This window comes from Brachyistius frenatus, unplaced genomic scaffold (assembly GCF_029030835.1).
Source record: "Brachyistius frenatus isolate BFR_SWC_R1_liver_20210118 unplaced genomic scaffold, ASM2903083v1 Contig_36, whole genome shotgun sequence".
NCBI lineage: Eukaryota > Metazoa > Chordata > Actinopteri > Embiotocidae > Brachyistius > Brachyistius frenatus.
The window spans coordinates 992,384-1,053,331 of NW_027210635.1; the positions used below are offsets into that span (position 1 = coordinate 992,384).

The 60,948-nt window shown below is 41.8% G+C and overlaps 2 protein-coding genes and 1 long non-coding RNA gene across 3 annotated transcripts; 1 reads left to right on the forward strand and 2 right to left on the reverse strand.

Annotated features, from left to right (window-relative positions):
• Positions 1-12,459: 12,459 nt before the first annotated feature.
• LOC138622342 (uncharacterized) lies at positions 12,460-29,986 on the reverse strand. Its single transcript, XR_011311008.1, has 4 exons — positions 29,803-29,986; positions 24,410-24,480; positions 14,996-15,118; positions 12,460-13,018 (listed from the first exon to the last, which is right to left on the reverse strand). It is a non-coding gene; the product is annotated as an uncharacterized lncRNA (long non-coding RNA).
• Positions 29,987-37,757: 7,771 nt separating this feature from the next.
• Positions 37,758-39,537, forward strand: junbb (JunB proto-oncogene, AP-1 transcription factor subunit b). Its single transcript, XM_069701198.1, has one exon. The coding sequence runs from the start codon at positions 38,070-38,072 to the stop codon at positions 39,054-39,056; it is 987 nt and encodes a 328-aa protein (XP_069557299.1). The 5' UTR covers positions 37,758-38,069; the 3' UTR covers positions 39,057-39,537.
• Positions 39,538-47,187: 7,650 nt separating this feature from the next.
• Positions 47,188-57,891, reverse strand: rtbdn (retbindin). The gene is made up of 6 exons (XM_069701199.1): positions 57,600-57,891; positions 56,378-56,539; positions 56,164-56,263; positions 55,208-55,336; positions 54,257-54,353; positions 47,188-48,673 (listed from the first exon to the last, which is right to left on the reverse strand). Exons 2-6 carry the CDS (start codon positions 56,535-56,537, stop codon positions 48,317-48,319), a joined length of 843 nt encoding a protein of 280 aa, XP_069557300.1. The 5' UTR covers positions 56,538-56,539; positions 57,600-57,891; the 3' UTR covers positions 47,188-48,316.
• Positions 57,892-60,948: the final 3,057 nt, after the last annotated feature.

A 60,948-nucleotide genomic window follows, 5' to 3' on the forward strand; every position in this document is an offset into this window, starting at 1 on the left:
GGTGTTGGGTTAAATAGGCCTACTGGCGAGCTTCAATCATAATTTATTGACCTTTTATTCAACCAGGATATTATTGAGATTTAATTGGTTTTTAAATTGGTTTTTTATTGTATGAACACAATAGAGATAACATAAAATATCCCACAAAATCAGGATAAAAAGGAGAGTAATTGTGAAATCGGGAATTTATATTTCCAATACAATTGAAAGAGTATATCCTAAAAACAACACCAAAAAAAACAACCTTCACCAGCTATGCCACTCTAAATAATTAATATCAACTAAAACAAATTCCATCAATATTTTTTTAATTAGAAACCAACAGAGAGAGCACCCAGTTTCTACTTTCAACCTATCAAAACTAGCGGGAAACAACGGATTCAGTCCTGAAACTATGATTATGTATTTCCATTTAGTTTTTATGTTTATCTCACTCCCAGCTCATATCGATCTGTAAACAGTCCCACACACATTTCAGGGGAGTCTTCTGTTTACCTCTAAAGATAAAAAAATAAAAATAAAAAAAGCAAGTCTGGGGGTCTCAAGTTGAGTGAACTGGATTAAGACACCTGGGAGGAAGTGAGGTTCATGACTTGGGGGGTTCGGTGGAGAACTCAGTCATCCTCTGAGGGATAGGTCAGGGCTGACTAATGCTTGAGGCAGGAGGTGTGTTAGGGGCTCTGGCAAGGCAACGCTGGAGCGGAGGCTGACTATTTTTGACAACTGATTCAGTCCTAAAATGTAAAGAGTAGACTGTGTTAAATGCTTTGATAACGGTGATTTTATACCTCTATATCGCTGCCACTTTGTTGTGGCCAAAGTATACAAAAGAAATCGAAATTGAAGCTACTGTGGAGTAGATTACAAGCAGTATCACAGAACAGGAGTTCTTGGCTTGAAGAAAAATCCCACCAGTTGTTGGAGGCCAGTGTCTCTGTTGAAGGTCCGATTGTTTTCTCTTTGCTCTGTTCAAATTTCCTTAAAGCACCACTGGATGGCTCTAGTTGACAAACACTGCAGCTAACAGCTTGATGCACAACTGGCAGCACCAAAACTTACACTGCCTACTGTATGAGTAATACAAAATGATTCTAATAAGACATGCTATCTAAGTAACCAAAATGTGAATTTTAAAATAGCAGGAATAAGATAAATTGAGTCTTCAGTTTACATCAAGATGTTGTATTGGCTTTTGGTCAGTTTAAAATGTTGTAACTTTTGAGAATGTAAATATATGTTATAAAATTAATCTTATTTTCATGGTATAAGGGCAACCAGACTGTCTTCAGCAAAGTGAGGTTTGTAGTGAGAATGTGCTGACTACTTTACAATGGTTTGTGATTTACAACTTGGAAAAAAAAAACTTTAGTAGGTCTGTGTCAGAATCCTCCCTCTGATATTAATAACATGCTGCCAGACACGTACACTCTGTCCATGGTAATTTGTATATATCCTGGTCAACTTCCGCCTCCTTCTGCGTTCTTTTGTTGCTGTCACAAATCAAACTATGGTGACCAATCACAGTCAAACACTCCCCACTGCTTCCTGTTTGCTCTAGCAAACCCCAAAACCAACATGTGTAATAAGTTCTCTTGAACACCTGTATGAGATGAAATATCTGTTATGCTTCCAGGTTCTCCCATCCCGAACCAGTCTGGTCGCGACACCGCCTAACATCTGGCTTAACCATATTTGTTTGGCCTGAGTTCCTGTTTTTCTAGATGGGTTCGTGGGCAGTGGAATGCACATGTTTACCCATTTCCTTACACTGACTCTTATTACAATGCCATGAACCTCAATCATTCTGACTCCTGTTATCTCTGAGTGGATCATTGGTAAACTATGATTATGTATTTCCATTTAGTTTTTATGTTTATCTCACTCCCAGCTCATATTGATCTGTAAACAGTCCCACACACACTTCAGGGGAGTCTTCTGTTTACCTCTAAAGATAAAAAAGCAAGTCTGGGGGTCTCAAGTTGAGTGAACTGGATTAAGACACCTGGGAGGAAGTGAGGTTCATGACTTGGGGGGTTCGGTGGAGAACTTAGTCATCCTCTGAGGGATAGGTCAGGGCTGACTAATGCTTGAGTGGCAGGAGGTGTGGTAGGGGCTCTGGCAAGGCAACGCTGGAGCGGAGGCTGACTATTTTTGGCCTGCTCCTCTTCCTCCATACTAATTCCTCTTTTCACCCGTTCTCTCTTTCCTTATTCCCCAGATGTGTTTCCTTCCTGAAAGTCTAAAGGCTTTACTTCTCTTCTTTTCCAACCCCACACTGACGCACTTGCTTCCCTCTGGGGGGAACTGGAAGGGCGGAGGTGGGAGGGCCAGAAGCTAAGATTGAGTAATTTTTTTTTTTTTTTTAAGTTTGTGGTTTTCTTGTTTGGAAAAAAAATGGGGCTAGTTCCTTTTTTTTTTCTTTTTTTTTATTCTTTAACTGCAACAAGCAAAATATCTGCTCCATTCTTTACTCTCCAAGGACACATGTTTTCTGAAATTCTTCTGAATCAGAGACAAAACCCACAGATATTTCAAATTTTTACTTTAATTTATTGCATATTGTTACTTCACTTGGACCTTCATTGTGCACAATAATGTGTGTGAGTTTTACACCAGAAGGCTGTTTTCACATTCATTTGTTGAGGAAGGAACATTTAAAAGTTTAAATGTCATTTTATCTAGCGGTTAAACCTTTGATATGAAAGATGTTTTCTTATTCATAGATTCTGGATTTTTTTTTTCCAGCCAAGGATTTTAAAGCGAATACAACTTCACTTCAAGTCTTTCTTCAAGAATTTCTCCTCAACTGTACAGTATTCATGATTAAATAAGCAACATCAAAATTAAAAAAGTAACTTTAGACATTTGAAATATAAGGAGAAAAACTGAAATACCCAAATCCTTCTGTGATATAACCAAATCTGTTTTATCTTTGGGAGAAAATTGTGTATTCGTGAAGGATCTTATCACAAAAATAAATTTTTCTTTATTAATTTTTATCCAGGTATTTAAACATTTTGTGGAAAAAACACAAATATGTGTTGCAAGTAGATATGTCATACAATATATTTGGAGGGGATCATAAAGACCTTATCTTTGTTCTCAAGGTCATTTTCAGGTTATAGCTCAGACATGAAAGTTACCAGCATACATTGTGAAAACCACTGGCCCACATGTTAACATGATGCGGTGTGGAGAAACAAAGAAATGCTTCACCTTTAAATAAGAGTATGTGAACGATGTGCAGCTGTGCCCAGGCATTTAGAGCTGGAATGTGTTGGAATGTGTTGGCAGCGCTTTATTTCCCCTGCAGCTTTCCCAGGTGTTACAGGAAAAGGAAAACAACAAAACCACGGGACAGAAATGGACAGGCCACAAAGATAAGGGAGGGTGTGCAGCTGAAGGTGAGAAACTCCCAGGAGTCTGATTAGAAAGCCCCTTTTCAGACATGAGGTCACCCATGTAGGCACATGCTGTCTGGACATGTAAAACAGACAAGGGAGAAAAAAAAAAGATTTATTATCCTCACTGGTTTATCAGCTGTCTGCTCCCTGGCAGTTGAGCCACAGATTTATGTCTTCAGTGAAGGTGGTTATAATCAATGATAGCCTCACCTCTGGAACCTGGCAGGGAGCATTTTGAAACACACGCACGCAAATAAAGGCTGGTAGTTGAACTATTAAAAGGGTGTCTGAAATCCTAGTTGAATTGTAGTTTACAGCACATGCTGAACACATTTGTCCAGCATGACTGAACATACAGCGAGTCAGCTGTGACTCAGTGATTGTTGTGTCTGTGACACTTAAAAAACTGCTAAGTTTTACTCATGTTACATAAAAAACACTACATGACACTGATACTTATTGATCTGAATCTTAATGTGACTCATGGAAACTGCAACCCCTCTGTTCTTTTCAAGTTTGCCCCACTGTAATATCAGAGGACAAGGAGGAGGCAGACGAGGATGAAGAGGAGGGATCAGCTGTGGTCTGGTAACAGACACCCCTCACAATCAGCTCACAATCCTTTACTGCCACGGTATCTGTAAAACAGGTATCTTCTGCTTGCTTTTACTCTCACTGTAACTATAAGTTTGGATTTACTCCCTGTTTGTGTTTTTCATAAGTCCCTGACTCAGTCTTGCTTTCTGTTTTGAAGCCTCACCCTCTCTGTCTCTGTCTCTTTCTCACACACACACACACACACACACACACACACACACACACACACACACACACACACACACACACACACACACACACACACACACACACACACACACACACACACACACACACACACACACACACACACACACACACACACACACACACACAGGCAGCACATGGCCAGCGCGAGTGAGTCACAGTGGCCTGGTAACAAGTGGCTCTTGTCAGGGAGAGTCCCTCCATGTGTCTTCATGATTACGGCCAATCCCCTTGAGTGTATCAGGTGTGGTACCCCTCAAGGCAACGTGAGACCTGGCTCCATTGTCTCCAGGCTGACAATACACTTGAAAGATGATCCACACTCCTTCAGATATTAAAGGTGTCCAAGAGCTTGAACTCCAAGACAACCGACATACAGTGATGGTCAGGTAGATTCATATATTTTTGTTGTTTTGACACAGTTTTGACATACAGTAACACTTGTGCACCTAAAAATAGAGATATTGAAGCATATTTTATGAGACAAAGAGACTCTGGAGGATGCACCTGTGGACTTCTAGCTGACATGAGCTCACAGACAGTATGCAGAGAGGGTTGACTGAGGCAGAAGCAACCAGCACTGCGCCTGCTACACACGATTAAAGTATCATGATTTCAACTATAGAAAAGTAAATGATGAGTTTGTATGAAACTTACTTTTTCTAAACTTAAAAAAGAGTCAAGAAGAATTTCAACATTCATTACTCGAAATTTTAAGACATTTTATGTGTATAGTATATAGTATAGACCAGTATTTGTATTAGTATGGTACGAGTCTACAGGTGAGCTGAGTCTATTGAGCTGAATGCTCATGCCAGGATGCTAACGTGCTCACATTAACGATGCTAACATGCTGATGCTTTGCAGGTAATATTTGCCACATTTAGCTGTGTGTTAGCATTTGCTAATTAGAACTACCAAATTTCATGGCAAGCCATCTTATAATTGTTGAGACATTTCACTCAAAGCCACAAATGTGTACCTTGCAGTGGTGCTTGAGCTAAAGTAAAAAGGTTACCAAATTTATTAAAATGTATCCTCTGGGAACCATGAAGGTCTGTACAAAATGTGCTTTTCCATGCAGTAACTGTCATGTCATTTTTTTGTGAGTGAAAGGGTCCATCCTTCATTCATATCTGTACAGTATTTCTTGGTAGCCCATCAAGTGGTTGAAATATTTCAGTGGAGTGGTTGACTGACCAAACAACAGCCGGACCAACAGTGCCATTCATAGAACTAGCACGGCTAAAAATAAATAACCAATTGTAAATAATTTTTAACATTTCATGAAACCTGGTGGGAACTAGTTATTTTCCAATTTCATTACCATTTCAAGATCTTACATATGGCCTACTAAATACCATAGATCTCAAAAACTACTCCATGGTTCTAAAGTTTAATAGTGACAAAACACAGGCAACTCTGGAGATATGATGACTCCATATTACAATCCACATTCACACGTACCCGTTTTCCTCTGAGATACACATGTACTTACTGAAACTTAATACAGCAAGCAGTCATTATAGAGCACACAGAGACAGTGGTTTCAAAGGGAAGAACTCAAACCAGTACAACTGTAATATACTTGTAAATATATCCAGACATACATGCGTGGTTGCAGTTGCAGATTTGCATATCATAGAAGAATAGACTATTGGTCTTGCCAGAGGGTGGCACTCTCCGAATGTCCCTGCCTATTGTATAATAACACAGCTTTTCTTTCTCTTGTACTGAAAATAGATAAATGATTAATTTATATTTGACCGGGGAGCCCAGCTCTGCTAATAACTGACAATTCAAAGTATTAAAATTTGTCACTGTAGACAAACACTTTTAAACACCAATTGTTTATAAGGGCACTTCAAGGCCTGTTAGTTTGTGTTTGTTTTATTGGCTTAACGGGAGCACACCATATAGCTGTCATCACGTGTGTGCTATATAAAATCTGATAATATCACCTCAAATGTGTCAAAAATGATTTTGACTATAATGATTTTTAGTGGTCATGAATACAATAATTACCACGCAGGACTAATAACAGGTTAGAGGAACAGTACTTAAGCCTGTTCCTCCCAGTGGCACATGTTCACAAAGGCAAGCAAACACACCTCATGCACTTACGATCAAGTGCAACAATAGCAGAGCGTGTGGTACGCTCCACCTCATCAACACAAGCCCGGTGTGTCTTTACTCCACCCTGCTTACTTTTTCGGATACACTCCACACACCCTTTTCCAAAATAGTGTGTCTTTCAGGGACCGCTGCATGTGCAGGTCATGCAGGTGGTGGTTGGCTAGATTGACACTGGCAGGGTGTGTGGCTAACACGACTGGGCCTGCTGGAAGAATTTTTTCCCCCGTAAAGTCAGCAATCAGTGTTAATAATGCAGAGAATGAGCGCAGTTATTGCTATGGTAATGGTCACTGTCATGTTTCTGTGACTGTGTATTGGTCTGAGGCTACGTGTGCTGTGTCATGTCAGTATTAAAGGGCAGGCTCACATTTATTGTAGCTTCTTAAAACAACACTCACACGCCCACATGTACTTTGAAAGAATATATTCAATGTGTCTGTATTGTAATTGTTCCTTCTTTCCATCCTTTCCCTGAAAAAAAACCTCCCCTTTAATGCAATTCAGCTTATGTGATAGTTATAGGGACACAATTCAAAGTGGTCATTCTGTGTAAACGTTCAAATCAACTGTGAATCTTCCAAATTTACAGTGATTTTAGTTTTGTAATAACATTGGTTAAAAATCTCAGTAGGAATGATACATGTTAGTATTAGGTTTGAAAAATGTGAACCTTTCCTTTAATAGTTACCAGTAGAAGTGATCTAAAAAAGCCACCATTCTTGACCGTTTGCTGGGTGTGAGACCAGATCGTGAGCACGTGTCAAAAAAGTCAACCACACCTTGAACCTTGCACAACTTCCCTATTCTTTTGGTCCGCACACTCTCAGCAAACACGCCCAAACGATTTTCACCCTTCAGTCCTCCTGCAGCCATGCAGCCTAGCATAATTGATGCCCTTCCCTAGCAGCCTAAATTATACAGCCAGGCTTTGAGGGCAGAGAGCGGGTTGTCAACAAGTGTGGCTCGAGTAAAGCCTCGGCCCTTCACCCAGAGTGACAATTCACTTGACTCAGCATCAGGCAGACACTGTTTACTGGACCTGTCCACCACAATCAACATGCCTGCATGTGGCCCGACTGTAATCCCACTGTTAACCTCATCGCTGTGGAGAGAGGGCAGGCTGGGGGAAGGGAGGTGGAGAGGAGGAGAGGCTTACCCCCCCCCCTCACTTTTGTCCTTCCTCATCCACATCAGAGTGCGTTCAATCGGACATGTGGGAAAACAAATCAGGCTATATGATGGTTCATAGATAGCAAAAACACACAGGCACTCATAAACAAGCCCTAATCCTGCTGGAAATAATAAGATGAATTGCAGCTTCATTTTCAGCACACAGTGCTTACACATAATGTTCAGCAAATCAAATTAAGATTCAATATTCCAATGACAGACAAAGTTAAAATGGAAATGAGAGCTGTGTTTAGTCGTGCATAACTATAATCCTTTAGTGGAATATAATGGCACACCCACATTTGCATTTCTATGTATTTCACATATATTAAGACAAACAAAAAAAATCAGTTAATCCATTTTTTAATTGGTGTTTTGTTTTCTGTATGTATAGTACTGGAGAAAAAGTAATAATGCAATAAATGTTTCCTTTACAAAGAAAATTATTTTTTATTTTTGATCACTGACAGAGGGGTGGTAATTCAACTACATGTTTATTACTGAAGATCTAGTTTTCAGTGTTGTGCGAGAAAGCATTTTACTAAGAAGTGTTTCTACTGATTTCCCCGCCTCAACTTGAGGGAAATAAAACAATAAAAACACATTTCAGTATAGTCCACCAGTAGGCATGATGAAATAATAGTAATAATCATATAGTTGGAATAAAACAATAAACTTTGTAAAGAAAAATTATGTGGCAGATATGTTTTTGTGAATTATATGAAATTGTCCAGGTGTCCCTAATAAAGTAGCAAGCAAGTGAACGTCTGCATGTATTGGACTAGTTCCCCACTTGCGGCTCATTCATCTGTCTTTAGCACCATCAGCATAAAGCTAATGTGGACTGTCCAACTGAGACTGATCCATTCAGACAACCACCTATAGTGAGTGTGCTGGACACACGCGGGTGAACTAACTGTCCCCGCAGACTGACACGCCATAGACACAGCAGGCTTGACGACCTAAATGAGTGAAAGCTGCTGACCCCACATGTTGTCTCATTTCTTAAGGATCCATCATCCAGTGCGAACTTGCGATGAGCTTTTCATGTCTCTGATCTCCGTGGCGAAGCCCAGTCGGCGATTGAGGAGCTGAGTTGGACTCTGAACACATATTCAAAGCCCTTTGATGGCTATCACAAGGTAAACACACGGTAAAAGGTATGTAGTTGTCATACACTGCTGCTACAAAGAGATATATACACAAAGAAGAAGCGATAGCACCTGCGGTTTGGGAGATAATTACAGGAGAGTGAATAAAGCTTGAGTTTGAACGGTGTTTGAAAAGGGAGTTGTCATGTAGGATTACTCTCATGACCTTTTAACTCTTGTTGTACAAGGTCAGGCTGAATTCCTCCCAGCACTGCAGAGCCTGCAGCAGCTCTCCTAAAGGCTCAGAGCCTGGATGATCTTACTCCTGCTCCCAGTTCACAATCACGTCACTGTCAGTGTTATCTGTGGGATAACTTATTTGTCATCAACTTAGATTTTATTGTCTTCTTTGATGAGATTTCAAGGTGTTACAAACATGAGAAATTAAGCAAGGTTCAAAAAGGTAACACAAAACTGTGCTTGGAAAAGCAATATCTCGTATATACAAGTACAAGTTGAAGATTTATTTCAGTAAGTCATAATATTTCTCCCCGGTGTCTGTGGTCCTAAATGTGAATGTGAAGCTCCAAAATGTTCATTATTAAATGTATAATGGAATAAACAGTTATATGTGAAAATATATTTTGAGAAATAATTCATAAAATCATTACAACTTAGTATATGATCTATGAAGTTTAAATTTGCTCCATTGGACTTCACTTCCATTTTACTAAACATTTTAATTTCAATATACCTGTTGTATTTTATAATTGCAATTGCACCCAGAACACACTTAAATTAATAATGTAAAACAAAGGCTGCTAATGCCGCTTTCCTAGCAGGCAAGGTTGTGAGATGTTGGCTTGAGGGACCACAGTGTGTGTGCGTGTCTTACACAAATAACTGATGCAGAAACTCTGAATTTTTACAGTTAGCTGTTGACATAAAAAAATGGTCCTTCGTCAACCCCGTCTCGATAGCAAGCCAGCTAAGCAGGTTGCATGTGCAGCTTTGTTAAGCTACCTAAATAAAAATGTTTGCTCCAGCGTCTTTGCACTCGGTTTATTAATATCAGCAGTTTGCCGACTGATTCAGAATTACTGTACTTTGACATTGTCGTTGCTCGAGCTAAAAGGAGCTAACTGGCTAGCTGTGTGATTAGCTGAAAAGGTGGTGACATCGCCATCGTGATGAAAACTACCACTGCATACTAAAAGTTGACATAAAATATAAACAGGCTTAGGGTAACACAATCCAGTCAACATCTTAAGTTCCTGGTAGCTTCGCCCTGAAGACAAGGTGCCCCCTGAGAGGATGACTGAGTGGTGTATGACATCATCATGACATCACATGAAACAGCTGTGAGAAACAAAACATTGGTGAAGCAACAACGACCCTGAAACAGAGACTTAATGAACACCTGAAGCAGACAACGTGAGCTGTCTGTGAACACCGGGCCAAAACTGCTCAGGGCATCCATTGGGAAGAGGTCAAAGGTCGTCGATGTAGGACATTAAAGAAGGAGATTCACAACTGAAAACTACATCTGTACACAGCCCCCTCTTATTAGACAATGTTCCACACTTGGGTTACATAATACAAGTGCGCCAGCTTTATTCGCTGATGGGAGTGCAGTGAGATGCAGGTGAAAGCTCTAAAAAAAGTAGTAAGTAGACCTTGAATTGAAATCATCTTGTCATAAATTGGTTTAACATTACAAGTTTCAAATAGGATTATTTTTGGATTACATTACATAGCTGATGATTGAATCCGTGTGGTTCTATGGAGGCATAAATGCCCTAAAATCACCATTTAACTACTTTGTAAACTGTTTGTTTCTGCCTCAGGGGCCCCAGAGATGTATTTGAACAGTAAACAGGCCAAATGAAAGAGCTTATGAAATCACTGAGGTGGCTTAAAACAGTGTGGTTTATTACAATGTCTTTAGGAAACACAAAACTAAGGAGCTCATTTCAATTGGTCCTCTAATCCCTTTTAGATTAACAGTGAATTAATTTGGCAGTTAGCAAATCCGAACCTTACCAGTAAACTAAATCACTGGTATAAAAGGCCTGGTTATGATGCAGAACAAAGGCTAATCTGTTTCACAAGCCACTGCTTCATCTATTCAACCCCCCCCCCCTCCCCTCCCACTAGCCTCCCCCCAGCACTGCCAACAAACGTTCAACTGGCCGCCTCACATAATTAGACCCGTTTGCCGGATTGGCCCTACCGAGAGGGATGAAACAATCCCACAGACAAACATTAACCCAGTCTCTGACCCGGCAGCTTGTCAAGAAGATGAACATCTGAGACTGCTGGGAGAAAAAAACAAAAAAACCAGCATTCCACTTCCAGTAAACCAGGAAGGGGGAGGGAGGGGGATTTTGGGAAGTTTGGTGAGTCATCACTTTTTCTTTTCTACCGGCTCTCCCCCATTTGACATTGCACCACGGAGCTTCACTACCTCCACAGCAGATTGCTCCGTCATGCTTTCAATGGTTCCCCCCTTTAAGTTTTCGCAAGTGTCTCCTATGTACCATTGCTGCCAGAGTCACAGCTGCCTGCACAGCTGTCACCAACATCTTTGTTGGTGCCGACAGATGCTTCACTTTGAAACCTGAGGAGACTTACAGCATTAGAAAAAAAGAGGAGACATGCAACAACTTGAACCTCTGCTTGCTTAGACAATTGGTTCGTCACTCAGGTCTGCTCTTGTGAGTGTGTTGAACAGTTTCAAGTGATTGGGTCAAATACAGTGGATGAGATGAGTCAGTGCATGTCTGCAAGCATGCTGCGAATTTATTACTCGCTAACTTCATCTCGTGTGACAATAACATGCTGACGAATGCTTGTTAAATGATGACAGTGCTCAAATATAGGAGCTTTTACTGCAGTTTCAGGAGGAAACCATAATGGAAAGTGTTTCAATTCTCATTGAGAAAACCACAAACTTTATTGCTGTACTTTCTTGCCCTATTTTTATGTCAGCTCTTTTGTGTGACCACTCATTCGTCCTTAAAGCGCTTTGTTCCACTAACTGATCATCAACATCATTTTGTGGTCAGGGACTGTGCCCGATGGGCCCCCCCTGCACGCCACACAATAACACCCCCAAACCTTGTATTAGGGGCCTTTTTAGCTTCAGGGGCTAAGCTGCTCTCTGCACTGCTCAATGCAACACACATTAACACAGGATATTTATCACTCTTTAATGACAGACTCCACAAAGGATGATGTCACCGACCGCAACACGACAACGTACAACAAAAGGGCGGCCGTCCCAATGCCCTCTCAGTTGGACCGCACTGACCTTATGTGATTGATAGGCCTCAGTCTCAGTGGGCTCTTTGTGCCAGTGTGGTCGTCGTGGTATGTGGCACTTGAGGTCTCGGTGCTGCTGCTGCTGCTACTGATGACTAAGAGTGACTAATCAAAACAGTCGTAGAAGCCGGCCTGCTTCACAAAGATGGTTGTTCCCATTAAAATGTCATCAAACACTTCATATAAGGCAGTGTTTGCTCTTGCGGACAAGCGTCTATCACCTTCGTCAGCTGTACATGGTCAGACTGTTTGTGTTATGTCTGCGCACAGTTAGTTAAAAGCACTACATGCACACAGCCAAAATGCTTGAAATATGTGTGTGTGCTCCCTGTTAATTAGATATGGATAGATATGACATGTAGGCCTTATTGGCTCTGCGTCACCTGTCAGGCTTCATTTGTAGACGTGCCAGTTGTTGTCGAGATGGGTTTGTCCATCCTCAGTCACAACAGCTTGAATGGGGGTTCTACTTTACTTCCCCTTCTCCTTCCAGTGCATCAACTTCATAGATGTTACAATAAATAGACCTGGAAATCCCCTTTTCCCACACTTCTCATTTAAAACACAATTTTCTCATCATTGATAGTGAAAAATTTAACTTATTTACACTTTAACTATTAACACACACACATACATGCACACATTAATCAGCCTGTATTAAGTTAAAAGGACCCATCCTGTCCCACAGCTATTGCACACAAAACGATTTCAGTTTCCAGTAAAGGTAAATAACTTCAGCATTTCTCTGAAAGTGTTCCCTTGTGCATAAACACACATATTTAACCAGTATACTCATCAAAGACCTTTCGTTTGAAATACATTAAAAAACAAACAACAAAAAAAAAAAAACCTAACAACGTCTACCGTGATTTATGAAAAACAAAATCCATTACTTCTCCAAAACCTCTGCTTGTGGTTTTCCTTCAAACGGGTGCTTTGCTGGCTGACTCACTGGCTGAAGTACAACGGATTTCCACTTCCACTTTGGCCTGCTCATCTGAAACGCTGCAGAAAAAGCACTGCGAACGGAGGGAGGAAGAGATGCAGATCTGGAAGCCATTAGAAGCTGGCAGCTGTGGCCTGGAGTGGCTGATTCAGAGGAGGAGAGAAGAAGAAAGAGAGAAGGAGGGTACGCCACATGATTGCCATAATGATTTTAATATCTGTGCATGTGTAGGTCATTAATGCAGAGCCTTGTGATTGAACAGCAGGGAAGATGAAGACTGTAAAAAGTATTTTCCAAAGGAAGTTCCTCTTTAGAACTCCAATGGTTCTGCCTGCATTTCCTCTCGAGAGTTGTAGTGTCTTATCTGCCTGTTTATCCATCCTCTTCATCAGATATAGTTTTTTTATTGCTTCCTTCCTGTCTTGATAAGTTTGTGACACACACACACACACACACACACACACACACACACACACACACACACACACACACACACACACACACACACACACACACACACACACACACACACACACACACACGCGCGTATGTTTCATTATCCCCATATGGAACATATTTGACGTTCATTCCCCCGTCCCTTACTCTGACCTTAACCATCACAACTACTACACACCGAACTTTAAGCCTTACCCCTAAACCTTAGGGAGCAGCAAATTCAAACATTCAAACACGTCCCAAATAGTTATTGTTAAATCATCGCTTGGCAACTATAACGCAGTAAGTCTGCCAAGCTTTGGATTTCTCTTCATGATGAAGTGTTGAGTATGGGGGCTCGACTAAGAGTAATACTCTGGGCACAAAACTTTTGGAGGGGGGCTTGTTTTTTGTTTTTTTATCACTCAAAAACAGTCATCTAACCATAGACAGTGATTTAAAGTGAGTGTAGCTTTCAGGTCTGAAAAGTGAAGCTGATGCAGTAGTCCCTGAAAGTGCAATACCACCGAGGGGGGAGGGGCAAAGGGGTTGGGGGGGCTATTTGACAGGCCTGGAGTGCAACCGGGTTTCCCCGGATACGTGAGCGGGTATAATGTCCTTGGGTTCTCAGTCAGATTAATTATATGTAGCCATCAAGTGCAGTTTTAGACTTTTGATGCTCAAAACATAAAAAAAAAAAAAAATCTGCATTAGTTTATGCTAGCTAGCTACAGCTGATAACGTCTGCTGGCAACAGTTGTCATTTTAGCTGACAAGATCCAAAGCTGTCAACTAGAAATGAGAGATAAACTGTTTTAAAGATTACTTGGAGTTTATAGTTGTAAACCCTCCCCTGTTAACAATGTAAACTATTTTCAGTATTTGTGTAGGAAGTCTGACAGGCGTAGGAGCATTACTTAAACCAAATGGGGCTTTGTGAACAGTCAACTTGGACGTCCTGTGGTTATAATCACTGATATGCTAACTCTGGTGCATCCATGTGAGTCAGGTGTCAGGTTAGTGCCAGGACAAGGAAGTGAGACGGGTTTTCCATAAATAGTAAGCAGACAGATTCCACAGGAGCGTGTCCAACTCTCCAATACCCTGTTTAAAAGGCCTGTGGAGAAGCCCCCGGTACGAGACGGGGACCATGGGACTCTGGGTTTTCACCCATGACTCACCCATGCGAATCATAAGGATGCACACCACACGACTCATCCAGGATTCAAACGTACACTCTCACACATGCAAATGAAATGTGTAACATGTTATATGCAGGGGCACAAACACAGTAAAAAATATGGATGTGAATATTCATGGTTTTGGGTTTTAGTGATGGCAACATTTGTAATCTAGGTCAGTGAAGTTCAGTGACTGAGTGAGAAAAAAAATCTCCATCTGGGATTTCTCCATGTTTCATAGGCCTGCCCTTACAAATACACTACATTTATTTGAGAACGCTATCTTTATTACTATTTAAACTCAAGTTGCTGTATTATACTTTATGAGCATAACGTCTTTGTTCAGTGACACAGCATGAGAAGCTGGGTTTGTCCCTTTGACTGTACAGTGTCTCGATTTCAAAAGCACACGAGTAAACCTCTCTCCGCATGATAGATTTTCAGTTACGCCCACCAATCGAACCAAACCCTTCTCCCTCCTCACCTCTCTGCTCTTCTCCTCACCTCTTCTTTACCATTGTGTTTTGCTGTCTCTCTTCAGCATCTCCGGTGGTCTGACATCATCGCTGCGGTGGTCTGACACCCATGTGGGCCTCCAGGTCAACAAGAGGGAACGGGGGACATCAACTGGGTCAAAGAACACACACAGAAAGAGAAAGACAGAGGGACTTTCACCTGGTATGAGTAACTTTGTTGGCAAGGAAAGATAATAATGCTTGTAAAGCCTCCCTATAGATTAAAACCAAAGAGCCACAGCCGTAATGGTAGTGAACCTGAGCTAAACAAACGTATTCTTAACATGAGCATGCCACACGTTTCTATAATGATTGAGGCCATTTAAACAACTGATTCCATTTTATGTCAGGATGGTGTAAAATCAATATGCAGCCATTTGAAATTTAGGAGATTTAACTACAGTTGCAATTCTAAAATCATGGAGGGACTGAACGAAGTGCTCTTATTCAGAGATTCAACTATTAAACCGCAACAGCTGTGAAAATCAGAATGAGTTTAAGAATTGCTCGCTTTTTGTCACTGTCCTTTAATTTCTCATGTCAGATCCAGATGGTTCTCATCAAAACAATCCAATCTCAATTTTGGATAAATAAATAAAACAAAATAAACATCCGTTTTCAATACGGTCTAACTGTTTTGAGAATAGAGCCATCTTTTATCCTTCAACTGTAACTTCAATAATACAATCCACTTTTATTATCATGTCCCAGGCGTCATTAGTCGATTTCCTGTGTTTGAGTGAAATTTTCTTGAATAATTAATGAGAAAAAGAAAAATCCAACTGTGGAGATACATCACTGTATCCTGTTATATATGGTGAAATATGAATTGCTGGATTAAAAAAAAAATTCATTTCAAGAACAAAACACGCAATGCGAGTTGAAAGTAATAACATCAAGATAAACAGAATAGTTATCATGTTTAATTAAAGAAAAACTGTCAATTTAATTCATTTCAAAGGAGTCTGAATACTTTCTGAAACAGCTATAAATACTTATACAAGGCTTGGGTAAAAAAAAGGAAATATGTAATCCAGTTTGATGGTAAATTTTGAAGAGCTATCCAAGGATTGGGCCATAAATATGTATATACAGCACATGTAATTTTATGATGCGTCACCTTCCTTTGCATGTCTTTTCCCAAAGAAAGCTTGTAATAATAGCATAGGAATACTTGTATTTGATGAATAGAGCTGTCTGACCGGTTGCAATGAGTTTCAAATCTATGCTAGTGGATTTACATATACTCTCCTGGCATGAACTGAAACGAGCAGCTATCTGTAAGCAGAAAATCAGCATTTGTAGGCAGTGAGCCAGAACATTAAAAAAAAAACATTCAGATTTGAGGCAAATCAATTTGAGCAAACTGGTTGCGCAGCAGTTTCCCCAACACCCAAAGCACTTCAAACTCTTGGAAAAGATTTCAACCTGAAACAGGTTCTGTTTAAAAACAGAAAGAGACCGGTTGCTGCCTGCACATGGGTTTATTGGAGTTTTATGGAATTTTTTATGGCATAATATTTGGAAACAGACTCACTGAAGAAGAGTTGGGAAAAATTGATTGATTGTGAAATATAAATACTCAGTCACCTGCAGGCCTGCTTGTGAAAGCACCACATTTATGAAAGAGATCTAAGCAGAGGTGTTATGGAAAGCTGCCATCTGTATGTGGTTGTGTCCTTTATATTCTCCACACGTGTAAGTTTAAATACACACAGTAACAGGTTTCCACGATGAGAAAATCGAAGACAGAAGACAGTCAGATTTATTTAACACAGTTAGATGATATATGATTTATTTTAAGCTTCCAGTGTCAGAAAGTCCAGATCAAGATACATTTGGTGTGAAGTGTTTATAAAATAAATTAAAAAAAACTCTTTTGCATGCACTTTTAACAGGGTCCCTATAGGGTCAGCTCCGCTCCTGTCCAACTGGAATTCAGTATCAGATTATGAAGTAAAAATTCAATCTTTATCTTGCCCTGAGCTACAAATCGAATTAAACCTGAAAAGCACCTGGAAATCTGGGTGCTCTTTGCATCTGTTCAGAACTAAATAATGTATACATGTTTACATTTCTATGAAGAAAATATGGTGTTAAAATGTAAATATCTGCTCCAACCTGAGGTTCAGAAGAGAACTCCAAAAGTTATACTTTTGAAGGAAGGAGGTCGCGCTTTTCATCAAGTCTATGTGAAAACTTTTCAACAATTTGACTTGAGAGATACAGGCAAAAGATAACCCTTGCCTCATTCATATGACTCTTTCAAAGGGGGAGGGAGGAGCACTGTGACATATGTCCTTCATGAACTTCTCTCAATATTGATGTTGCAGCTTAAAACAGAAATATATCACTTCCTTTTGTGTTTATTATTAGCAGACAAGGTCATGGAATTTACCAGAAATAACTTTGTTAAGACCAGATGATCCTCCCATGATCTTTGGGATGTGAGATGCAGGATATGCTGAGAAGAGGTTGTGTGCTGAGATGATCAAGAGTTTCATCATTGTTTTATGTCATCTCTGTGTTGTATTTTTTATCAAGGCTGTTTGCAGATTGATGTAAAACATATCGTGACACATGACACGTACAGTATGTGCGCACTCACACATCCATGTACCGAATCACTTAGTAAACAAACTGGAGTAATTTAGTTTGTAAAATACCGTGACTGGATGAATCCACACTAAGCTGCATGAGATCACTGAATACATATTATGAAAGTCTGATAAAAAAAAGACCGCAAACGTAGTCTATGACTACGTGCTCAATGTCACATTCTTCTAATGCAAGAAACACCCACGGCCGCCTTTTGAACAATACTATTCTTCACACTTAATCATAGCTGTTATTTATTACTAGAAAAATGTATGTTATTCGAAACTTTGCACGCTGTGTTCCTCTTTTGATTTACACAAACCTGAATGCTGCTTGGATGACAGCTTCCATGGGTTGTGGTTTGCGAAATGATTGAGCAACACTGTTCATTGACGTATACGACTTTAACTTGATGACTCGACTTCTTAAAACTCCTTGTAATGTGTTAACACACATGGATGAAAACCACAAAGAGACAAATCACAAACTAAACATACAGGGGGAGGAGGAAATAATAGAAAATCATTCAGAGTTAAATAATGTGGAGTGGAGGTTGGAAGCTCGTGTTCAGAGAATTGGTTGCTTTGTTGGTCCAGACTGAAACAGCTTTTGGATGGATTGCCATGAAATTTTGTGCAGACGTCCGCAGAGAAAATATCCCTATGAATTTTGTCATTCTCCGACTCTTTCTCTAATGTCATCATTAGGCTGCATGACTTTTGCGATTTCACACAAATGAGTAATAACTAATGCCATGAAATTTGGTCAGCACAGTCAGGATGCAGAGGAAATTATTCCGTTGATGATTCCCTGACTTTTTCACTTTGTGCCATCACCTGGTCAAGTTTTTAACATGATTTTTGTTTGTGACCGAATACGTGCAAAACTAAGGATAGTCCCATCAGCCACGGCTGTACGTTGTTTATTGGGGGTAATTAGCGAACATTAGCATGCTATAACGGTGAAATAACCAAGCAGTAAACAACAGTGACGTCACCCATTAGTTTTTTAACTGTTGTTATGAAGCCTCAAATTCCAGTTTTGGAAAGGCCCTTCTGGTGAAGTACAGTGGGGCTTCAAGTCTTGTTGCCATATTTGTGCTGATATTGCATTAGACTGCATTATTGTTTGCTTTATTTTGTCCAACACTTTAACTCTATTCGCACCAAAATGCTTGTGCCTCGGAGGGCACTGCAGCTGCATTCGCTGAGGGCGCAGTGAGAGTGTATTGGACTCGGCATCCTGCCACAGGAGCTGCTGCTCTCAGGGCCTTCCTCATAAATCCGTTGTGAAAGCTCTGGGGCGTCTGACCAGAAGGGGAGAGCAGAAACGAGAGGATAGTCGGCTGCTGTTTGAGAGAAAGATGGAAAAACACAAAGACAGGAAAAGGCTATTTGCCAAAACAAAGGAGAAATCCTTGAGCTTTTGCCCATTTAGTTGGAAACAGCTTCTCAGGGTAAGAAAACAAATGCATCTGAGTGAAGTATAACCATTCATCTTCAGTGAACAGTGATACTATATATAGCTAAAAGAATGACAGTAATACAAGACATGGTGATATGGAGATCACATGAAAAATCATGCATTGTTTGACATTCCTTTCTAAGCCATTTGATTCCACGCATCTATGTCTTGTTCTTGTTCTTGTTGTGTGTGTGTGTGTGTGTGTGTGTGTGTGTGTGTGTGTGTGTGTGTGTGTGTGTGTGTGTGTGTGTGTGTGTGTGTGTGTGTGTGTGTGTGTGTGTGTGTGTGTGTGTGTGAGAACACTCAACCATGAAAAGCTTTAAAGTAGGTAGCTTTTGATACATTCCTATTTGTTTTCTGGGCACGAGATCAAAGTCAGGTGGCCTTAAAATTAGCTCTGAGGGGTTTTGTATTGTGTGCCGCCGCTGAGTAAAGACCTAGAGGAGAGAGCCAGTCCTTTAATGTTGATCCAAAAACCATACTTTCCACTTCGTAACACCATTTCACAGGTGAAAGCCGTGTCAGCCTCCATGAAACTGATTCCCACAGTGAGCCTTTGCAGTAACATGGTGAATACTAATGTAATGATCCTGGGTTCATCCTGTTAATTTGTATGGATAAGTGATCCAAATTCATATTCTGGAGGAAATGAGAGGCCCGTGGAGGCAAAAGCTATTCTCAGTGACAGAATCGGATTATGTGACGATCCATATGCAATCACTTTATGCCAAGGGAGAAGACAGACGTGGAGAAGAGATGGCAGAGAGGAGACGGAGGGATGAGAGATGAGAAGGAGGTGTGGGGGTGTGCGAGGAGAGGGAGGCCGATACGGAGGGAGAGGAGGGCGATGGGAGAGCGAAATAGCAGGGTTGCCAGGACTCCAAAGCTTGTCTGTCATTCCGTGCGTCAGTCAGCCTATTCCCAGGCTCACACGCAGGTAGCCTACAGTATTTGCGCAAGTGAGTCTATATACACACACACACACACACACACACACACACACACACACACACACACACACATACAAACACACACTTTTTCTCACTCCATCAACGCAAGCTGGAAATATCCCTTTTTATCCTCTTGTCACAGTCTAATTAGATTCCACCACCACAGCAATGCTTTCCCCCTCTACATTTTTCTCTCTTTTTTTTTTTTTACCTCACTCACACTCTCTGCCACACTGTAGCACTGCAGCCCTTCTGGCAGTTTCCTTGGCAACAGCTGCTTCCTGTTTGTCTGTCTGTGTTGCCATGAAGGAAGGGTATAGGGGTGATGTTGGTGGCGGCAGACGGCTCACTAATGACAATAAAGTGGCCCTGAAGTGGACATCAGGTTCACCTGGTAAACATGTCTCAGAATAGCAGCGGCACAAGAGCGGCACTCGGGCCTCTGCTCGTATTATCACCGTCCGTTCTGGGGAGTAATTAGCACAATCACGAGGGAGCAGTAATACGCTGACCTTCATTTTGTTCCTTTTGCTCATCAAGGTAACATCCACCCTGGGAGTTGCATGATAGTACAGCTCTGCTTTTGCTTTATAACAGAGTTTTTCAAGCTTTTCAAGGCAAAAAAAATTCTCCAGAGCCAAACTGACCGCTCACAACACCCCACTTAGTTACTGTTGCTACGCCTGTCACCTTTTTCTGTTCTCATACAGCACATATGCAGTGTATCGTGATCAACAGGGTCACATTTACCACTCATAATCCTCAGTAATCAATGTCTCTTCATACACAGGTAAATAATGCAGACTTCATATTTCTTTTACGTTCAGTTAGTTGAAAGTTTTATCTCAAGATTTCAATGTTTTCACCTGATTCATTTTAAAACAAGAACCACATGAAAGGGTCTTAAATATACTCTTGATGGCTCTAAAACAGACCGAGGTTAAAGCTGCTTTTCTCAGGAAAAAGTCCTGCATACCCACCAGGCAACGATTCATGTACCAGACATGGAAATAAAGAAACAGCATTGTAGCAGTGTCCCTAGTTATGATGGAGTATCAAGGTAACATGAAGACAAAAAAAGAAAACAAGAGAAGGAAGTTCTTGTTTTTTGCATTTTGAGAATAAAGTTGAAATGTCAAGAATAAATTTGACATTTTCAGATTAAAGTCAAACTTTTGAAGATCTTATAAAATGTATTGTGTAGATGGACTTCTGAAATTGTGCTTCAGAATCAGTGGACTAGCAGACTACTTCAGTCCATCCGCTTTGGAGGATGCCCGGATCAAATGTGCACTGACAGTCACAGAAAATCGGCATGCTAACATTTGCAGCTTCTGTTAGAGTAGACAAACCCACCAGTCACACTTCAGCTCTTGTGTTGTTTGGTTTTGAAAAAAAAAACTACAACCAATTTCTCTCCTCTGTAGTATTTTTATCCCTTGTCATGTTTTTCATTCACCAAATTAGAAATCACATGACCCCAAAGTTGGAAACCATTGTTCTGTATCTGATGATTAATTACAGGACGGTGGTTTGAGATTTATCCTCTCATTAAGAAAAACAGAAGCTCTGCAGTTCCGTTTTAATAAACCTGCCTGTTTTCCAGCCTCTAACGTGAGCCGTGTAACACCCCTGTTTCAAGTAGCCCACACAGTTCACCAGCATAATTAATCATTTGTGGCATCTGTGCAAACATAAATATGGGCACCGCTGACCTGAGAGGAACTAGCTCATTGCAGTGAGGGAGGTCAGCGCGAGTCAGTCGGAGCAAATTAGACCTCAGAGTCCTTAGAAGAGCTCAGGCCATTTCTGTGATCGCTGCTTCAGTGTTTTAGACCAGAGTAAAATATCAAACGATACAGACTTACATGCATTTATATGAACACTGCACATTACTTTTCGTCGCTTCCATATGAATTTGCTTTTGTGTAAGTTTTACGCTCTGTTGAGAGTGAATAAGTCTTTGCAGAGTTCTCAACCTGAAGTAGGTGAGTGAGATATTGCGGCTGTGTTACCTTTAGCCAGAAAGGGATTTGCACAACAAACTAATTCAATGGAAACAGTCATCTTCGTGTTGCAACCTGAGAATCTTATGATGCTTTCAATTTCTCATTAACTGACCTGAGCAAAACATGTGTTGTAATTTGGATCTCTGAAAAAGCGCACATATCGTTTGTTCTTGCACATTCGAAGAGCGTGTTTTCCGCTCTGCGTTGTCATCCCCACTTGTAAATGACTTCTAAATGTGCCAGTGAGTGAAGCTCAGAGTCTTTAGCGACAGATGAATGCTTTGAAGTCATCGCATATTTCTACAGCAAGAAACCATAATGACAGCCGTCATATTTGTCTAAGCATCCCAGACATCGCTGAGGCAGCGTTTGATAAATGCCTAGAAGAAAATAAAAACTTTGCGCCCAAAGCATTTGTTCAAAGACGAGGTCTTTGCCAAAAGCTATTGCAGTGTTTTTGGCAAGAAGTGAGGGGTATACCCGTATCTCACAGGAGACAATAGCTTCTATTTGAGAAACTTCTGAAGTTCGCAGGTACAACACACGGTAAATAGAGTATGTGGGGAAAGTATCTTGTTCCATACCGGTCTGCTTCCCTCCCAACTCGCACAGAAGATAAAAGAGGAAACACGGCAGAAAGAGAGTGGGAAACACAGAGCGACTTCAAAGCTGAAGAAGAATTTCTTTAAACATGGTTCTCCAAAGACCACATCAAACACGAGGGGAGGCGAAGAGGGGGTGGGGGGGGGTTTGGGTTCACGTGTATGCATGTACATAGATGTGTGTGTGTGTGTGTGTGTGTGTGTGTGTGTGTGTGTGTGTGTGTGTGTGTGTGTGTGTGTGTGTGTGTGTGTGTGTGTGTGTGTGTGTGTGTGTGTGTGCATCATAACATGCCACAAACTAACCGAGATGCATCTAGGCTATTCTGCTCCAACCCAAGTGTAGAGAAGAAAAAGAGGCTGTCAGCTCTGATAAAGAGTTTGTAGTGCGTGTACATGTATGTCTGTATGTGTGTGTGTGTGTGTGTGTGTGTGTGTGTGTGTGTGTGTGTGTGTGTGTGTGTGTGTGTGTGTGTGTGTGTGTGTGTGTGTGTGTGTGTGTGTGTGTGTATGCGTGTACGTGTGCGTGTACGTGTGTGTGTACATGTGTGTGCGTTTCTTCTCATTCTGGGAGGCCTCTTCAGCACCCAGAGAGCACTTCAGCACAGCGGCTGCCAAGGAGACGATCAGAGGGTGGCCCCGCAGCCCACACACACGCTCACGCATCCTCACCCTGCTGCATCAGGGCTCCCATCATGTGTGTTCTCACACACACACACACACACACACACACACACACACACACACACACACACACACACACACACACACACACACACACACACACACACACACACACACACACACACACACGCACACATCAAACCACACACTTCTTGCTCTTTTATTGTGTATAAACCAGAGTGGATATTGATCGTTTTAAACACAGCATTTACGACGCAAATGCTATTCCTAGGGCCTAGAGTACACCCACACACGTTTTCCCCTATGATGCACATACACAAGTGATACCAACACACACAAGTGAACAAACAAACGACGATACATTAAAACAGACATTCTTGACATTCCTGTAAAACCCTCTGGTATCATCTGCTGGAAACTCAACACGATCACTTCTGACTCAGTGGCCCTTCATCAGAAAAAAACACAACCTTTCTCCTGTTTTAACGAAGCTGTCTACGGAGTTTCAGACCTGGTGTTTCATGCTTCACTCAGTAACAATGGCACTAGTGTAAAAAGGCAGACTGCTTCAATTGGAAATTGTGTGAAGTATTCCAGTCTGAGGTTGGTGTGCTGTCTGACCCCATGGCTCTTGTCTCTTCCTTTCTTTTCACTGTGTTCTTCCTACTTTTTGTAACTCTGGCAGGAGAGCCATTGTGGATCTGTATCCTTCCTGTCGGCCAATTCTCTTTGGATCTGAGGCCTCCCGGCGACTGTCCCTGCCCGTCTGTCTCCACTTCTGCCCGTCTGTGTGTCTTGTTTTTGTGTTTGTTTCTTCCTGATACCTGTTAGTGATTATGATGAGGTCTCTAATTGACTTTACAGATGTGGGTTCATTTGGTGTTTGCAAATAAGCTTAAAATGCATTTAGGTAACAAGACAAAGAATTTACATCCACAAGATATCTGTAGCTGTATGAAAAAAAAAAAAAAAGCATGTTCACATGCTAAATGAAAACGCTCACACAATGATGTTAAGCATGTATAAATGTGGTTAGCATGCAAATGTCACGACTTAGACATATTTCTGAAATGTTGTCATAATCAACGTATGAATTATTGAGTCGTGGCCCCTAGTGTGTTTTGTGAGGTCAACTGACCTTTGACCTTTGAGTCCTTAAGTCCACGTGAATGTTTGTGCTGAATTTGAAGAAGGTCCCTCATGGCGTTCCTGAAACATCACATTCACAAGAATGGTAAGAGCATTTCTCACGGTGACCTTGACCACCAAAATCTATTCAGTTCATCATTGAGGCAGAGTGAACATTTGTGCCAAGTTTGAAGAAATTCTGAGATATCACATTCACGAGAATGGGATCGACGGACAGGATGGACATGATGTCACATTGATGTTTGACCACAAAAATCTTATCAGTTCATCCCTGAGTCCAAGTGAACTTTTGTGCCAAATTGTTGAAGGTCCCTTCAGATGTTCCAGAGATGTTGTGTTTATGAAAATAGGATGACAGGATACGTGACGTCACAGTGAGGGTCACTATCTATGACCTTGGACCAACAAACTCTAATCAGTTCTTCCTTAAGGCCAAGTGAATGTTGTGCCCAAATTGTAAGAAAATTAGATATCGCATTTCGAGAACAACACGGATGCACGGACGGACGGATAACCTGAAAACATAAAGCTTCCAGTTTTGACTATTGCTTGCCTGGAGGCACAAATATAACTGTTAACAAGAACATTTGTTAAATTACAATGATTACTGTGAACATTTTGTTCTTTCTGTCCCTATGTAATGCTAGTCCTGTCCAAATGGGGCTCAAGTCAACAATGAAACATGTCATGTACATGCATACAATACACCCACAAAACACCTCAGCTCTGATAAACTGGTAGCAGTTGGACAGGGTGACCTTTGGTTGACAGTTGATAATCTGTACAGCTGTTATGGCAACAGTGGAACACTGGAAACCTATCATAAACACAATCACGTCACACCTCAGCGTTTACGCTTGGCATTTATCATTTGTGTCTTCCAGTGAAATTTACAAAAGACGGACAAAAAAACACACAGCCACAGGATGAGATCAGAGTTTGAACTTCCTCTCTACCCTCTAAACATCCTGTGTAAAAACCATTCTACCGCAGCAGCAGAGGAAGTCACGTCTGAAAAGAAGGACACCGGGTTTAGTGGGACACGATGGGAACTACACCACAGCGGGCCGAGCTGAATGACAAATTTATGTAAATACTGCAATCAACACAAATACAGTTTATATTCAATACAACTTCCTTCTCACAACCAAGCAAGCGGGGCGTTGAAAAGTGTCTGACAGGCATTCGATAGCATCCATTCATTACGGCATGAGACTCTCAGCCAGCTGAGCGAGTGTACTAACCTGCGTGAAAGAATCCATACTAATGTGATTAGGTTTGATGCTGCAGATGATTTGCCTCAGGACATTGTTCTCCTCTGTGATCCTTCTTAATTGATACACGGATGTGGGTGGATGGCTAAGGCTAGCTAGCGAGGGGAGAGGGAGGAACATGAAGAAAAGGGGCTTCGGTGCATGCAAAAGGAGACGGGGGAAGAAGCACCTGCTGCGTCCACATGGCTCTGAATGGCCCGGTTTAAGTGGCTGCACTCACGCATGCATCAGTCTGAAGCGAAGCCCCTGCTGTGAGCAAATGCAGTTGCAAGCACATGGTGCCTCTGATCAAGGCTATTGGCAAGATGGTTTGTGTTAACCGGGGGTGGAGGGGCGGACCAGAGATAGTAAGCCTGGCTGTTTATATTGAGGGAGTTGAGGCACAGGTGCATGTTGTAAAGAAGGATAGTTAAGGGTGAAATGGGGATAGAGGGGGAGGCGGATGACGGGTAAAACAATGAGTAAAGCAAACAACAGAAATGGGAGTATAGGTGGAGTCCAGTGTGGATGTTTGGAATATTCTCACTTTCTACAAGGTGCATGACAACAAAGCACATTGTAGAAAGTTTTCCCTGACCCTTAGAGAATCTGCACACACCGTTATAGGTCATTACTGTCCTGTTTCTGTGCTCATTATACTGTGACATACTGTGACAGCAGTGGAAATTCATTGGTAAGCATTAATTGCTGTGTGCTTACAGCAGGGATGTAGACCTTTGATGTCATTAACTGGTTAATGGTCACATCAGTATTGTATAAATGACAATTCCAATGTTTATTCAAATAACAACCATTATCACAGTTGTGTTAGTATTTGTTAGCGTACGTATGTGTGTGTGTGAAGCGGAGAGCAGCAGATGTGAGCGATAGCCATTGTGTGTGTGTGTGTGTGTGTGTGTGTGTGTGTGTGTGTGTGTGTGTGTGTGTGTGTGTGTGTGTGTGTGTGTGTGTGTGTGTGTGTGTGCGTGTGTGTATTTATGTGTGTGTATTTATGTGTGTGTCAGCAGAGAGAAACATCTGTGTGCAGACCCACCTGCACGCAATCATCTTCATCCAACTTCCGCACTTATTTGTCGGTATCACAAAGAAATCCCTCTACTTATCCACTTATCCTACTTAAAATGACTTTTCCATTTCAGCACTAAACTGTACACATGTCCATATATTCAGGATTAGATGTCAAGAGTGTTTATGAGTCACGCAGTTTGAAAGCTCATCTTGGCAGATGTTACAGCCAGATAACATCAAACGAAAGCTGGATACACACACAGACACACACATAATATATACGCAGTTAAAACCATCCTCTATATGAGTAACTGCACAAACTGAGCTGAGTCGGTTATCGAGTGCTTCTGGTGGGGTAAAGACAAAGCTAACCGACTGCGCAGGACTCCGCCAAAGTTTGTGCTTAAAGTTTCTTTTACATCTGACACCGAAACTTGCTTTTGCTTTAGTGTCAAGGGGCGTTGCAGCATTTCAAATTTAGATGAATGGAGATACTCTCAAACAGTCACTTACACCACATCGCCGTCTCAGAACGTCAATGGGATGAGAGTACAACTCTCGCTATTACTCAAAGTAGAAGAGAAAGTTGACGGCTCCCTACAGATGCTTTGTTTTACGGGGGAATGTTCAGACTCAGATGTCAGAATATGTGCTTGTAAAATGTCAAATAAACTGAGAGTAGCTTGGATACAAAGTCAGAGTGGGTGATTAGCATCAATCTCTCAAGCTAAAATACCCACAAAGAGACACAGAAATAAAGTAAAGGAAGAGCAACAATGGACTTCCTCATGTGAGACAGTCATTTTAGCCACTTTGTGTGTGTAGGGGGTCCGGCGGTGTGTGTAACTGTGAGTGTTCGGGAGTGAAAACAGCAGCACTAGCAGCACATACACCAACAGCGTGCCGGTGTGTGTGTTTGTGCAGGTTGTGGGGCAGCAGTGTGTGCATATGCAGCATGAGGAGAGCGCTGGGGGGAGACCACCTACACTTCCACCTGCTCTGCCTTTTAGAGGGGCCTCTTCAATCACAAGGCTGGGGTCATTATAGATGCGAGCCTCTAGCCGCCAGGCATTGTTTAGCTATTTCTGTCCTCGCGCTTTTTACAGTGAAACATCGAGCTAAAGCCCCATTAAAAAACCTGCACTTCAAAACACGAGCAGCCGTGACAGGAAACATCGAGCCCTGCATATCAGACTCTCCTTTTTTCACAAGTGGAAAATAAAATCCTGAACTGTACTTTCTGAGGCGACTTAGAAATGTGAGTTTATTTTTTTTCTGGAACGGGGGATAATTCTGCAAAACTTCACCATAACAAACTTGTCTTTATTATGGAGGTAGATGTGATAATAAATGAGGACACCGCCGACTTTGTCCAGGCTGACACGGTGATGAAGAATGACAAGGCAGCGAACTGTTTGACAGGCACTGTGAAGATGACTAAGTCCAAACTTTCAGAGTGAGATACGAAGTCGGAAGATGTTGTTTGTTCTCGACTTCAGGGGAAATGATTTGAAGGCTTCTGATGCCGCAGAAAGCCTTTTCCTGTGTTTCGGTTTGCTGTGTGCAGCTCATTCCCTTCAATTCGACCACATTTTATATTAATTGAAAGGATCTGGTTTCGGGCGAGTTGAAAATACATTGCGCATGACTATAAGATTAAAAGAGTAGTTTCACATTTTCTGAGAGTCCATTGATACGGCTACAGAAACAGAAATAGGGGGAAACAGCTATGAACATATAGCCAGTTTTCAGCCTAAGAAAAAAATCTCACTAATTATATCATATGAAGGTTATATCTTTTGTTTTTTTTTCTATACAAAAACTTAAGCATAGAAATTAAACATTGTGTGTTTATGTGTGGAGATGTCTGCTGCTTCCAAGCTAAGCTGGCAGCATATTTACAAAATGTAACAGTGCTTTAAGTCTTATCATCCTATTTGCAATTAAAAAAAAAGCTAATAAGTGCATTTCCCCAAATGTCTAATTATTATGTCAACCTTCAAACTCATAAGCCTCAGATCTTGCCAGATACCATCTTTGTTTGAAACACTAGTAAACAACTTAGCCATGCAAACAATTACGCTGTAATTTGTGACCAAACAAAACTCTTAAACGTCCCAGAGAGCATCTATATTTGGTGCAGGGCTTCCTAAATCCACTACTTAACGTAAACTACATTAAATGGGAGGTAATTAGTGTGCCACTAACAGACCACAAGCTGCTAATTGTGCTGCCTGTGGCTGCCTCTGCTTGCCTCCACCCATGACTGCTCCTAATGTCGACCTTTACATCTATGCGGCATGAGATCTTTGTCCGAGCGCAGAGCACGCAAACAGTAATTGTCAGCTGAGGTGAGGTACAAAAACATGTCTGATAGCAGGCTGAGCTAAGGCAAGTGTGTGTGTGTGTGTGTGTGTGTGTGTGTGTGTGTGTGTGTGTGTGTGTGTGTGTGTGTGTGTGTGTGTGTGTGTGTGTGTGTGTGTGTGTGTGTGTGTGTGTGCGTGTGTTCAGCTCAAGCTGTGTACAAGGTGTTGCACCAGCAAAAGTGCATTTACATATGTGAGTAAGAGTGTGACTGTGAGTGTGAGTGAGAGTGGAGTGCCGTGTCTGTGTGTGTGTGTGTGTGTGTGTGTGTGTGTGTGTGTGTGTGTGTGTGTGTGTGAGTGGATAAAATATGTGGGTGTTTGTGGGGGAGTTGGATGATTTTTACAGGCACTGATTCACTTGAGGGCATCCGTGTCCGGGCTTGTTTAAGATGTGCCGGGTGCTGGGCGCTGGGAATGGCGCTCAGTTACGGGATCACGCAAAGGCTCCCTGAGGCTTAACAGGAGTTGCCGACGCAGACAAAGTCAGAAATTCTGTGGTCTTTTATGTTGACGGTAAAACCTGCATGTGAGTGTTTGCCCCCAGAAACTGCTGCCACTGCACCTTTTCTCTGAACCCAAACCTAAGACGGTCCCGGTGGATTTTTTTTTTTTTTATCACACAAGCACTTGCACAACAACAAACTGAAGACACATGTGTTATATGATTTATTGTACTGCTGTTTGATTATTTTACTTGATAAGATTTAAGGGTGTGTGACTTACAACTTACTCACCCTGCCGTTATCGCCTTGAGCCATGAACCTCTGCGTACTTGCCGATCAGCGACGTTATTCCCGTCAAGGTGGTGACCTTCCCGTCATTCGTGTCTGCCCGAAGGGATTCCCTAGTCTGGTTTTACCCACGTTATGATGTCCTAGCGTCTGGCTCTGCAAAGTTTCTTCTGTGTTTGTTTGGACTCCGACTAGAAAGGAAACCAGGAAGTGGATCAGACACCAAAGATGAGACTGACATGGGTGAAAAACGTCTGCTGGCAGACAAAGTGGAAAGGGGAGCTTTGCAAAGCATGTGTGATTGTTGACACACACACAGAGGTTTTTGATAAAAAGATTTGATTAGTTATCAAAGTGAGAGCAGAAAGAATTATGGAGCAGCTGCTTTCCGATTTGCCTGCGTTGGCAAAAAAGTGAGGAAATAACTGCTTGGGTTGATGATTTATATTACATCCTCATAGGCTGACATGGCAATAGTGGAGAGGAATTTTGTTTAAATAAAAGCCATGTTTTGACCATGTGGCAGATAAAGAACTAAAAGAAAACACACACACCGATTGCCGAGCGGCTGTGGCTGTCTGACTGAGCCAAACCATAACTGAGTAGACCCACTCGAAGAAGATTTCCAAGTTGTTTGGCAGACGGTAAACACACTGCGATCAAATGTGTGAAGACTTCAGTGGAGAAGAGGAATTCAGGCAATATATTTTATTTGCCACTTCAAGACCGAAAGGATAAAATGTCTGTTATCTCCAATCTCTGCCTTCCCTGAGACGCACAGATGCACACGCACACACACACACATACACACACACACACACACACACACACACACACACACACACACACACACACACACACACACACACACACACACACACACACACACACACACACACACACACACACACACACACACACACACACACACACAGAGGAAAGATCTGGAGCCAATTTTTCTCTCATGCCCAAACAGCCTCACCCCCTCGTTCCCCTGTTTCATTAAATGTCCTCCTGCGCTACAGGCTCCCTGGCTTTTAGCTTATAACTCTGAATAGGGCAAGCTCATTAAGAGCACATTCGGCATTCATGACCATGATTACATGTTCCTGCGCTACAGACTAATGAACAGAGAAGGAGAGGAGGAGGGAAGGAGGACAGGACAGTGTAAAAGGAGCAAAACAAGGTTGAATGGAGCCATGGGACACAGCCAAACATGTTGACCTCTGGCGCCAGCATCAGTGACCCACACTTTTGACTGACTAACAGTTTTCTCTTGCTCTGCAGTACATGGCACATTGCCTGCCCGCGAGGCTGCCCCCTGTAGCTCTGGTCAGTTACCTGACTCACAGCTCCCACAGGCGGTTTCAGGTCCACTGAGCAGGATGGACATGTGAACTTGCAGTTAGTACGGCCATGGACAGCACTTGTGTGTGAGACCACGTGGATCCCCAACAGGCTTTTCACCCTCCTCCTTTTATGAAAAATTAGAGCAAGAGGTTGTGACATACGGAGGTCAAAGGTCTTGCAGAGAAGGAAGAGAGTGTCCCATTTGGACTCTAAAATGATCAAAGGATTTGACTTTGCCTTGTTGTTTAAATGAGCTTGTCTTTGCAGTAAAACAGCAAAAATGTAAAGTAGTTTAGTGTCGGCAATAGTTTCATGGCACGTATCTGTTGAGAGCGAAGATTAACAATTAAACTACAATTAACGCCTCGCAGTTGTTTTTCTCTGCCAACCAGTCAAGTTACAGTTTACATCCATATCTGTCCAAACTCATGTAAAATATGTTGTGAAGAGTTTGAATAAATCTTTATATGTGTTCACATGCTTGGCCAATAAAGCTGATTGACAGCAGACAAGGCTTCAAATACAGATGTTGCTGCAAGAATGCTACAAATGCTAAAATGTGGATGTGGAGTCATGACATTAAATAATGCCAGAAATGTGTTTTCAAAAACATTATGATGTCACAGTGAAGTTAACCTTTGACCTTTTGTCTATGAAATGTCATCGCTTCATGATTTTATCCGATTAAACATTTGTGTGAACTTTTGTAATAATTAGTGCATGAATTTTTAAGTTATTGCCACAAACATGTTTTGTGAGGTCACAGTGACCTCTGACCCCCACCATCTAATTAGTTTATCCTAGAGTCCAAGTAAACACTGGTGCTAAATTTAAAGAAATTTCCTCAAGGCGTTCCTGACATATTGCGTTCACAAGAATGGGAATGACAGATGGGATGGATGTAACGATGCCATAAACTTGACCTTTGACCTTGGCTACCAAAATCGAATCCATTCTATAGTCCAACTGTATGTTCGTGCTATGAAGAAATTCCCTCAAGGAGTTTCTTTCCCGAGAAATCGCTTTTACGAGAACAGGACGAACTGAGGACTCTTTGACCTTTGACTCACAAATTCTAATCAGTTCACCTTTTGGATAAAACTGCATCAGGCCATTCTTGAGAAATCAGATTCTTGAGAATAGGAAGTGCGGACGGACAGATGGCTGGACTGATGGACACACAAACATAATGTGTCCAGCTTTGACTATCACCAGAGGCAAAAAAAAACAATGTTAAGACATGATATTAAATGTGTCTCAAAATTATAGATGTAGAGATTTTTCACCTCAGCTGATCTGGACTTGCTGTGCACTCCCTTGGTATATTGCCTTGGGCATGGGTGTAGGTGCAGTCTGTTTCCCTTCAACTATGTCCTCGTGTAACATCAGCAAGATCTTTGTTTACTCTCTATTGGCAGTGGTTTGAGTTTCGTATGTGTCCATCACTGCATCTTACATATACCTGCAGCCAAGCACGATGTTGTTCATGATTTCAGTTAAGCACTATAAATTGTGTTCATGAATACAATTTAAAGAAAAGTATGAACAGTATGAAACACAAAAGAATTAAGGCTTGGCTGTTCAGGAGGAGGTGGGGAATAAAACACTCTCTGTGGTCATAATTTAATTAATCTCCCTGGTATTTTAACCATGGTGATAACATAGTCTTTAAATAGATATGGACAGCAAGACAAGACAAAAGAGAGCACCTACTAATAATACATTTGGTGAGTTTCTAATTTTCTAATGGCTTTAGTTTTTTCCATTGTAGATTTATTGGTTCCTATGTGTGGCTGATTCTGTCAATCAGATTAGCAAAAAACATATCTGACACCAACCATTTTCACCCACAAGTCAAAATCACTCTGAATTGAAGAAATTAAGTAGAAGAAAAGCAGCTATTTGTGGGAAATAAATCAGAAAATCCACTTTGATGCACAAGTACAGTTAGTGTTATGTCTGGACTGATTATTCCTGCAAGATGCTTCCCATAAAAACACTCTTTTTAGGCCTGGGTATTTTACTATGACACAATTATAGCTCTAAAAAATGAAGGCAGATCGTGAGACCCTAAAGATCTTTTCATGCTGATAATGTCAGACAAAATTAGACGCAGTGATGCATGTCAGGCTTGAAGTCAATCAAGCGTCTCTGATTAAAAAGCTTACGAACTTTGGCCTTCAGATTAGTGGCATATGAAGGTTGAGAGAGACTGCAGCTGAAATGTTAATAGTTCAACATCGACCATTTGGGATTGACAGCGTGGAGCGGAGAAAAACACCATCAGGCCATCATGTGATGTTGACGAGGATGATGATGGTGATGCAAAATGATGATGGATCGCTCTATTAATAGACCTTGGTAATAAAGTGACCACAGTCACAAAGGAGAACAGCAACGCTATGGATGAGAGGCCCCATTATGTCCAAATGAAGGAGTCAGCCGCTGTGTCAAGAGGGCCCTTCACAAACAAACCTCATCTGACTGAGCCTGTCTTTCTCTTTCTCTTTCCCCTTGCCCACCCCCTCTCCCTGCGCTCACCCCAACTCGTTTCTGCTGAGTGGGTGTTTGGAGGAGTTGTGAAGGTCAGGGCAAAGACTCTGAAGTGAGGGAGCCAGCTCGGGGCTTTGACCTCGGATTGGCCCCCGCTGCCCTAGCTGCTCTGAGTCACAGAGATGGAGCCATCTCGCCAACCGAAAAGGGCGCTGCGTTGTGGAAGAGCAGACGACAAAGTAGGCTGCTGCCCGGCGCTGACAAAAGGAGAGTTGTGCAGAGGTGGCGAGGCACAATGGGACGGTTTGAGAGAGGAGGAGGTGAGCAGCACTCAATCCTCTCCATAAGCACCTTATTGTGAAAGCCAGCTTTGTTAAGACAGCATCTATAGGGTGAAGAAATTAAGGGGATTTTCCTGTGGAGGAACTGATGACACTGTGATTCGGGAGGGGGGAAAAAGTGCTTCATTCCTGTTACTTGTGCATTAAAAATGAAAAAAAAAAAAAAATATTACTAAACCTCTTCCATAGTCATCGTAAATAAGTTCTTACTTGCTTGTGGAATAAATAAAGTCCTTCCTTCATTATTTCTCATGGGGTCAGAGAAACTAAAGGCAGATGTGGGACATAACAGATAAAAAAAAACCCAGAGAAAATGCTTATCTTCGTTATCTTCTCCCTTCATGCAGATGTTCACACTGTGGTCAAAAAGTATTCTACACTCCACCCAAAGATAGACGTGCTTGTTCACACACACACACACACACACACACACACACACACACACACACACACACACACACACACACACACACACACACACACACACACACACACACACACACACACACACACACACACACACGTAAACACACTTTTCTTAATCTTACGGTAAACAGCTTCCTGCACCCTCAGGCTTTGCCTTTCCTAAACTCACATAGGAACCAGAGCAGGTAACACTCAGTTGGTTTTGGCACTCGTCCATGTGATCCTGACTGTTAAAACCGAGTCTGTTTGCCAAGCGGCTCGTCCTGCCCTGGAACTGTTTGAAAGTTTGCCCAAAAAATATGCATAAAAAAACCCCCAAAAAAACATCAACACTAAATCCTGGAGCAGGTCTGGCTATCAGTTCAAACTTCTGTCGGAAAAAAAAAAAAAAAAAAAGCAGAACTCAGAGGAAGGAATTTCTGTACTATAACAACTTTAAATCTAAACAGACTAAACAGAGATGTGACTAATCAAGATGTGACTAAGATGTCGGACACTTTTTTTAATGTTTTCGCAAAGAGCTGAAAACTGATAACTGAAATGTTCCACTAATCACCACGTCATTGTTCGGAGATAAATTCGCCCAAAATTCACAGCTCTGCTGCTTCTAATTATTGGGGTGATTAATAGAGATTGTCCAACACAAACAATATCACATATGAAACACGCCATACAGCTGTCTCAACATTCACACATTTGTCTCTCCCACTGGTTGGCTAACACCAGTGCTTTTGACTAACATTTGGCAGGATGGCACGGTGCCACCTCACGAGTGTTCCCGTAAACACTCACCACTCTGGACCCTGTACTGTCGCTCTGTGCCAAAATGTCACAGGCGCTGTGGTCAACCTCGGACCGCAGTGCTGAATAAAACCTTAAACCCAAGAAGAACCAAGCTGAGCAGGGCCGCATCAGAAACAGGCAGCTGCACACAGAATAGAATTTATAAGGGAGGTGGCAAAGTGGATGCATAACACTGCCAGGAACTGTTGTTTTCCTCTGTTTATCCATAGTCCCATGGATACTGACAAAAAGCCATAGAGTGGAAATAGTGGCTGTGAATACCAGAGAATTACCTGAGATGAGGTCATTGTGATCAGGCATGGAGACCCTAAAAAGTGGTAATTTCAGACAACTTTCCTCGTCATGCCAAGAAGGTCGTATATATTCTCGTCTCTGTGACGGCTTTAAAAGCTGTTGAGTAGCTTATGTCCTCACAGGAGTATTCCCTTTAGGCCTGATAACAGGGTCTGTCTGAGCAAATATCTCCGTATGTGCATTTTTTTTTTCTCTCTCTTACAACAAGTACATGTTGTTACAGGGTAGCTGGGACTGTTCACTGCCAAAGGGAAAACCTGTTGATAGCTCGGTCCAGCCCCTCTTCTCCAACACAGCGTGAATACACACAGGCTGACATTGTGTGGATGAGAATGTCAAAGGTTAAAGAGACACTACACTTATTTTGAAATACTCAAAAAAATGACTGGAAGTTGGCTGGGTTTCATTTTTGCTATCTAGAATAACCCCAAATGGAAATTGATTTAATTGTTTGCAGGAGAAGCAAAAACAACCAAATAGGATCATAAATTGTTAGGATGATGATCTTTTAAGTAATTTTAATCAATAAAAAGCTGCCAATCAACCTTAAGTAGTTTGTGACCATGTTGAAATGGACAGAAAACAGCAACACTTGCAATAATTAGCTAAAAGCAATGAACCGACAGGTAAAATAGCTCCTTAAACATATTGAAACTGACTGACTGTAATGGATAAATGGTTGAAACCTCTCCAGTATCTGCCTTTAAATAACATCTATTTTGTAATCTCTTCATGAGGCCACATCTGGAACATGGTGGGTGGTGTGATCTTTTGATAGGGTTGCGGGGGTTTGTCATCTGCTCATTTTAATGCAGAGCTCTTTTCTGTATCTCACTGTTCAGTTATAATATGAGGCCTTGTCTCCGCTGCACATCTGTACATAAGAGATTTGATGTTGCTGTGTTTCCTGGTATAAACGACTGTTGAACGTGATCAGAGACTCATCCCTTGGGTGCAGCCAGGGGATTTAGCAAAGCCTCCAACCTGACTTGTTTTTTATGTGGACGGGTGTGGGATGGAGCGGTGAAGGCATTTGGCCATGTTTGTGTTGGCGTTTGAAGAAGTACAAACAGGAGACAAAGGTTCCCTTCTCCACAGCCGAGACAGGTGCAATATTGAGGATTCACATTCCCCTTCTCTGCACGTTGTGTTCAAACCACAAGTCGTCTACAAGGGCAGGGTCATTTTTATGAAACCAGCTCAAAGAATAATTGAGTGAACATGAGTCTAGCCAGAGATAATTAACTTGGTTTGGTTTATGTAGGACAAAATTTCCCCTTCTTCATTTCTTGATCAAAGCAGGATACTTCTGGCAGCAGGCCCGACACCAGCAGTACCTCACAAACCTGTCAGGGCACTGCAGGAGGAAGTGTTTGCTCTGCAGCTGATCACAGGCAGTTTTCTACTCCAGTGGTGGGTGACACTACTGGGTGCTTTCTGGCATCATTTAGAACCAAAGCAAACAGTGATTTGATATCATATTGATGAGAAAAAATAAAAAAGATGACTCAAGGGGTATGTGTCATCTTCTAAGACAGTAGATCATTTAAAAGTGTTTGAGTACAGATGGATTTATTTGTGCTTCTTCTCCCTGCTGAGGCAGTAAGTCCCTGACTACCTAGCACATGGACCGGAGCAGGAATTCTGCTGGAATGAGGCCAGAGTGGGCGTGGCTTCCCGGTTCTCCTGAAGAGGAACTCCTGCGTCATCATGCCCATATAAGGCATTGCGACTTCCTCCACTGGTTGGATGGACAATGTTTTGTAAATATTTCAAATCTAACAGGTCCAACATCAAGTACCGCTCGAGCTGATAAGTAGGCCACGTCACGAGACCCTGATGAAATAAAATTAATCCAAAGAAGCGCATTTGTTCTACTCTGACAACACAAGAATGAATGAATCAATCGATCTAAAGAAGTGATTTTATCTTACAAGTTATCTCACCTCTTCGATTATCCAACAACCACTTATTCAACCTATAAACGCGCAAATAAACACGCACAACTACAGTGGGCATTTCTATTTCTGACGCTGGTATCCGCTGCGATCCCTCCTCGGTGCGTTCTCTTGCCTACAGGCTTGTTTACAGTCGCCTCTTCCCGGCATTAGCGTCACTTGACGTCGCACTAGCTGGGCGGGGACACGCAGTTGTCTGGCCAATCAGGGAGCTGCACCGCCCTGCCAGCCAGCTTGTGTCTCGTCCTATATAAATAGGCACATTTCCACTCGCCTGAACACACCTCAAAAAGCAACAAGACCAACACATCAACTACCAGGAATTTGCGAGAGCTTAACTTTTACTTCACAGGATTGTGAAAATAAACAGCAATCAGACCCTGGAAAAGACTTTTACCTGCTGGCACTGAACTGAAGACAGCTTTTGTTGGGACTTTCACTCTTTTTTTGGAGTGACTTTTTTTTATTCCATTTAAATTGTGGGGCACTGTTAAGAGAGACGACGAGTGCCTGAATTGATGCATGCTCTCTGCTGACTTTTGTTGATTGTCCAGAGACTGTGTTTCTATAAGCAGCTGGTAAGCTTACTTTTTCCTACGACTTTATGTCTACAAAGATGGAACAGCCTTTTTATCATGACGACTCTTTTCTGTCGGCTTACAGCCACTCAGATGCAACAATGCACGACTACAAACTGCTAAAGCAGAATATGAATTTGAACTTGACAGAGCCCTATCGCAACCTGAAATCCCAGCTGAGGGCCGAGACAGATCTGTACCAAGGGGGGCAACAAGACGTGGGGTCCCTGAAGCTCGCGTCCCCCGAGCTAGAGAGGCTCATCATCCAAAACAGTAACGGGGTGATCACCACTCCCACCCCGGGCCAGTACTTCTACAACCGGGGCATCACCGATGAGCAGGAGGGATTCGCCGAGGGGTTTGTGAAAGCACTGGACGAGCTCCATAAGATGAACCAGATGCCCCCTCCGAACGTGTCCATCGGAGCCGGTGGAGTTTCGACGTGTCCGCCGGCGGCCTCTAGTGTCTTCGGCTCCGCCTTGCAGCCCGAGCCTCCAATTTACACAACACTGAACGCCTACTGCCCGAACACGAGTCTCTCTTCCGCATCCAGCTACCCCACAGCCACAATTAGCTATCTACCGCCACACCAGCAGAGCCACCCGCTCACCTCGACGCATGGCACGCACGCCTTCCAGCACTCACTCCCCGGCTCCGGGCTCCACCCGCAGCGGCTCGTCGCTCTTAAAGAGGAACCTCAGACCGTGCCCGACCTCCTCAGCAGCGACGGCTCGCCTCCGATGTCTCCAATCGACTTGGAGACCCAGGAGAAGATCAAGGCGGAGCGCAAGAGGTTGAGGAACCGACTGGCGGCAACCAAATGCCGGAGGCGCAAGCTGGAGCGCATCGCCCGGCTGGAAGAGAAAGTGAAAGGTTTGAAGAGTGACAACGCGGGGCTCTCCAACACCGCATCCGTGCTCCGGGATCAGGTTGCCCAGCTCAAACAGAAGGTGCTGACACATGTGAGCAGCGGTTGTCAGCTGATGCTTACGAGCAAAATGGAGGCATTTTAAACCACAGAGACTACTAAATGACTGAAAAGTAATAACACTGGATTCATGTTCTGCATGCGCAGCACTGGAATGCCGGCTGGTGTGTTGTCAGCAACACTGTGCCGAGGGCTATATAACATTGACACAAACTCTGTAGGCTGTATACGGTGAAAAGACTGATTGAAATGGTACTTCCGGATGCTGGACACCGCTCATAGCACCATTCAACCCTAAAAACAAGGGCAGCATCCAGACTGGGCAGACACTGAGCAACACAAGCCCAGAAGTCGGGTTTACTAATGGTAGAAAATGGGATGGATTATTGTATTACTTTGTACTTTTTTGCAACTGATATTGTCATGCAATGCTGCATTTATTCATTCTGTAAATTATTTTTGTTTGTCCGGTTGATCCAGACAAACTGATGATGTCCAATGTTTACAGTGTCTTTTTTTATTTGTGATGTGTATTTAAGTAAAGTGTCTTAAAAATGAAACAGAAATGGTGGACTTCAGTTTGTGATAGATAGATAGATAGATAGATAGATAATAGATAGATCTCATGAATGAGTGGGAAGACTGAAGAGGATAGACAAGTCCCCCCCCCTACCATAACACTTATTATAGCTCCCAGTGAGAAACCCTTACACAAGCAGATTTTGGTTTCAGTGTTTTTACGCACAGCGCGTAGCCTGCGTACGTAGGCATTTCCTAATTACGCACGAGCATGTCCATGTATGGGCATGCTGGAGAATACTTCGTCACAGAGGAGGATTTCTGGGAACCCCCGCCCAGGTAACGAAGACTGGTTTCATCTCGGTCCCTCCTATTGTTGTATCGATAAGGTCTGCATGAGGGTGGAGGAATTTCCTTTGGTTATTGTGCAACTTTAATCTGTCACACACCAGTGGAGCAAAGTACAACCTTCTTAACAGTTTAAACTAGTTCAACTTGGTTTCACTTAACAGGAAGTAGATTTAAAAACTGACTTAGCACATCTAATACACCATTTAAAAAAAAAAAAAAAATTCATCATGGAACACGACCTGTAACATAAGGGTCATTTTTAAAGTAACATTCACATCCAAACTCGTTTTGCTATAGCAACCTGTCAGTGGCACTCAAGCGTCACAGTCATTATTAAGGCATGTTTGAGGTGTCAGGAAAAAAAAACAAAAAAAACCCTGCACACCAGGGGAAGTGACAGCGGCTTCAGGAATGTCGGGGGCGTCTCAAGATGCCACGCCGCTTGGCAAGAGCAGTAGGAGAGAGTGGGCGTCCGGAGCGCGCGGGAGCATCTGTGTGGATGGACCGGAGCCCCCGCGCGCTGCCAAGGACAACATTCTGGTGGGACGCGTCACAGGCCAAATATGCGCGGGGCCAGTGTCTCAAACAGTGAGGGGGGGGGGGAAGTCCCGTTTCAAGTAGATCCGAAAGAGTGATTAAACATATAAGCCAGGAGGAGGGGGGGGGGGGGTCGCCAAAAGTTTACACGGACGCCATAAAAGTGAATAATAAATTAGATGACTCGAGAGAACAACTGTTCACTAATACTCAGAGATCCACGGAAACAGTCTGTGCTTTTGTGACCATTAGCCAAGACAGAAGTTGTGTACAAAGTGGCCCCAGGAAACCAAAGGAGGGGGGATTTCTGTCCTGTAAAAGCAGTTGATGACGTACAAGTAAACAACTTGAGCTGAAGAAGCCATTTCTTTCTCTCTATAAACCACTTCAAAAGACTCTTAAGAGGGAAGGCTGCGGTTTCGCACACACGTTCACCTCAAAGCTGTTTTGGAGCAGGAGGTTTTTAACCTCTGTTCATATATTTAAATAGTATAATTTCCATCAATAACAACTCCCCTAGTTTTTGCCATGAACGTGGAAACAGTACCAGGCACGCCCACACATGTCCTGCTTTTCTTTGACGTTGTAATTTTAATCTAGAAACCTAGATTTTAGGGGATGTACATGTCTTCAGTAGCCGTTTTTTGATAATTCAAGTGTTTTAAATAATATTCATATACATCATAGGACTCAGTGAGACCTGACAGTCCATGCTGTGGCCCTACGTTGTTGCCCGAAAGTCAAAGCAAAGCTCTCTTTCACTCTCAAGCAGCTATTTTCTCCACAGCTCAGACTCAAAGAGAATACTTTTAGATATCACTGCAGTGCTTAAGTCTCCATGTACACTCACAGCAAAAAGCCAATTCAAGCCATACTGGCTCTCCACACGCCTCGGCCCACAACCCACACTGAGTGTCTGTGGGAACATCTGTGATGTGAACAGTGACGTATGAAGAGCTCTGGGTGGGTTTGATTTTCCTCTCCACAAGCCCCCTTCCCCTCCCACAGACACTCTGGCTCTCTCGCTTATTCTCTCCCTCTTTCCGATCTTCTGTTATCTTCTCGAGAACCATGAATATTCCTCCCACCTTGCCGTGGCCATCTGAGGTTCTTGCAGAAATGGCATCACTATAGTTTTAGATGGCTAATAGGAGCTGATGTGAGTGTGTGTGTGGGGTGGGGGCGGGGGGGATTTTTTTTTTTTTCATGCTGCCTATTTTGAGGAAAGTTTGCTGCAGTCATAAAAACCTAATTGGATCATATAAATATAACAATATTTGCATTGTGGTGTGTATATTAAGGCATTATAATATGTAAGCTTTCTCCCCCCTGGAAATGTCTCAACTATGGAAAACCTGAGGAGTGACTGCAGGCTCATACCTCAAAGATTCCACTGATAATAATAATGTTTTCATTAACCTGACAAGTGATTATGATTCACGAATGATTTTTTTTTTCTTACATGAATTACAGGCCTGTCACCAACTGTTGCCATCACAGTAAGATATCAGGGCCTCACAGAGAAGACCCTCACTGTTACATCAGACAAAGCTGTGAAAGATGTCACATAATATATACGGGAAACATATAGTGTTGGCATTTAAACAACATTTGTTGAAATATGGTCATATCTTAATGTATATTGATGTATGAACACAACAGCAGAGAAGTGGCAGAGAAAGCAGGTTCACATACACCGAGTCACTGCGGCGTCTGAAAGGTTTTTATAGGCGCACTGTGCCATCTAGTGGACTCACACTGGAAGAGCAGCTGACTATTTGTAAATGAAAAAATACTTGAATTATTTGTGTGCCTGTGTCTGTTCTTAAACTGTATAAGTTTGCTTTTGTACACAGCTGTCTCTGGAAAAAGAGATCCTTATCTCCAATAAAGGATTTAATAATAGTCATACAGCATAAACATGATAATTTAGCACCAACCTTGTCTGTTCTTCTTTTTAAAGACTCTCTTTGACAATGAACAAACTCACAGCTGTGTTTCCATCATATTACACTGACTGACATTAGTTTCTGAAGATTTACCCTCACCCTAACCCTCACTGTGAAGCAAGTTTTACTGAAATTACTTTTTGTCCCCAAAAGGAAGTTGAGCCACAAATGTGACTGCAAAAAAAGTAAAGACATTTGCCTTCAAATTAAATAACAAACATTATTTTCTTTCTGCCACCTGTTATACATTTTGATGTGAATGATGGTTTATTCTTTAATAACCCTTTTTTCGATTGGCCACTATTCAGCTACGACAAATAATCAAATACAACGTTTTCACTTTTTAAATTAGAAATAAGGCAATTTTAGACTTTCTCCCAAACTAAATAGTTCCATAAACATCCTCACTGGATAACCCAAAGGTTTTTTGTGCATATTTTTTCATCAGAATTAAGAGATCCTTAAAAATCAAAGAGGAAAAATTTACAAATCACACCCCACACCCTACTACATGAGCTATACACATGCATTAACCTTACTGCCATTATTCTTGCAAAGGTACAGTTTTTTTTTGTTTTTAAATTTCTACAACAGGGAGAGTGCATCCATTATCTATATTTATAACAGAAAACCTGCCTGTCTGCACTGCTTCTAGTCCAGTGTGTAATCACTGAACGAGCCCGCACTTAACTCTGAGGGCCCGTCCGGGGGCCGTCCGAATTCATAATTTTCCAGTGCTACAGTTCATTGTGTACTCATGTCAGATATGTTTGGAAACCTAAGGTTCCTGTGATTCAATTGATTTGAACCATTTCAAGATACAATCGCCACAGTCGGTACAGAAAACAGCTTTGTCAGGCCACCACTAAACAAACAAACAATTACAGTACTGACTTAAGCCTCATATTCCAGCAAAGATCCAGACAAGTCAAAGGTCCAGTAAATCCGATCCAGCAAAGTACTCAGTCCAAAACACATTATAGTATTCACGATATACACGATCCACTGTTGCCTCATTTTAATCTTTGTGGCAGGCGTTCATCATTTTTCAGTATTCCCGGTGTTATCTGGAGTTAGCAGTAAAAAATTGGCGTTATGAGGAGTTCCACATTGTCTGCACTGACAGGTTTGATTGACACCTCACTAAGCCAATGGGAGCTTCCTTTTACTTTCTGCAGCCTAGAACAGTCAAATGACCTCTTCTGTTGTTTACAGATCCAGCCAGTCGGAAGCAAGATCGCTAATGATTGACGCTTTGTTCTGAGCAATGAGGATATGCGGCTTCTGTGGGTGAGTTTATACCATAGATTGTATACATGGACTGTAAATCAAAAATGTGGGTTGGGTTTGCTGGATTTTAAGAGTTTTGTCATTAAAACAATGCTTGATGGACATTTTACAAACTTTATTGTGCTCATCTGTGTTGTTATAAATAGTTTGATAAGTTCTTTTTTTTATATAAATGACATTTTCCGCCACACCATTTGTTATGTCTCCAAAGTCTTCAAATGGCATTTCTTTGGAAACGCCAGGATATATCTTTAGAAAAACGTGTAAAATATTCTTTTGCGTGATATTGTTACCAGACTTGATTCTGGACCAGATCAGATTTCACACTGTGGCCTCTTTGTATTTTCCAGCTAATAAGTTGCAGCTACAGTCAGCTGTAGGCATTTGTTTGGATATATATATATATATTAGGTAGAAATAAAAAACCTTCTACTTCAGTGTGTTCAAACTTTTATAACTTAAAGCCAGTAGGACCTACAATGATGCTGACTTTTGGGGATAAATCTGTCAACTTTCAAAATAGACCAAATTTATGCATATACTACAAACTATTCAAGAACAACTTCCAGTTTATTGTGGGTATGCCTTGACAAGGCGTTTTAGGCTAATTTCAATGGAATGTTACGGGTGCTTTAGTGAAGTCAAGAGTAGGAAAACTCACTTTTGTGACACTTAAAGTCCAACCCGCCTACCCACCACAATAATTGCCACACAAGTCCCTAAGGTACTGCATCATATTTTCCTCTTGTATTGTGTATGTATTATATCTACTGTAATGTTCCATTGACTACATTCTCTTTGATGTGAGAGTAATCCACAGATAGAGGATGTGAAAGAAAGCCAACAGAGACACATAGAGGACACATCCAACACTCAGCTGTGCTGTGTGTGTTTGTGTGAGAATAACTAAGTAACAGGAGGAAAAACAGAAAATCTGTGTACTGGCTATTGAAGGTCACATTTTGTCTTTGCAGAATCAAATTAAAAAGATAACCTGATCTGTGTGACAATTTGTTTCATACACTGGCTTTGTAAAAGGTCTGGGACGATGCTGAAACAAATTAAAAAGATAACCTCGTCTTATTTATGTTGCAGTTTGTCTTATCACTGAAGCGTTGGCTTACTCACAGTCATCAGCTTAAATCGCGTGCGTGTGTGCATCATTTACAACCCTCTCTGTTCTGCTCTGTCATTTACTGCGATGATGACTTTCACAGAGGACATGTTATTAGCTAACATCATCAAGAAGCACCAGTTCACTTCAGAAATAGCCACAGTGGAGTGGACACACACACACGCACACAAACTGTGTCTCATTGTCTGTCCAACTACCAAAAAAGTGGTGCGTGGTATTTTCAACATGATGCAGTTTGTGTTCTCTGCTGTTTCACCTGCAGAGGGCACACACTGCTCCACTGACAAAACACATGTCGGAAGATGATTTCTGTGTCAAATCCACATATTAGTCACTTTAAATGAGATTGTTTTACAGGGAGATTTGCCAGATTGGGATGATAATCTGTTGGTTAATTTCAGGGGGACTCAGTCATGGAGAGTGTGTGTGTGTGTGTGTGTGTGTGTGTGTGTGTGTGTGTGTGTGTGTGTGTGTGTGTGTGTGTGTGTGTGTGTGTGTGTGTGTGTGTGTGTGTGTGTGTGTGTGTTTAGTTACTATGATGCAGTCTTGCTGTCAGTTCAATTGCTGCAAAACTGAATTAGTGGAGGGACTACCCAAAAGGGATTAATTTCAAATATGTCCGGTATAATAAAATCAGACCTAGACGGCATTAAAATAAATTGTCCTGTTACTACTTTAAATTTAAGAGCATTTGGATTCCTCCCTCAAAGCCATGGTTCAGAGAGGGTGAGACGGAGTGACAGCTGTCTGAGCGAGAGGGTAAACACACTTGTCTTGATGTATCAGTAAATTGGGGGGCTGACAGTGGTGACAAGTCATCACATACACACCGTGCTCTCATAATCAGAGGCAGAAGCTGTGTTTCCAGAAGTCGACACTGCAGTCAGATGTTCCTCAGCAGGCCTGGGGTGATATGTGGTGTTGCTGGGTTTCTTAACTCGTGAAAAATGGACACATTGAAATATGATTGTGTAAGTACAAGAGGCTGCAGCCATCAGTGGTGTAACAAGCAGACAGAACACGGAGGGAAGAAGTTATCTGTGCTGCGCAGTGTCTATTTCCAGAGCTTTGATGTTTCTGATTTGTGGTGCAGAGACTGTGTTCATAGCTCTGCTCAGTAGGGGTTTTGGTATTTGAAGAAAGGATTGCACAGCAGTCTTTCTGAATAAGGCTACTAGTTTGCAAAATTCAACTTCTATGTTACAAGGCTTTCTTACATTTCCAAACTTTCCTAAATAAAAGCAGAAAATGTTGCACTACCATTTCCTGATAAGGCATACTTTGTCAAGCTACAATTAACAGCTTTGATAATTGTAAATAAATAATTCAGTAATGCTTCATAGATCAATTACAAGGCATTATTGATGATGATTTTTGCAGTAAGATTCGTGGATAATTCTTCAGCACAACACTTTCTTGTTTTTTAGCCCTTTAATTCAAGAGGGAAACCGCTTAAAATTACTGTTCGACCACACATGATCTGGAAAAGAGCTGCAGAACATTTAGACCAAATCTCCATATAAACTACTTAAGAACATTCATAACTGCAGACTGATTATAGTGTTGATGTGTATGCCAAACTTAAAAAAGTACAAATGCAGATAGAACAAAATGTGACATTCTGTTGTTTCTCTTGCATCAGTCTTATTTAAATTAAAAAAAAAAGTTTGATAATAACATGGCTGTGCAGCTATAAATGTCAGCAAATCAACACTAAAGCATTTATTGGTTCACACTTTGTAATAAGTCATGAGGCTTGCAGTATGACAATATCAGAGCGTCTTAGTGTCTCAATTCCTAATGAATCATGTGCAAGATTTAGTCAGTAATATATGTGGAGAAATCATGGGTTCTTCAATAAATGAAGTCTGCAGCTGAAAATATTGAGAAGCAGTATATAAAAAGATTTTTGTCCAGATGGCCATTGTACTATCTACAAAGACTATCAAAGTGTTCTGCTAAAGGAGGATTTATTTCAACCTGGAAAACCCAAAGTTTTTCTCACTAAGAGCCTATAAGTGATCTACAAAGTAAACGGTAAATGGTCTACACTTCTATAGCGCTTTATCACCTCAGCTGTCTCAAAGCACTTTACAGTTTGCCTCCCATTCACACACACATTCACACATCAATGGCGGCTGAGCTGCCATGCAAGGTGCTTGCCGGCTTTTGGGAGCAACTTGCAGTTCAGTGTCTTGCCAGAAGACACTTCAGCATGTAGACAGGAGAACCTGGTTATCAAACTGCCAACCAAGCAGCTTAAAAAAAAACATGTTGTTAGCAGGAAGTATGTGGAAAGCTCAACTTGTATTAAATAAAGTAGAAAACGGAAATTCTGATTAGACTAAAAAAAAAAACACCACATCACATTAGGATCCATACATCTAGTTTAACACCTGATCTTTTCAGGGGATACAGATGAAAAGTGCTCCGGGTGACATTTAGACACCTTGTCTTTATTGAGAATGTAAAGAAAATCACAGAAACACCAATTTCAGCGAGCCGACCATAAACCAGACAAATCAGATTCCCTTTTTACAAAACATTTACATCTAACATCTGCCTCACTCTAGAAATACATGACATAATTATAAAAGAAAGAGCACACCACAGTACATTGGTGATTCGTGATCAAACTACCAGAGCGACCTCATCTGGTATGAATACTGCCTCAGTGGATTTACTTGCTCTGGGAGGCAGATTTAGTTTCTTAATATCAACCCTTCCCTCTTAGGTAAGAAGCACACCTCTCCACTCTCACAATCACACCCAATCCATTACGTTCAGGCCGGCAGACTCTGTTAGAAAACCTAAGTTACATTCATTATAATGATTACTCTGTGACCTTTTCTCCACTATCATATACTTCATGAAGAGTAGACCGCACAGTATGGTATCACAACAGTAAGATCTGCATTTAACAAGTGACTAATGCACAGATTAAAGTCGGCTATAGACGGTTGAACAGACAGCGGGGTGGTGAAGCACTGGTGCAGGTACGTTGTATTTTCAATATGATCATGAAAAGTACTCTTGAGTTTAAAGGATGAAACATTTGACTCATGCATTAGTGCTAATACTGGAGGGCTTTTACTATGTGCAAGACTTCACACACCTCATCATAAAGTTGATGGGTTTTTAATGAGCAAAGCAAACAACCGGTAAAAAAAAAAAAAAAAAATCACCTTCTTGGCTGGCAATAAAAACATTTGTGCAGCCATTACTATCAATATATTTATCATTGAAGTCAGAGCCCTTGCAGAATTGAGGATTTTGCCTTTAAATATTATGTTATTCAGTTGTGGCATTTTTAATTGCAATTTATTTCAATCAAACAAACTGATAAGGTGTTTATAGGAAGTGTTTCAAGCTTGTGAGTCTCTCTTACACCAGATACAGTGTACCATATGTTTATATCTGAGATGTGATGATAATAATGAGAGTTCAGGTTTGTTTGGTAAGTTTAGTTAAAGGAGCAAGGTTACAACTCCATTTCAAAAGGATAGATTTTTGTATATTAGGATCTAGACAATTATCTATAAATCTATTGCCTTCTGTCACCATCTACAAACCGCTCCCGCTGCCCTCCACGTCTTCCACCTCCACGGAGCGTTTACGAAGCACCATGTTTCCCTTCCTGCCGCTCCTGGCCTGCACGGGCAGCTTGGTCTGGCACGGGGCCCGGTACTGTGGCAAGCCGGTCTTGGTGGTGTCCAGCTCCTCTGGGTCGTCCTGCTGGGCCCTGAGGGCGGCGATCACATCCTTGTCTGAGGGACTGAGGGTCAGGCAGCCGCAGGGGCGGCCGGCGTCACCCTCCATGCCGATCTCTCCCGCCTCTCCCACCTCCTCTGGCTCATCCTCCACTGTCATGAAGGCGTCACCCCACAGGCTCTCGCAGAGATCTCTGCCGTGCTGATACATCTGTAGGCCACAACACACAGAGACACGCACATTATTTAAGACATTTGAGACCTATCTCCTCTGACAGAATGAGTGCTGTAACTGTGAAAGTGCTCCTTACTTTCAGCATTTAGATTTTCAGCCTGAGTATTCAAGTACTTAAAGTACAAAAAGTACTCATTTTGCAGAATGGTCACTTTCAGAGTTGAATTACATTTTTATAAGCACAAAAAAAATGAAAGATGAAATTATAATATTTTTGGGAACTTTAAGACTCCTAACGTTAGGTCACAACTTTATCATTCCTTTTAATTAATGATGAGAAGTCTCGATATACACTTATACAACTCCAAGCTGAGACGGTGTCATTGTCTACATAAGAAAACATTTGTGTGGGTATGTGTATATCTATATGTACATCAATTCATCATTGAAACACTGCAGTTTAATGCTACACAAAACACACATAAATGTATACAAGCATTTATCATGCCATAAACTGAATATTTATAAGTATGTCTACTTAGACTTGTTTCTGAGTTTACTGTACGTGTGTGTTATTGTTGTTGTTGTATGTTAAAAACTATGCACAGACTACAGACCACTATTCTGGTGACAAACGGATATAAATGGAAACATTTCAGTCCAATTCTGCTTAAATTGACAGGTGTATTTGATTTTTTGTTTTAGGTGGAACGCCGTCCTGCACGGCATTTCGACAACAGCTAAGTTAGCTTGCAAATTCATTCAGAATCCAATTGACAACTGCCTGACTGAGTAGAGAGCAGCTGTGCACACGCCCCTTGAATCGGATCGTGGGTTGGCAGATGGGTCGAAATTGTATCTAATGTGTGGGTTGTGTGTGGCTACTGTTCCACAGAAGATCCAATCTGTCATACTATGTGACACCAGACAATGATACAAAACTTGTGGATTTGATTGGATAGAGGATGTATGATCAAATAAAACGGTGGTTAGAATATATACTAAAGGAAGCAGGCTACATAATACATAAACATAAATTTCTGAGCTACTGTAGCAACATGGCAACCTCTGTGGAGGAGGACCAGCTCCCTAAGTAGATATGAAGTGCTCATTATAAAGTAACAAAAACACAGTGATTGTTAGTTTCAGGTGATTATACACTAATGCAATTATAAATATCCCTTTATGGAACTATATATTTAATCCCTGATAGACCACTTTGAACTGGAAGGCAGGCTCCCATGTTGCAGAGAGGAGGACAGAGTGGACTCTGAGCTGTTCAACACATGTTGATTAATTGCTTGGAAAGTTTTTTTCTTTGATTAAGATTTTTTTCCTCCCTGGAGATTGCAAGCAAACAGACACCTTGTTTTCCAGCACACCTCCCAGACAGCTTAACGTTTTGCCCTCACACTTCAGCATGCTTCCCAGCACCTCTCAGAGCAACATAAACATCCATTGAAGTAATTGATTTTGCCCTTTCAGGGCAGCGTGTTGGAGGGGGCTGCAGGCACCGGATAACTGCTCTTGCAAGTGGCTTTTGTCTGCCCCTCCCGCTTGCCTCACCTCGTCTACACCGGCCTTGAGAGGAAAACACAAGACGTGACCTTGAAAAGCTCACATTGGTATCTGCAAGACTTCATCTCTGTGTCATCTTTACAGTTCTGACGAGCCTCACAAAGTAGACGTACAGATCCAAACTAAATCGGAAAGGTCACTTCCAGCGCCTTTTGTGTTGCTGACAGGAAATTCATTACAGCGCTCAATCTGTATAAAGTTGTACTTGGAGGAAAAACTCCAATTACCGCTGACATTAGCTGTATGGTTTCTGGAGCATGAAAAATTATACTCCTCTCTAATAAGACACGTATGCGGATTAAGGGGGATACTGCATGGCGGTGCAAGAAAACAAATCACAATCCAGCGTTTAAGCTGTTTAACTGTGGGTGTGTGCTTACACGCCGAGAAATAGTTAAGAAAGCAAATTAGTAAAGTTGCAGTGACACACGCAGTGCTTTTCTGTGTTTAAGCTCCCACTCTGTCTCTAGTGACTGCCTCATAACCAGTCATTAAGATGTGCCACCAAGTCATCGTCTCCTGCTTCAGCTAATTCTGTTTGCGACCAAACTTCCACTGTATCTCCCCCTTGCTTTGTTTTTTCTCCTCTCTTGCTTATTTCTGCACCCACCGTGTGCACATCGCTCTCATTCTCCCTGTAATTCTGTTGCACACCCCCACCCCAACGTCTGCTTCCTTTCATCCTCCTGTCTGTTGGGGGATTAAGACTGAGTCACACCGGGTGCTCAGAGGAGAAGGAAGCTGTAATATATTTACCGTGTTCAAAGGACAAAGAGGATGACGGCCATTTCTCTCAACTACATCTACACTCTGTCTCACACTTAGGTCTCATCACAGCGACCCCATAATGCACAGAGGGGTACACACACACACACACACACACACACACACACACACACACACACACACACACACACACACACACACACACACACACACACACACACACACACACACACACACACACACACACACACACACTTCTCTGTCCTTCCTCGGGCAGACGTGGTTTGCTGCCAAAGCTAATTCAGAACGAGGACAAGTGGCTTTAGACGACATGGTGTGATCAAATAAGTGAGATACAAAAATTTCCCGGGGCTCTATGCTGTCCTTCCCATCCTTATCTCATTTCATTCTGCCCTTCTCTGTCCTTAGCCTGTGTAGTTACACCTGGTGTGCAAAAGGAAAAAAAACAAAAAACAGAAGAGAGAAATCAAACATAAATTGTCATCATTATTTTAGCTGGAGGTCAATTAGGAAACCGTACATTTTTTTTTTTTCTAGTTGATTAATGATTATCCTTATTCAGATGAAAGAAACTGTATATTGAACAATATTAAATCTTTTCACAGATTTTGATAATTTTCAAAAACACGTTGTTATTTCTAAGGTTGATTGTTTGAAAAGTAACCCTTTAGATCACAGCCAACAATTGACCGTTTAATTCATTACAATGAATGAAATTGTACACCGGAAAGGAAGAGCTTCAGGATTTACAGGGTAATAGACTTGTGTTTAAGATCGACTTAGAAATGAATTATAATTAATATAATGCACCTAATTATTGGAGTTATTGGGAAGAAAATACTGGGTTTAGCCTGGAAATAAAGGATGTACCTCCATAGCTGTAGCCATAAAAATGATACGTGTATGTCTTTCAAAGGATGATACACAATTGTTATGCAGTTTTGGGAATGTCGGGTTCATCTGATGTTAAAAATGTGTTATAAAATAGTTAAGTTAACTATATTTGTTACATAAATGATGTTAAGCATGTGACTTAACTTGCATCACATTACATAAACGACATAAGGTCTAATAAGTCAATATTGTCTTTTGGTTTAATACACACAGCAGCCTCTTGAGTGACAGTCCTATGTTTGATCCATTGACTTGCGGCTGCTGCTAGATTTCCTGTGAATAGTTGCAACATTATGGTTGGGATTAAGGATTATGGTTTGGGAACAGTTGATTGACAATGAAACAACCAATCACAGCCGTGTTTACAGTAAATTTACAGCATTGTGTCATTCCAGCTGATCCAATCTAGCATTAACCTCACATACCTGCCTACACGCACTTTGTCAATCTTTATAGGACTGTACATCACCTGACCTCCTCCATTGCTCTATAAATATTTCGACCACTAGAGGTCACAAGAAATTTAAATATAGCTCATTTTAACACCTTTCAACAATCGATCAATGTTGCTGTTTTTCAGTACAGGACAGGCTTGAAAGGACATATAGGGCTAACCTTTTTGATCCCCTTTGCAATCCTAGGGATATGGATGTATCCTGTATTTCTATTATTATACAAGTACTTACAGTATAATTTATTTCTAGGTCCCCACTAAACCCCAATTTACTATTTATTCCCTTTTAACAGGTATTCTCATACGTAGTCCATTGTTACCCGTGTCATCGTAAGTGTATCTAAAACATATTTTGTCTTTCTCTTCATCCGAACCATTAATTTACTGTATCTGATCTGGACGTGTTTCGTGCCAGCGCCCAGCACGGACACGGCCGCTCTTTGCAGACGTAACCTCATTCCCATAAAATAAGGAGCAGACACGGTGTCTAATGCTGAGATAAATCAGACCTTGGCTGGCAAGTAACGTTACCAATGAGTACAAAAGGAGAGTGAGACACAGAGTGCCAGAGGGATTTTTGCATGCAGAGGATGTGTGTCTTTCTGTGTCTTTAAATGTATTAGCTTGTTTCTATGCACATCAAAATCTACTGCAGTCATTTACAAATCCTGTACTTATATTTACTCTACAGACATAGATCGGGTGAGACGGAGCTGGAGGTTTTAATGCGATACCAAACAGAAGCACGTCTGTGTCTGTTGTGCAAATTTGCGCACGTCTGAGGTGAACTGAAGTGCTATGAGCTCAGACCAATGACCGGCACAACTGTGAAATCCACCATCTCTGAGGAGAAAACAAAAAAACGTTACTGCTGTGACCTCCAAAAATACGAGAGGCAGGCACTCGCTTGCAGTCTCTCTAAGAGGGTGGATTTGTTGAAAATGCTGAATTTAGTGACTCATTTCTTCATTAGCTATTTAAAACACTGCTTAAATTTATTGGAGCCCATGGTGTGCCATTAGTGGCAACCTACATGAAAATGGGCCAATAAAAGCACACCAAAAATACACAAGCACACAGACAGACACCCATATACACACACTCAGACACTTAGATGCAGTAGTCTCCCTTTAATTTTCCTCGTTTACTACAAATCTGTAAGTTCCAGTAATCATGTACCACCAAACATCCTTAATGGGTCTGGTGTGTGTGTGTGTGTGTGTGTGTGTGTGTGTGTGTGTGTGTGTGTGTGTGTGTGTGTGTGTGTGTGTGTGTGTGTGTGTGTGTGTGTGTGTGTGTGTGTGTGTGTGAGAGAGAGAGAGAGAGAGAGAGAGAGAGAGAGAGAGAAAGACAGAAAGGGGGAGGAAAAGGGGGAGAAAGAACGACACACTCCATCAGATATAGATATAGAGTGTCATCTGTGAGAGTTCGTTTGCTAGCGGCCTCAGCTGCACACCAGCACCCTCTGTCACTCGGCTTCTTTCTAAATCACCCAGCTGGCCTCTGCCCACTGAAGCAGGGCCGAACCTTTTCACGCTTCAGCCCACAGCGTCGCCCCGCGCCGTTAACTCTTCGCATAACCACGCTCTGTCTCCACCACCAACACACCGTGACACATTGCCGACCTTCTACCTGCAACATGCGACAAGCTTTTCGGGTCCAGTCAGTGGGATTCAAACCTCTTAACACGTCCGCTGCTGTCCAGAAAAAAACCTGAACGAAGGCGTGACTGCATTCTGCTTGTATCCTGCTAAAAACAGCTGATTACACTTCATACACTGTATTGGAGATGGAGCTCTTTATAATTAGGCTACAAGACCACCAGATGTTCACACTATTATGGCAACAAGATATTTTAGTCAAGAAGTGGTTGACAGAGAGACTGACGCTGCCATCCATGTATGATTAATATGCTGAGATCACAGGTACACGAGTTCACAGCTCACCTGCTGATATTGAACGCAGTTTCCAGTGCAGTTATGTCCCCTGGGGTCTCTGGCCCAGTTACGAGCACATGTCAAGTCCATCCTGCAGGCATCAAACCTGAAAAGACACATGCAATTAAAAAAAAAAAAAAAATCTGAAATATTCAAATTTATCTCATTTGAATATTTTCTCCTGAGATTAAATTCCCTATTTGAGGTAAACTGAGTGTTTAAAGGAAATGTTACAAGTGTTGTGGCTTTATTGCCAAGAGTTTCATGAGAAGATTGACAGGCTAAGTCTGCACGCTCAATATGAAGATACAGCCAGCAGCCGGTTAGTTTAGCTTAGCAAATAGTTGGAAACAGTTGGCAGCACCTCTTAAACTCACTAATCCACATGTTATATCATGTTTGTCTAATGCGAGTTATGTTGGGGTTATGTGCAATGCGGTAACTTAAGAGTTTTGGCAACAACGTAACTCTGTAAAACCACAAGGTGGTATTTTTACACTTTAGACTGCTCATCCAAATCTTGCCAAGAGAGCAAATAAGCATATTTTCCATCTATACTGTAAGCAAAAATTCATGCACCTCTCATTTAACTAGGAGAGTTTATTAAGCATTTTTCTTCACCACCACTGGGAAAAAAAGATTTTGATCAGTCTTTCTGCTGTTTTCCCTCTTTTAAACATAGCAAAGATGAAATGGTTACTGGGGGTCCCCTGGGGAGGTTACGAACCCTACTTGGGAGCTGCCGTTACACGCATGTGTAGCCTTCTTTAATGAAAAGACCCTGAAATATGCAGCGGTCATCTTACCTGTGTTTTATGCTGTTTATTCAACACTTTGTCATCACACAAAATGCTGTTGTTATACAAGCTGGTAATCTCTCCCTGGCCAGCCTAATACATGAAGCAGGACAGGTACTGATTTTGATTTAAGTTTGCTTAGCAATGTGTTTGGCAGCCTCACCAATCACGGCAGAAGCTGTGGCAGAGCGGCACCGCCTGGATGTATGAGCGGCGATGAGGATGGGGCCAGCGCGCGGCGTCGGGGGAGCAGCGGTAAAAACATGACACGCGCTTCAGAAAGCCTTCACACCTGAGGAGACAGAGGGAGGCTGTTTGTGCTTTCATGATGCATGGTCACGTCTGTATTTCAACACTTATTGACCCTGAGTCAGTATAGTTGGTCACAGGGCAGGTGGAGAAAATAAAGATTAATAAGGACATGGAGACCTGGTTGATTGAGAATTATGCTGTTTAGTGTGTTTTCCCTGCTTCTGCTAATGCTACTTTACTGCTTTTTTCAACTTGACTTCCTTTATGGTATTTGCTGGTGGCTTGATTTTCTGTCTACTCATCCATAATTCACCACCATGTGAATTAATTTGTCTTCATTTGTCCCACTGAAATGTATTTTGTTTATTCCAAAGACTCAGATCTCAACGTTTTACCACCACATTAAAAGCCTTAGAACAAACCCGTTGCTATAGATTAAATCATGTAAGAAAATAAATGTTGCTCTAAAGCTACTTAAACCGGCAATTAGGGATTTATTTATTTTTGCCAATAGGAAGCAATAGAAATGAACACAGCACTGACATATACATATAATCTTACACATTATATTCAGACTCGTGATTTGCAGTCTTGTTTCTGGCCATCTGATGAATTTAGGTTCAAGACAGAAACGCTTTTTGCTCTGTTTTTGTTCTCCACCATATGTACATCAGTTCACCACTAACTTTATGTACTAAAATTTTGGTGCTGCTTCTATAAACAGCAGCCTGATTTGAAAGTGACCCAAAACAGTAAACTTGGTGGTCATGAAGAGAAAACTGTGTGACCCAACATACAAAAATGATTATGTTGATTATAGTCACTTTAAGGCAATACGACTGAACCACAAGAATGGAAGCGACTTACTCAGGGCTCAGAGGCCCGCACTTGTCCCACGGTTCATTCTTGTTGCTGGCAGAGGGAACCTGGGAGATGTCCTGGATGTTTTCTTCTTTGCAGCAGCTATCTGTCAGCAGCAAGGACACGACAACTCGTCAGGCAGCTGTCTGTCATCTGATTTAGTTTGATATCTTCGTCATTAAAAGTAGAACGTTTCGAGACAAACACAGGAGTCACTCACTGTCAGCGTACAGCGCGCACTCCGTCAGGTGAGGCTCTGGGCTGGGCGTGGCCTTATGCTTGCCGTCTTGAAGACACACCCCTTCTGAGCGGGTTCCACCAATCAGCGCAGCCGTCAAATACAGGCCAATTACTAGCAGAGGGGGACAGGTGACACCCATCTCTGCAGACACAGACAAGGTCAGCAGAAATATAAAGACAGCATAAAACACAATGAATCATCGCAGCAGAAAACAATTTTACATCCATTTAAAAACCATGATCACGGCTTCTTTCAAGGCTCATGGAGTAACTCATCATGGCACACAGTGAGTTACAGAGTGTAAGTGAAACATCTATGTTGCGCAGGCTGTTAAGCTCCGTGTGAGCTCTGTGTGTGGTGACCTACTAGACCTGGTGAGCCTAATCAGGTGTGACTGAGGCACCGTGCTGAGATGGATGACATGCGTAGTCGCTTAATCTGACAAACGGCTCGCCAGTGTGTAGCCTAAATAACACGAATTAAATAAATCTGTTGGACATGGCCACCTGACCTCAGGCAGATCAGGTGCGGCCCTGATTTGATACAACAGAGTCTTACCTACAGTAAATACAAATATTGACAGCTTTGTCCAATTACTTCATACTTTCACGAGTTACAGTTTTTACTGTAATTTGTAAACAAGAATAAAAAAAAAACATGTACGTATTTTCACAAAAATATTCCACATGTATTTTAATCATGTATTGAATGTGAGTCAGATGGTCTAAATTGAAATTAAAGTAAAGTCTAATTACTTTAGTCTAATTCCGCATTTATTACTTAAAATCACACCAAAAAAAAATTACGATCACAAAAAAAGTATTTATGTTTCCAGTAGATCCAGAGTGTACAAAACATGTTAAAGTTAGGCGTGAATGGTGGACTGTATATGTAGGCTATTTATAGTTAATTTAAATATAGGTAATAAATAGGTAAAAAGCTACAATTTAAACATTTGAAAGCATCGTTAAGGGGTCTGTTTTCATTCGTGGGTTTAGAGTGACCTTAAGACTCTGTTGGGTTATTTTTCGCCTCTACTTTAGGAGATCAGTATTATTAATCCACCGTCACATGAATATGTAACCTAGTTGTTGTGCAGTAGTGATATGGTGTTGCAGCCTCCTAACTTTTACTTGAAAATTGCGAAAATCTAGCGAATCAGGTTATCTATCCGCACAGTTCAAATCAAATCTTTCTTTACCTATCGGTGGGGTAAATGCTGCTCCGTCCGGATTAGTTTCCTCTGTTGCTTTTCTTGTAATAGATGGTCGGCGTATCCCCGGTGTGTTGCTGTGGAACCAACGGCGGTGCTCGGTGCTCCGGTCTCCTCCTGAGTCCGTCTGTGTCTCTGAGTCTCTCCGCGCTGGCTGTGATCTCTGCTACCCTGGGGCCAATGCTCGCCAATTTGTCACCGGTTTAGTATATGAAGGACATTTCAGTCGCCTCCACCAGGCAACTCACCCCCTCCCTCTGCCCCATGCTGGGAAGTCCTCTCTCTCTCTCTCTCTCTCTCTCTCTCTCTCTCTCTCTCTCTCCCTCCCTCCCTCGCACGCGTGCGCGCACATACGCACTTCCGTGCACGGAAAAGACCGAGCTTGCTCCTTGTTAATCTCCCAATAGGATGTTTACCAAATCCTCCTTGTTGACAGCTTTTCTTCCTCCCGTCCAAGTAAAGCTGTAGATGGAAACACTGTGATAAATTAGATTTTTCAAATTGATTTTAAAGTAAAGCAGACCCCATGAGGGATGCCTTGCCCTTCATTTTTTCAGAGGCTCAATCACAGGTGGTGCTGAGTCACACCTGTCCTCCACCAGCTCTCCCTGTCTACACACACACACACACACACACACACACACACACACACACACACACACACACACTGAGGTCAGGTTTTTTTTTTTTTTTTTTTTACAGGTGACAGGGTTAAAGGAGGGTACAGCTGAGATTTAATACTGTATGATATACTGAGGACAGAGGATACAAATCTCTGTGGAACAAAACACCATGAACTGACCAGGAAGCTGCTGCGTGTTGCAAAACCCTCCCTGTTACAGAGTCAGGAGCTCAGTGCAGCTTTTTTTTTTTTTTTGATGAATTTATTATGTCATCTGTTTTTATGGATGCATGTGTGTCGTCTGTGTAAAAACTTGGAGCTGGTAACCTTGCCAACAGTTTAGCCATAGGGTGAATTCCCTAAAGTCATTTATTCATCCCATTTGGTGGCACATTCACATTTGACAGCCCGGTCTGAACTGGGTTACATTGACACATGAGTTCCCCCCCCCACTGTGTGTATTATTGCTCCTGGCTTTTAATCTCACCTCCCTTTGGACCTGGTGTGCCAACCTAATCCCTGGCTGGTTGAATCTCTCTCTCTCTCTCTCTCTCTCTCTCTCTCTCTCTCTCTCTCTCTCTGTCTCTCTCTCTTTGAGTGTCCTCCCAAGGCTTTTGGCAACATAAGAGCAGATGGAGAGTGTCTTGTGGCCTAGATACATCCGCCTAAAACCAAGACTGGGAAATTGGTGACATGCCTTTGACATGATTGGTTTTGGCAACAAACCAGTGCAGGGACAGGAAAAGACCAGACAGATTGGCCATCAAACAAACACACAGATTGAGTGCAGTTGAAATGGTCTCAGTGGAGAACCAGCTCAGAAGCACACTGTGGGAGCTGAAGCAGGAAATGAGGACTCGCTTGGGCCCCGTTGTCCACCAGACTGTTGCATAACCGCTCAGGGTCATCACTACTGAGCACTTTATTTCTGGGGGGGAGCGCTCAGGAGCAGGAGGCAGACAAACAGCTCTTCATCTGGTAATTAGAGGAGGAATAACGATATCCTTTGTTGCAAGAGCTATTCGGGGAACAGAGGGGGTGAGGACAAAGCAGGCCATCCCTGCTTTCTGTGTACCCTTGTTTTTGTTCTCATTTAACAGAGTTGGGACACTGCCTGCGTTTGAGCCTTTAGGCTGGCCCTCAGCTGGCAAGCACTGTCACCCATCCTTGTTGACTCACTAAATGACAGACTTTAATTTCTACCATTTAGAGTTGCTTTGATTTGTTCCACTGACCTATTTCTCCAGGATGGCAGACACTCCAATCAGAGTTGCAGCGACAAGAAATTAGGCAATAAAAGGTGAGAAGTGGAGAAGATGTCAGAAAACTCTTGGTTGGTGTCGGGAAGATAATGTAATTGTGTACCGCAATGACTTCCAGATTCTTACACCAGAGCTACACTCATCTGATAACTCAACCAGCAAAACTGAAAAATATCAGCTGTGATTCAGTATAATATGTCCATATATTTATGTTGAGGAGTAAAATAAACAGCTAAATGGGAATACAAAGTGCTGTGATGCTCATCTTTAACTTTCCATCAATCTGAGTCCAGAAAAGTTGAAATATGTAGTTAAAAGTAATGGATGACCAGTTGAAAAACATTACTGTGCAAAAACTTTATATCACTTAAAGCAAACAGATGATGTATTCAAAACTAGGGCGTAGGTTTGCATATGGATGGTATGTCCCTACCAATACTTTGGGAGGACAGGATTGACCTTACCAATATCTGAGTGAGCTGGTTTATGTGTCAGGGGATTGTTGTGTCCCTGCCAATGTTGAATCCAAACCTACACCCTTGATTCAAAAATAAATAAATCAAGATAATCCATATCTGTGCTGCATGCTGAACATTGAACACAACATCAGGAACTATACGAGACTATGTTATCGCATATGTCTTAAACCTATAGGAAAATCCTCAAACTCATTAAAGGCTTCTTGGTCATTTGGAAAATTACCCTGCATTTTAACCTCAGCCAGCTCTAGTTCGTATCATTATGAAACATCTAATGACAAAAGGGACTGATACTGCGAGTTCAGACTCCCAAACAAAAGGTCAAATTCAGTGACCTTTTAGTTGACAGAAATGTCACTGGTCAAATACCAAATTGTTGTTTTTTTCTAATTAAAGTTTTTGCTAAGGGGACATGTTTCAAATGTCACTGGGAGTCCTGAGGTTTGCAGCTGGATAAATGGGAACAGAATCAATCAGATTCATGTTTTTCTATTTGAAATACACAGGCGACATGCAAAGTTAGTTGCTGGACTGGATTGCTCTTTCTCTTTAAAGCTTTTTTTTTTTAAATCTTACTTGTCCTCCACAGCCCACTGCTGTGACCTTTGTCTTCCACATGCTTACAATGCAGGTGTTAGCCGACGAGAAATCAATTCAAATCTGCACACTGGAGTATTTTTACCCACTTACTCAAAGTCAGCGGTCCAACATGTTTATTTTCTACAAATCATTTTCTGTACAATCATCTGACAGACACTCAAGCAGTATGACATCATGTTCAAATAATTGACCCCCGCCCCCCAACTCTGTCACACAAACATACCAGGCAACTTTATGACGTGTAAAAAAAAACATCTCTGCACACAGACAGATATTCTTATAATTCACAAAGCATCAACATATCTATAATCGTCTTTCAGTCACATTGTGTTCAATAATGTTAATGTCCTTGTTTGTTAGGTAGCCATTGAGGT

Coding starts and splice junctions, on each gene's coding strand:
- junbb (XM_069701198.1), top strand. CDS start 38,070: ATGTCTACAAAGATGGAACAGCCTTTTTATCATGACGACTCTTTTCTG.
- rtbdn (XM_069701199.1), bottom strand. CDS start 56,537: ATGGGTGTCACCTGTCCCCCTCTGCTAGTAATTGGCCTGTATTTGACG. Junction 55,337..56,163: donor TGCGGGCCTCTGAGCCCTGA/GTAAGTCGCTTC, acceptor CTGTCTCCTCAG/GTGTGAAGGCTTTCTGAAGC. Junction 48,674..54,256: donor ACTGCGTTCAATATCAGCAG/GTGAGCTGTGAA, acceptor TGTGGCCTACAG/ATGTATCAGCACGGCAGAGA.